The sequence below is a fragment of the Myotis yumanensis genome, unplaced genomic scaffold (genome assembly GCF_028538775.1).
Source record: "Myotis yumanensis isolate MYYU_CA2020_CCGP unplaced genomic scaffold, mMyoYum1.0.hap1 SCAF_10, whole genome shotgun sequence".
NCBI lineage: Eukaryota > Metazoa > Chordata > Mammalia > Chiroptera > Vespertilionidae > Myotis > Myotis yumanensis.
The window spans coordinates 11,537,074-11,609,162 of record NW_027223761.1 but is presented as its reverse complement, the minus strand read 5'-3'; positions in this window follow the sequence as shown (position 1 = coordinate 11,609,162).

Here is a 72,089-nt window from a genome sequence, read left to right as displayed (position 1 = left end):
AACTGTCTGACATCCATTTCTAGATTCCTACAGCCTAAGGCTGCCCTTGGGTGTCTGCATCTCAGAATTAGGTTTTAATGTATTGCTATCATATTTCATAAACTCCTTCTCTGCTTAACTTCACTCCTCTACAGGGCAGGCACATCTATATTCTTTGAGAATACTAACATGTCAAGAACTACTAGAGAGATCATTTTTATTTGTGTGTTGTTGTTTTTTGTTTTTGTTGTGTGTGTGTGTGTGTGTGTGTGTGTGGTATTTCCACATTCTTAATCTTCTGCAAGAAAAATTAGCTAATGGTTTAGTAGGACCTCCTCCCCCATGATTTATCAGACTAGAACAACATGGTCTGAGACTTGTTACTGCTTTCATTTTTCTCTTGTAGCATATTTTGTTCAGAGTATCAGTAAAGCCAGGAACTGAAGGTTTCATTTTCCTGGAGTCAGCAGCAGGTGGAATGATTCCAATAGAGTGGGAAAAGAGACGTCCACATCAACAACTTCATCAAGGTTTATTTTTCATTCCTTCCACAGCCGTGCTGTGAAATATGGTCTGGCTGCGTTGCTATATCACAAGGGAGAGCAACAGCAGAATATGATTCAAAGCAAATAGTTTCACAGTCTCACTGATGCAAAGAGCAGAAAAATTCATCTTTTGGGTTGTTTGCTATTCTGAATAGCAATCAGTAGTTTGCACTTGTTGGTAAAGCTATCTGTTGAATATATCATTGCTGTGTTCCCTGTTTGTATTTATTGGGGAAAAGAATGATCTTGGGTTCAGACTGAGTCTCTAGCAAGTTTTTTAAATTCAATCTGGACTTTATCTTCCTTAAATATATAAAACTAGAGGCCCGGTGCACAAAATTTGTGCACTAGGGTATGTCCCTCAGCCAGGCCTGTGCCCTCTCAGAGTCGGGGGATGTTCAACTGTCTACTTAGCCCCACCCCAGGATGGATCGGGCCTAAGCCGGCAGTCGGACATCCTTAGCTGCCGCAGAGGCATGGAGAAGCTTCCACCACCCCTCAGTGCTCACCAGCTGTGAGCCTGGCTTCTGGCTGAATGGCGCTCCCCCCGTGGGAGCGCACTGACCAGCAGGGGGAAGCTCCTACATTGAGCGTCTGCCCCCTGGTGGTCAGTGTGCATCATAGTGAATGGTTGTTCCACTGTTCCATCAATTAGCATATTAGCCTTTTATTATATAGGATGGGAGTTCGGTTCCTAGGGTTCCTTCTAGTTCTCACATAGCTTTTATTTTACTATGAAATAAAATTCTAATAGTTGAATCCATCAGATTTTTTCTAAGGTATCCTTATTTCAACACCATTATTCTCTCTGAATAAGTAATACCAAAATCCTCTTTTAAAATTACATTTAAAACTATGCTCCTAAATACATAACATTGTATTTATCATCTTAACAATTTTTATTGTTTAGAAGTGTTAGATTCACATCGTTGTGCAACCTATATTCAGAACTTTTTTCATTTTGCAAAAGTGAAACCCTATACCTATTAAACAACAGTTCCCCATGTCTGTATACCCCACTCTGAAGTTCTTAGCAACACCATCTACTTGTATTATGATCATTACTGTGGTAAGAACACAACATGAGATCTATCCACCTAACAAATTTCTAAGTGCACAATACAGTTTTGTTAACCACAGTGTTGAACACAGATCTTTAGAAATGACTCATCTTGAATAGAAACTCTCCATCCCACTGCCCCCATCCCCTTCCCCTAGCAACCACTGTTCCCTCTGGGTCTGACTATTTTAAAGACCATATCTTGGCTATTGTGACTAATGTTGTGATGAACATAACAGTGTGTATATCATTCTACTTTTCATTTCTATAAGTTTGACTACTCTAGTTATATCATCTAAGTGAAATCATACAGCACTTGTCTTTCTGTGACTGTTTTATTTCACTTGGTTCTTCATATATCATCACCTTGCACTAGAGTACATCTATACTATAGGTGCTCACGAGTTAAAAGAAAGCATGGCCACCCTGAATTTAGTGGCATACAACAACAACAACAACAGTGGCTTTCTATGATTTTTTTCATGGTTGGCGGTAAACTGGACTCAGCTAGTCACTGTTTGCTTTCACCTAATTGGAGTCAGACTGTAACTGGGGCTGGATACTCTGAAAGGCTTTCTCGTTTACACAAGGCATCTGATGTGGTTCTCAACTGGGGCTTTGGCTGGGTTTGGCAACCACATGTCTGTATTCAATCCTAATAAGGTCTTGACTATGCCAGCACAGATGTTAGGTTGAATGATCTTGTTTCCTATATTTTGTTAACCACATTGTATATTTAATAATGTAATTGTGCTAATCATTTACTCTGGTACAAACAATATTTTATTCTAGTTTCACTTGTTACCAGACACAGTTTTGGCATCATAGTTCTTATTACTTAGACTAGTGGCTCGGTGCACAAAAATTTGTGCACTCGGGGGGCATCCCTCAGCCCATCCTGCCCCCTCTAACAGTCTGGGAGCCCTCACAGGATGTCCTACTGATGTCCCTGTGGGGAGTGGGCCTTAGCCACAGTCTGGCCTCCCTCTGTGGAAGGCAACTGACCCATCAGGTATATAGATACTTTCTGAAGGCAGCACAGACTCCTTCCTTATTTCTTTCCTCTGTGGTTGGAGAATAGGGGACTAAAAGGTGGAGACAGAACTGTGGCCGGGCCTGGGGCTCTTGTAGGCAGCAGAAAGAAGGAAAGGGCTGGGGAAAGTCTAGACATGGTTTGCTTCAGTTTTCCTCCCTTCCTCCAGGCCCCTCACTCTGTTCTTTCCTTGTCATGGACGCTTGAGACTCGGACTGACAGGAGCCCAGCGATGGTGGAGTTCAGCCCTCTCACTTCTCAGCTGAACATATAAACACCTCACATTCCAAGTGGAGCTGTTTTCAAGTGGCTAAAGTGCTGGCAATTCATGCCTCCTGGCCTTTCCTCTCTGGGGCTTCCACCATGGGTCAGTTGCAAACTTCACCGAGACACCGAAGCAACTCTGCCCTGGTACTTCTGCACGGGCCCCCGCACTCTTCCTTGAGGTCTCTGGGTCCACAGTCTGAGCTCAGGGAGGTCACCCAGAGCCCGTTGCCCCGGACAGGTGGGGCAGGGGGGCTAGATTGAAGAGCTGGAGGAAGATGGCAGAGTAAGAGTGGTATGAACCAGCCCCTGCTTAGCCAGACTTCCTAAGCTCCCCACTGGGCCCAGGCCGGGCCCCTTCCCCACACCAGAAGGATCCCAGTTGAGGTCCCCTCCCTGCACCCAGTGCTCTCCTCCCTGTTCTACCACTGGGGGAAGGGAGCAGCTCAGCTGCTCTGGACCCTGCCAACCTGGCAGGCTGAGGCACAGGAGGTGCAGCCTAGGGTGCTGGTGGCTTCGAGCCTTCTCCCCCACCCTGAAACGTGGTGTGGGGTTGCAGCAGCTCACAGCCATCCCTGGGCACCATGCATGGAGAAACCGCTCTCCACTGGGCCACCATCCACCGTTCTGAAGGCAGCCCACATTGTGCCAGCCCCTTGTGCGGGTCAATCAGGGAGGGATGCTGGATGCAAAATTCCACTTCTCTCTCTCTCTCTCTCTCTCTCTCTCTCTCAGAGTGGGCCCCGTGTCTCCAGTGGGTGGGTGAGGGCTCTGGCGAGGCAATCTGCACCGCTTGCATTCCCCCAGCCCCTGCCCACCCCCTGATCGCATTGGGACATGTCTCCTGCTGCATTCCCAAACCCCTGGGTGCCCCTGCCCAGCACTGCTCTCGGGCCTGGGGTGGGGGTGAGGGACGTGGAGCACCGTCCTGAAGGCAGCCCTTATCACAGTGGTCAATCAGGGAGGGATGCAGGATGCAGATCGCCTAGTCTGAGCCCTCGCCTGCCCGCCAGAGACGTGTCCCAATGCGATCCGGGGGCGGGCGGGGGCTGGGGCAATGCAATTGGTGCCCATTGCCTCGCCGGAGTCCTTGCCCACCCACCGGAGACACGTGCCAATGCGCGTGGGCTGGGGCGAAGGCAAGCGGTACGGATCGCCACGCCCAAGCCTTCACCTGCCCACCAGAGACATGTCCCAATGCGATCCCGGGGCTGGCGGGGGCTGGGGCAATGCAATTGGTGCAGATGCCTCACTGGAGCCCTCACTTGCCCACTGAAACATCCCAATGCGATCTGGGGGCGGGCGGGGGCTGGGGCAAGGCAAGCTGTGCCCATTGCCTCGCCGGAGCCCTTGCCCGCACACCGGTGGGCAAGCGAGCGCTCTGGCGAGGCATCTGCACCAATTGCATTGCCCCATCCCCCGCCCGCCCCCGGATCGCATTGGGACGTGTCTCTAGTGGGCAGGTGAGGGCTTGAGCGTGGCGATCCGCACCGCTTGCTTTTGCCCCTGCCCATGCGCATTGGCACGTGTCTCCGGTGGGCGGGCAAGGGCTCTGGCGAGGCAATGGGCACCGCTTGCCTTGCCCCAGCGCCCGCCCGCCCCCGGATCGCATTGGCACGTGTCTCCAGTGGGCAGGCGAGGGTTCCGGGGAGGCATCTGCACAGATTGCATTGCCTCAGCCCCCGCCTGCCCCTCGGATGGCATTGGGACATGTCTGCAGTGGGCAGGCAGGGCTCCGCAAGGCGATCAGCTTGCCTTTGCCCCAGCCCCCGCCAGCCCCCGTGTTGTGTCTTGTCTCTGGTAGGCGGGCTAAGGGATTGGCACCACTTGCCTTGGCCCCAGCCCCCGCCCGCAAATGGCACGCGGGAGTGGGCCCTGTCTCTGGTAGGTGGGCGAAGCAATCGGCACCCGCTTGCCTTGGCCCCAGCCCCCACCAGACCCAGATCGCACACGGGGGAGGGCTCCGGTGCAGTGATCAGCACCACTTGCCTTGGCCCCAACCCCCCGCAGACCCCATGGCAAACAGGGGGCCTGGATGGTGGCTTTCGCTGTCCTACCCTGCCTTCAATATGCAAATTAGCCGCCATCTTTGTTGGCGGTTAACCGCCAACTTGGCTGGCAGTTAATTTGCATATCACCCTGATTAGCCAATGGGAAGGGTAGCGGTTGTATGCTAATTACCATGTTTCTCTTTTATTAGATTAGACTAGAGGCCCGGTGCACAAAAATTTGTGCACTCGGGGGGGAAGGGGGGGGCCCTCAGCCCGTCCTGTGCCCTCTCGCAGTCTGGGACCCCTCGGGAGATAACGACCTGCTGGCTTAGGCCTGCCCCCGGGTGGCAGAGGGAAGGCCCAATCCCTAGGTGCAGTCCCTGGTCACGCTCAGGGTAGGGCCGATTGGGAGTTGGGGCATCGCCCCCTGTCACACTCAAGGCAGGGTTGATGGGGAGGTTGCGGTGCCACCCACTGTCACGCACAGAGCAGGGCCAATCAAGGGGTTGGGGCGCTGCCCCCTGTCACGCACAGAGCAGGGCCCATCAGGGGGGTTGGGGCTCCGTACCCTGTCACGCACAGAGCAGGGCCCATCAGGGGGTTGGGGAGCTCCCCCCTGTCATGCACAGAGCAGGGCCCATTAGGAGGTTGGGGAGCTCCCCCCTGTCACGCACAGAGTAGGGCCGATAGGGGAGTTAGGGCACTGCCCCCTGTCACACTCAAGGCAGGGTTGATGGGGAGGTTGCGGTGCCACCCACTGTCACGCACAGAGCAGGGCCAATCAAGGGGTTGGGGCGCTGCCCCCTGTCACGCACAGAGCAGGGCCCATCAGGGGGGTTGGGGAGCTCCCCCCTCTCATGCACAGAGCAGGGCCCATTAAGAGGTTGGGGAGCTCCCCCCTGTCATGCACAGAGTAGGGCCGATAGGGGAGTTAGGGCACTGCCCCCTGTCACACACAGAGCAGGGCGGATCAGGGGGTTGGGGCGCCACACCCTGTCACACACAGAGCCGCAGGGCGATCAGGGGGTTTGGGCGCTGCCCCCTGTCACGCTAACCCAGTGCCAGGAGGCCTCCTGGCTCCGCTGATCCCGGTGCTGGGAGGCATATTACCCTTTTACTATATAGGATAGAGGCCTGGGGGCCGGCTGGTTTGCCCTGAAGGGTGTCCTGGATCAGGGTGGGGGTCCCCACTGGGGTGCCTGGCCAGTCTGGGTGAGGGGCTGAGGGCTGCCTTCAGGCTGGCGATTGACCAAATCTCCCAACCGCTCCTTTTTTTCTTTTTTTTTTTTCTTCTGGGCCAGCTTTAGCTCTGGCTCTAGCTCTGAGGCCTCCGCTGCTGGTTTGTTTGCTGTTCTATAATCGAAACAATGTATAACTTCAGCTCTGAGATCCCGGCTGGCTATATTTGTTACAAAGTTTCAAACTGTCGGCTGAGAGTTGGAGTCTGCAGTCCCTGCAGCAAGCAAGCCTCATGTTCGCTTCCAGCTGCCTGGCTGCCAGCCGCCATCTTGGCTGACAGTTAATTTGCATAAGGATACGCTGATTAGCCAATGGGAAGGGTAGCGGTCGTACGCCAATTACCATGTTTCTCTTTTATTAGTGTAGATATAGCACACTATTTGTCAATGTACTTGTCAGAATAGATCATCCATTTCTGTTATTTCAATATGGATTCATCCTTGGGCATTTGGATCAAACACATTCCCCCTTTTTTTGTGAAGCTTCTTGCATTGGCTCATGGCTTAACTTACTTTATTTTTTTATCTTAGTTTATATTATTTTGATTCACTTATGAAATTGTGACATCATTTGATATTATCTTTCACTTAATTATGGTCATTAGTTACATTTCCATCATCTCAAATCCAATTCATAACATTTTGAGGTAGGCACTTGTCATTGTGTGTCCAAGTATAATTGTTTTTCTTTATTTCCAGTTATCTTGAATTCATTTACCCTTGTTATTAATTTCTCATCTATTTATTATTTTCAATTTCATTTTCTAAGGCTCTAATTATGTGAATATTACTTCATAATAGTGTTTTCCTGATTAATATATTTAATTTTCATTTCTGTTAGATGAGTTAAGTGTGCAAACACACACAATTGTTTAACCTCATTTTATACCATTTAGCATTTACTTATCATTGCTTTGATTGAAACACTATATTTAGGGTTTTACTATTAACTTCAGCTTTTTAACAGTGGTTTGAGTGAATTGTCCATGCTAAATTCACCTAATGTAATTTTAGTTAGAAGTTCTGTTATTAAAAGACTTGTGTAAAAATATTTTTCTCTATTGCATGTTCTGTTTGAATTAGTACATTTGGTCAAATTTTATATTTTTTAATCATTGTTGAATATATTAATCTACTTTCAATTTAACTCTAAATTTTTTTTTCATATTATTAGTGAAACATCTAATTTTACCTCCCCAAACTTTTACAACTTTCTTCTTGATTTGCTTAATGTCACTCCTTATGTTTAGGTTGCTGTAATCTCTAACCTGAAATTATTTCTATGGTTTTAATTTTGGTGTTCCTGGCTCAGGTCTCATCTTCTTCCACTTTTTCCCTACAGGTAAACAGAGTGACAGTTCCCAAAATTGTATGTCTGTTCATATATTTGCCCTTCTTAATCATTTTTAATGAGTGATCACTACTTAACTAACAAATTCTGATTTCTACTCCATTGATTTTTTTAAATAAAATTATCCATGTATCAATCTATACATCCTTTCATCCATCCATGTATACATCTGTCTAAAACAAGATCAGCTAATTTACTCTGTTTTACCAAATATTAAAATTTTGGAATGACCTATTAAGGCTGCTATAGTCTAATGAAGGAAAATTTCATTAGTCAATAATATTACTCCTGGAATCTTATATTGAGCTAGCAATACCTGTTGAAACCAACTTTGCTGCCCCATGCCCTGTGATTGACCCTCTGCCTCCATAGTCCTTTGAGCCTCTGCCTCCAAAGTTACGCAATCCAGCAGAATGGCTAAGAGCTCTCTGGATTAGTCAAATTACAAGTGTAATCCTACACGTGACTAAGGTAAAACTACATGGTTAATAAATTTGTGAATTATTCAATTTTAATCCCATTTTTCCTTGTTTACAAATATACACTCTTGACTTGTAAATGCCTATTTTCAAGCCTTCTCTTCTTCCCCTCTCTTTTGAAGATTGTGCAGCCTACTCTGTTTCCTGTATTGTCTGGTTATCTGGGAAGCTCAATAAATAATGGAATGCTAACCATATACTGTGATTCATAGCCCATTATTTTTCTTTCTCCTCCCATGACAACTTTATAAGCAGGAACTTCAAGGGAAATAATTTCATTATCAATGACAGTTGAGCTTATAGTTTATAAAACTTTTTCTATTTTCTCTGTCTGTGGAATTTATGGGACACTAAATGTGTTTAGGAAGGTAATTTGAAGTAGCACTCTGGCCTTAATATGGAAAGTACTAAAACCTCTAATTGTGTTTCAGGTAGTCGATCAACCTGACCTTGCTTCCATAATAAAACCAGAGAGGCAGGAGGCATTTGTTATTGTTCATGTACAAATTTTTATACATTCTCAATATTATCTTTATTCAAAATGCCTACACATTGCTAAATTATGATTAGATAGAGCCTTAGTTCTGACTCTACCAAATTCATACTCTTATATCCTAAGTGCAACAACCAATCAGTTTCCATTATTCGACCTGAAAACACTGAGCTATGGATTACCTTTAGCAATAAGCAAAGATATCTGAATAGATCCCATTTTTTCACCCACTGGGGAGATTTCAGAATTGAACAGATTGAAGAAAAATCTCTTTTTTTAAATCGGCCAATTGCAGTTTCTTTTGAGTGCTTATTAAATGAAGTGGGAGAAGAGCAACATTTGTAAAATATATATATTTTTACACTCTCATGGTTGTCTTTCATATAGGGAAATCAGATCATGATCCACTCTGCAGCAAGTACATTTTATTCTAATTTTTAGTGTGCTTCTTTCAAAAGTTCTCTTTAGAAAATCAGAATAAGCTTCCTTTGATACCACACCCATAGTGCAGCCACACAGGGCTATTTATTTCAACCGCATATTTGAATAGAAAAGACAGCCTGTCTGTCCATTGTAAGCCTCTGAAGATTAAAACACAGGATGACTTTGATAACCTGTATTGAGAGGTGGGAAAAAAAGTGTGTACTGCAACCTACTTTGCATTCTCTATCCACCTGCAATGTTTATTTTCTCTGTGAATGAAGCTAGGACTCATTTCCTCATTTCACCTTGATGATTATGAACTTTTTACAAAACCAAATGTTCTACTGATTATAATTTGATGAAGAAAATGTCAGAAAAATTAAATCAAATCAAATGGAATTCCTCAGAAAAACAATAAATATACATAAAGCTCCATGTACTCCGCCCCACACCCCACAGCTGCTAGGTTGTTAAGTCAAGATTTCAGTAATAAAATGTAATGTTACTGAGGCCATGGTTTATGGGTATAGAGAAAATCACCTACTCTTTGTGTCTTTTCAAAGCCTTTAAAAAGACATTTGTCCTTGTCAAATCTATGAATATTCAAGCTTGGGTTGTATATGAGCTCTATCACCACTACTCACCATAGTTATAAATCAGCCCCTCCTTGGAATACCAATTCTTCTTGCCACATAGAAGGTTAGCAGGAAGGGAATGTGATCCCCCACTATTCATTTCCTCTCCTGGAAATTTGTTCCTTCAAGTGACATTCATGAAACTGCAGTTCTGTTAATGCTTGTGAAAAGTATTAACTGTCAGCATATCTGTACTTACTTGTTCCATCTGTTTCTTTTTTAAAAAATATGTTTTTATTGATTTTGAGGGAGAGTGGAATGGAGAGGGAGGGAGAAATAGAAACATCGATGAGAGAGAAACATCATGGATCGGCTGCCTCCTGCTCACATCCCTACTGGGGTTCGAGCCTACAACCCAGGCATGTGCCCTGTCCAGGAATCAAACCATGACCTCCTAATTCACAGGTCGATGCTCAACCACTGAGTCACACCATTTGGGCCCAATTATTTTTCATTCACATCATAGAAGAATAGATGTTGAATTTATAGAGAGTAAAACGTTTTAATAACTCACATAGAAATACCAACTGAATTTTTTTCTTACCTCAATAGCCACTGTGTTTGCTGAATACTGGTACCTTGAAATATAGCTTTTTACTTTTAATAAGACAGGTAATTAAGTCAATTTCAAATGGTTTTGCACCATAAGATAAAGTATCAGATTCAGAAGAAAAATCCTTAGTTGCATATTAAGCACATTTCTTTTTAATTAATTAGGCAAAACATGTTTCTTTCAATTGCCTTCATGTTTATTTTACTTTATCTTTCTTTAATATTTATAATAAATTGTAAGCAATCAACTTTCTGTTAGAACAGAACACATGTGGGAGGTATCTAGTCCTGCACTAATGAGATACTTATTCTGGATTGGACAAGGTACAAAGACACAGTATTTGTAAAAGCAAAGCACAGATGAAGGATGGAGAGAGTCATTTCCTAATTAGCAGGAAAATTCTGCCCGATTATATTTTTAGTTTGATCTGAATTATATCCTCCAATTTCATAGTTACCCTCTATAAGTTACATCCTCAATGGATTGAGCAAAGCACTTTCTTCTTTAGTTACCACCTTCTCAAGACTGGCACCTTTTATATTCCCTTTCAAAGAAGACCACCTAATGGCCAATGAGTGTTTCGAGTATTTGAATATTTAAATATCAATGAGACTCTTTATCATTAAAAATGATATGTGCTTTTTTGTTTCAAAAAGATTGAATATCTTAACTGAGCAAAAAGTTTGTGTTCAAGTCTCTTTATCATAGTTTTTTTTCTCTCTCCCCACCTCCCTCCTTACCTCCTCACTCCCTCCTTCTATTCCCTTCTTATCTTTCTTTACCAAATTATAAAATTATTAGAAACTTTCAATGGAAAGTTTGTCCAAAAATTAATCAAAATAATATTTAATGTTAGGGGGAAACAATTTATTATCACATGTATAAGGGAAAAGCAATTCATTTGTAATAACGATTATATTGAAAATAGGCTGCCATGTGAGAGACTAAAACAATTCCCTACCTTAACTATTTTTATCCCCAAATTCAAATGAGATATCAATGTATGATCAGATGCTTAACACTTTAATCTTAGTAAGCCAGAATACCATTTACTTAAATATGTTCTATTTATCAAGTAAAATATGTTTCTTTTACTTATTTTTATAACCTGTTAATTTTCATATAATTTTGTTTCCAATTTCATTAAAGGTGTTTTGACAATGAACATACCACTCTCCTTCCATGGGAGCTAAAATAATAATAATCTGCCACAAGGGATCATTCACTTGGGAGTGACTTATCTCTGTACTTTTCAGAATTAAACTTTATGTGAACAATTCACTTTGCCTTTCATTAGGTATTTCTGATTCCATATGCCATTAACTTTCCAGACTTATTTTTGTACTCGATAGAGAATGTGACCTACACATGATCCACTAACAAAAGAAATCTGACTGTCACAGGAAGAGTAGAGATCCAGTTTCACTTTTGAATTTTATAGACAAGGTTTTAGAGAGTTCATGATTTGCCCCAAGGTCACAACAAGAGAGGAGAGGCAAGCAAGGATCAAATTTAGAGGAAAAATAGGAACGTGAGGAAGGGATGCTCCAAAACATCAGCTACATTTCAAAATCATTTTCATGCTAGCTATAGTCTGAATATAATATAATCTCAATTACAAATAGAAAGTTTTGAATAAATAGTTAAAAATGAAGGGTGGCCAGGTGGCTCAGTTGGTTGGAGCATCATGCCATATATCAAAAGGTTGTGGGCTTTGATACCCAGGGTGTACCAATGTTTCTCTCTCCCATCAATGTTTCTCTCTCTCTGTTTGTCTCTATCTCTTTTAAATCAATGAATTTACCTGGGTAAGAATTAAAAAAAAAAGAATTATGGTAATTGTAGTGATTATTTCACAATGTACATCAAATCATTAAGTCATATACCTTAAAAATATATAATTTTTATTTTTCAAGTATACCTCAGTAAAGCTTGGGAAAAGAAAGAGAATAAAAGAGATATAATATATATTTTATCATATACAAAGGTGGGGAAAATAAAATATATGTATTAAGTGATAAGATAAGATACGGCAGTTTGGAAAAATATAGAGGCATCCATTTAAAACAAGTTTAACAAGATATACAGAGGGAGATAACACAGTCAGGAGGTGTACATACATAAAAGTGGAACTGTTAATGGCTAATAGCACCAGATATCAGACCTCAGTCCTTGAGATTTGGCTGAGAAAGAATTCAGAGTCAAGACTCAACTACAAGTGAAAGTTTATTTCGAAAGTCACAGAGGTAGAATAGTTGAGCTATGGAAGAAGTGAGTCATCTGGGCTGCATGGGCTTAGGAAACAAGTTACAGAGGCAAAAGAAGGCCTCCTGCAGCTTAGAAGAAAGGCAATGAAAACATGCCTGGGGGAAGGAGAGGTGGAAAGGTGAAGGTATGCTCCAGAGAGAAAACACCTTGGGGGCTGGGGGAAGAACCAGGGGATGGGGAAAGGCAAGGGCATGCTTGAGAGAGAGAGACCCCTGTGAGCACCATTAGTAAGACTGAAATTGAAGGAGCTTCACATAAGGATCTATGATTTCATCTCAAGAGGTGATGAAATGGGTTTTGGTGTATCAGTAATCGCAAGAGAGTGATAACTCTACTCACCATGCTGCACATGGTATGCAATGCATAGGGATTGAAAACTGCTGATTTCTACTCATTTTAACTGATATAAGGATTCATTATTGGACAACACTGGTGGCCCAAACAAAACAAATAATATACTATTTGGGGAATGTTTGTTACTCAGTGTTAGATGATAAAAATAACAGCTAAATGCTTTAATATAAAGGATTAAATATAAAGGGAAGAATTTACCATCAATGAGACCTGCTCACAAGAAACCAGTTATAAAGTTTGATGTTGATATTTAAAATAATCTCTAAAGGTTATAAAATAACCATTAAGAGTAATATTTCCAAGACTAGATTAAAACATTAAATATTTTTAGAGCTATGGTTTCAAATGCAACTATTCCTCACAGTAGTAGTATATTCATCCTGAGGCATAAAATGCCTGCTATCAGATATTTGGTAGAAAGTAGCAGAATGCTAGGTTATTTTTTTTTTAATTTCAACAGTGTCTATGCATATAATATTCAAAGCATTTGAATTCAAAATCGAATAATGAACTATCCATACTCTACAAAGTTAATTGTGTAGAAAAGACAGACTTTAGAGAAAACCATTGCATTGTATTATGAAAGTATTAACAGACCAATGTAGAAACCATGATGGAAAAGCCATGAAGGTAGAGCTGAAACTCTAGGTAAAACTCACAAAGGAGTCAACATTTATGTTGCAACATAAAAAAATCAGTAGAAACAAGTCTGGAACACAAAGCTTGGAAATGGGTATTCCCGGCAGAGGACAGAAGAGATCCAAACATTCTACATATGTTTTATTCTTTTATCTCGGAATGAGATGATGAATGGCCAAATTGCAAAGTTCTGCTGGTATCATCATTCATGACAAATGTAATGTGAATGTGGATCACTGAGTGCCAAATAGTAGACAACTTGTATTAAAACAAGGAAAAGACAGCCCAGGAACAAAAACACCGGGAAACAGTGAATTCTTTATTATGAATCTTAAGGATAATCATAATACATGGAAGTTTGTATTGTGAATTCAGCACATGTTAATGTATTTTCAGTTGTCAGTTATGCATGTTTGAGATGCATATGATGGGGCTTTGAATTCATAGGTAGAACAAGTAATCACAACTAGGAGACTGTAGCTGTAAGAATAAAAAGAAACACATCTTTTTCTCCAATGCTGCTTACTGTACACCCTCTATAGCAGAAATAGCATGTGAGAAGTTAAATCTATAAAGATGTAATGTAAATAAGTATGAAGCAAGCTTCAATTTGCATATACTAAGAGGTTTAGAATGTTGATCTTTTATTCCAAAAAGAAAAAGTGAGTTTAAACAACCATGTTTTTGCCTTTAAAAAAATTAATAACAACTTGAAATTGTAGCAATTAGTCTCCTACTGAATGGCATCAATATCCAAGTAAGACCCTTCAAGTACATTGGTAGAAAAATGGGAAATAGTAAAGCAATTAATTTGACTTTATTCTCATTAAGGTCTCATAATTACATTTTAGGGAGTAAGTTCATTTATGTAAGGGGCATACTATTTGACTTGGGATAATAAATGAGACTGTTCCATCTTGAAAAAATGGACTTTTCATGTCAGGGATGCTTCTGAACATACCACAATGCACAGGAGAGGGCCACTGTGCCAAAAAAAAATTGTCCAGTTCTAAGTTTCAGTATTTTTGAGGTTGAGAAACCCTGCTATCCATGATGAAAAGTGAATGACCTAGCAATTATTTTTCTTGGGTTCCACCCCTATTCCCTTGGAATAAATGGTTTCATGCTGGAAATAACTTGAGAAGGAAAGAGAATAGTTGGCACATGAGAATAATGCTTAATGGCAATGCTTGCAAAGCTCCAAAGCAATTGAATTATTGAGTTTGCCATGAAAATTTCAAAATCCAAAGCTATTGGAAAAGAGAGTTTAAGTCAGAGATTTTTTCCCCTCTTCACACCTTCATTAGTCTATCAAAGTAGTGAGTTTCTATCCAGAGGGAAGAGCTACTCATTTTGCTAAGTAAAAGGTTTTGGCATTTCATGACATTATCAAACAAAAGAGAGAGAACAAAGCACAGTGCTAATACAGCAATAAAATATAGAGGAAAAGCATAAATAAGTATAATAAAAAGAGGATTACATTCATCTATGTGGATCAACATTCATCTGCCTTGCGCTGATGTTTGCATTATGCCAGCTGGAATTCCCAGACAAATTGCTGCATCTTTCACAGATTAAACTAATGCTCCCGACTGAATGAATTCAGTTTACTGCCAGGGCATGTGATGTAGAAATACTTAGACTATGGAAATCAGACAGATGGCTTGGCAAATTAATCCATGAGCAGCACACCATCAGTGTAGTCAATGACAGTGATGGAAGAGTGTGGTTGTTGATAGAGATAATCACAGGAAATTTGAAGGTGAAAAAGATCATAAAAAAAGGAAGGGGGAAGCCACTGTTAACTTTTATGATAAAGCTACCTGATATGCCCCTTCTAAATGTGCTTTATCTTTCTTAAGTGACTGAAAGAGAAAAAGAATGCTTTCAATTTATTAACAAACAGGTGAAACTGTGATATTCAAAACTGTGACAACAGAGTCATGTCATTGCTCTCAGCACCTAACCAGAGTTTAAAACACAGGGTTATTGTGGGGATCAAATAGAAATTATTATTCCCATTGTAGGTATTAGAGTAGCTTTATATGGGACTTTGTATTATTTTCATTTGTCACTTGTAATCCATGGCCATCTTTCCCCCCATCCAAAAACCCAAGAGTTTTATTATTTGTTTGATTAAAAAAGTAAAATGACATACAAACATAAATTCTAATACATGAAGATATTCACTAATAACTTTTTCTAAATATCCTATCCATGCTCATGAATGTGATTATGCAATACATGCTGTATTACTTGAAGTTTTCACCTAATGATAGGAGAAACGAAAAGCACAAAGGCATTTTAAATGAAGTGGACTAAATAAGTTCCAGTGAGATATTTTCTTTTTTTTAATATGTTTTATTGATTCTTTACAGAGAGGAAGGGAGAGGGATAGAGAGCTAGAAACATCGATGAGAGAGAAACATCTATCAGCTGCCTCCTGCACATTCCCCACTGGGGATGCACCCGCAACCAAGGTACATGCCCTTGACCGGAATCGAACCTGAGACACTTGTGTCTACAGGCCAACACTCTATCCACTGAGCCAAACCAGTTAGGGTGATATTTTCTATTTTATCAGTTAAATATACAGTGAGTCCTTTCATTGAGCATAAGAAGAAAACTATCAGTTTTGGAGATTATGAAGAACTTTATATATAAAACAAAATGCCTCTTTTTTTCAAAGGAAAAGTCTTGAATAAGGCAAAAACTTAACATACATTTTTTCCATACTATGTGCACATCGCATAGTGTCTGAAACATAGGAGCCACCTGCCTGGTAAGAACATTGTATCAAAATTTGATGCAAACCAGCCCACCCCAGAACTAGTGATTTAAATAATAGACATTTATCATTGCTCACTCAGCTGTGGATTCCTTTTGTCTAAGCCAGCTTGGCTGGGCCTGAATGTTTCAAATTAGCTTCACGAAATGTCTGGTGATTGGTAGGTGTCAGCTAAGTGAAGAGATGACATGACCACTATGTCCCATTACCTCTAGGCTAGTTCTGGCTTGTTCATGGGGTGTTCTCTAAAACATTAAGACAGACCTCCAATGTGCAAGTACTTTTTATGTCTCTGCTTGCATCATGTTTGCTGAGGGCCTATGGCCAACTCACATTCAATATTCTGGAGAAGTTTCTCCAAAGCAAGTCATGTAAAAATAGACACTTTATCCTGAAAAAATAATTCAAGTGTCTAAGTGACTTTAACTGTGAAGAGTCCACCTTAATATATATTTAAGTTGCCTTAACTGAGCACAGACAGTTCAGAGTTTTTGTTTGTTTTTAAATCAGAAAAAAATAAAATATGCTGATACTAATCTCTATGACACTCATTTTATAGAAATTTTAAAAATCAATGTTCTCATACTCAAAATATTCACAGATCTTACTATTTTGCCCATAGCTCTTGAGGCAGCTGTCTTGACAAAAAGAAACACTGTTATGGCACCAGCTGAATGGTGTTTCGTGATACTGCAATAGTTTCTGCAGGATATGGTACATGTCCTGAATCAGTGGCCTACATATTGTATCTTTTACAGCATAGCCGTGATACATAGGGACATGAAATAAAACAAGAAATGGTATGCTTTACTTATTAACTATCTATACTAATAAAAGCATGATATGCTAATTAGACTGGACATCTTCTGGACGACTGTTCAGACGTCCTTCTCGACAAAGCCATGGTGGCAGTGCCAAGGCAGAGGCAGTTAGGGGTGATCGGGCTGGCAGGGGAGAGCAGTTGGGGGAGGTCACATAGGCAGGCAGTTGAGCGGTTAGGAGCCAGTAGTCCTGGATTGTGAGAGGGATGTTCGACTGCCAGTTTAGGCCTGACCCCTGTGGGATCAGGACTAAACCGGCAGTTGGACATTCCCCAAGGGGTTCCGGATTGGAGAGGGTGCGGGCCGGGCTGAGGGACCCCTCCCCCATGCACAAATTCCGTGCACTGGGCCTCTAGTTGTAATATAAGGAAGAAATATTTCAAACAAATAAAACTAATGGTCCACTTTCAGAAACTTTTACAAACACTGGCAGCTGTTCAGATCTGGCCATTACCTCCCTTTGGCTTGTAGTAAATTCTCAGATGTCCCCGTGATTGCCTGCTTCTTTCTCTCCACCATTGCTTACGCTCAATATCATGTTGACATTATTTCTGACCTTTTGACCACAGTCACCCAGACATTCTCTCACCCAAGTCCACACACATTTGCAGAATCTCTAGTTCCTACATGCAATCCTTATTTCCATTTTACTTGCTGTGGCTCTTATTTTCTTAGAAATCCAAACAGCTGTAATAATTAACTAGCTGGATAAATACATAAAAGCATGTCAGGTGTGGACCAATGAAGTATGTTATGAACCAATGATTATAATGGACTCAAGTAGGACCTCACTGAAGTTCAGAGAAGAAAAAATAAAACCATCCAGCTATGAGTATGTCACTGTCAAATGAGTTCCTTAATTGAATTAACACTATTCACACAAAGACTATAGGAAATAAAAATCTCAAAGAAGGCACAGTAGACAGTCTTTTTTCAGGTTAGGAGCATGACAAGGATAACCCCCGTCACCATTTCTATTCACCTTTGCACCCGAGTAACACAACAAGAAAAAACAATAGAAAAATTATATGGTAATAAATTAGAATTTAGTCATGGGAAGACGAGAAGATAGTTGTGAAATTGTTCATCAAGGTCCGAAGAAACCAGTATACATACTGACGTGAAATGGCCTAAGCTATGCTATATTTCTGAGTAGAGAATAGTTTTGAGAAGGTTTTTTGCGAGAATGGAAAAGTGAGTAAACTAGCAAATTGTAGTTAGGTCTAAGACAGTGCACTTGAGAGAACACTTGGAGTTTGTGGTCTTGAATAAAGGGAGACCAATCACTGGGTTTCCCATTGGGTGAATTATATTGGTAGTGAACTCTACAAAATGACAAAAGTAGTGTTTGAGATAAAAACAATGAAATATATATTAAAATCTTCAATAAATGAAGGAGAGTAACTGGGAGGTCAGTTGACTAGATAATTTTATATCATGGATTCAAATAAACCTTTATTTATTTATTTGAGAAATGGGGGGGTAGGAATGGCAATAGTTTGAAAATAAAAATTAGGATCAAGTAAGATATATAGCTTACCCCATAGTCCAGAGTATGTGGGATGTAGAAGAAAAAAGGTTACCAAAAAGAAAACATTTTGCAACATCTTATATAAACTGCAATTCTAATTAAATCTGTACTAAATATTGAGTGGTTTATATTTTATATGAAAAAGTTTTCATGTCATATTTTTTATAAAGTGAAAATTATATATGATTTCTTAGCAAAACATTAAAAAAAAATATACTGTTTCTTCTTAATATGTTAATAACCAGTAATATCCAAAAGTATTATTCTCAAATTTTAATCTTTCTTCTGATATATTTAATTCATATTTTTGCATATGTTATATACAAAAATTGATTTATATTTTAATTAAGAAATTGTGATCATATATAATTCTTCCATATTAGAAACTTTTCTCATTTTCTAGAAAAGTTGTTATTATACCAGTCTTTGTTTTACCCTGCACCTTGCCTCCACAAGAATAAGATGAAATAAATACAATGTATTTAAAGAAAGGTGCTCTGGAAGAGAATTATAAGCCTGGAGTAATTTCCCAGTGGTGTCTTAAGAACAAATAAAAATGGAAACTGACACTTTGCACAATCCAGGAAAGCAGATCTAGAAAAACTTGATCTTCTTCTTATTTTCAGCTCATTTCTTTTAACATGATAGAAATTTGAACAGTATTTGTATTTTTTAAAAATTGGGTGAATACCATGGGATAATATAATCCAAAAAAAGCCACCTATTTTCTTGAGGAATTTTTCTGAAACTCCGTTGGGAGCATCCTGTAGAGAAAATGAGGCTGCGACCAGGGGACGTAAACAACATTCTGTGTTCCCCACTGGAGCCCAAACTTTACAGTAAATGGCAGCTTTGCAAATAATTACCTTTTTTTTTTTTTAGCAAGAAACATGAAAACTTTGCTCAGCTTTGTTACTACAGAAATGCCCCTAAATGACTTTATTTTGAATATACTTTCTTTGTTATAGTTCTCTAAATGCTCTTGGAATGCTATACCAATAAACTATCAAAAAACAACTAATGAGGGGAAGGCTGATAAAACAGACCCTTGGGTTAAAAAAAAATTAGAGATTGTTTACATCATTTCTGAAAAAAGAGACACTTAGAAACCCATTCTTTTTAAATGTCAACTTGATAGCAATGTTTACCTCATAAAACAAATGTTTAGTGTCTTCTATTAAGTAACTCACTTATAAAGGCATACATTTTTCTTGCATGATTGTCCCAGAGCTATCAGTATCACTTACAAAATGATAACATGAATGAAAATTCGAGACTTAATGAAAGCTACATTTCCTAATGTTAACTAAATTAGATTTAACCTTGACTTTCCAAAGCCTGTGTAACTTTATGACAAGGATATCCTTGCAGACAAAAAGAAGCCATTCCCTGCCTTTCATACTTCAAACTACTTAGCATCTTAAAGATGGCCTTGAGGGTCTTAAATAAGGGAAGAAGAAATACACAGGTACACCTATAATTACTTTCCTATCTCACATATTGTGTTCTAAAAGTTAATAGGATAAAGCCCTTAAGATTTTTGAAAATATGCTGAATACATGTTCCAAGATTCAAAAGATTTTGGATTTGATTGTTTTTCTAATTTTTTTTATGAAAATGGTTATATAACACATGAAACAAGTCATATAGTACAAAAATGATAATAATATGAGCAGAAGATGAAAAGAAAGAAGCCAGAAAATCAAAACCAGTCAGAATATCATCTTCAAATTCTTCAAGTAGGGAGGCATAAAAAAGAAAACAATGTATTGGTATTACAGGAAAAAAATATCTTTCAACTCTAAAATTAGAAATGCCTATCTTTTAGATGTTTTAAAAATAATTGTGTTGTATATTGTTAGGAATTTATTTCTAGTTGGTTAGGTACTTGCTGGGGCGGGGGGGATGAATAAAGGTAATATCAATTCTAAATCTTGCCACTTCAAATTCTTAACCATATTAACACTCCCAAAGGCCCCAGATTTTGTAATATGTGCTTTATATTCAAAGATGCAACCTTTCAGGTGACAATGAATAAGTAGGGGTGGCTGGTGAAGGGTATGGATAATGTAATCTGATAAATTCTATGGAATAGACATGGGGTGGGGTGGTAGCTGGACTGCTATTTGGTGATGTAATCAGTGGCATACATACCTCAAAGAAAGCCCCTATGGGATGTCACAATGCTACAGACAAGTTCTGCTACAGTTCTCTGTACCCTCTTTAATCACTTTTACCTGTTTCCTGGCTATTTTGACATTCTTGCCTATGTTTCTATGTAGCGTCTGAGGAAGACTGATTGTTACTTCAAAGAATTCATTTAATCAAGTTCCAAAAAACCAAGATTTATAAGGATGGTGAGCAAAACTAAACTTTTCAGTTATAGAAAATTAGTATGGTTGTCCCTTTCTTGATAGAAAGATAAATAGATAGATTATAGATAGACTAGAGGCCCAGAGCACAAATTCTTGCACAGGTGGAGTCAGCTGGCCTGCCCCGATGGGGGCCAATCAGGATTGGGCTGGCTGCAGGAACGGGCCATGGGAGGTTGGCTGGCTGCAGTGGGCATCATAGCGACTGGTCATTCTGGTTGTTTCAGTCGTTCCAGCATTCTGGTCACTGGCATTTTATATATATACTAGAAGCCTAGTGCAGGAAATTTGTGTACTGGGCAGAGGGTGTCCCTCAGCCAAGCCTGTACCCTTTCCAATCTGGGACCCCTAGGGGGATGCCTGACTGCCAGTTTAGGCCCGATCCCTAACTACTCCCCTGCTGGCCCGATTGCCCCCAACTTCCCCCCCCACTGTTGGCCTTGTCACCCCTAACTGCCCCCAGCTGCTGGCCTGATTGCCCACAACTGCCCTCCCCTGCCGGCCATCTTGTAATCCCTTGGGGCGGCCATCTTTCGCAGTTGGACATAATTCTCACAATCCGGGACTGCTGGCTCCCAACTGCTCACCTGCCTGCCTGCCTGATTGCCCCAAACCACTTCTGCCTGCCAGCCTGATCACCCAACCACTCCCCTGCCATCCTGAGCAACATCTAACTGCTCCCCTGCTGGCCCGATTGCCCCCAACTGCCCTCCCCTGTTGTCCTGGTCACCCCTAACTGCCCCCACCTGCTGGCCTGATCACCCACAACTGCCCTCCCCTGCCGGCCATCTTGTGGTGGCCATCTTGTAACCCCTTGGGGCAGCCATCTTATGGGAGGGTGTGGTGGCCAATTTGCATATTACCTCTTTATTCTATAGGATATTATAGATAGATATAGTATAGATATAGATATTGATATAGTGATACAGGCATAGATGTAGATATAGAGGCAGATATAGATATATTAGTATATGTAGATGTAGATGTAGATGTAGATATAGATATAGATATAGATGTAGATGTAGATATAGATATAGATATAATTTTAACTCTATTTGTAAGGGATTAGATAGAAATCTGATTTTGATGTAATGCAACAATCTAGTTCTTACTTGAATTCCTGCAAGATAGATACATTTTGGCTGTGTTAGGAGGCAGGCACTCTCTCTGACCCAGTGTAAGGATATATGTCAAGAAATCTATGGCCACCTTCTGGCACCCATGGCTCTATCAGAATTTCCATTTTATGTTTAAGTTGATAAAGTATATCTCAAATCAGCTTTGGTTATCCATTTGAAACTATTTCTAAAAGCTTTCTAGAAAATTACCAGGTTCAGCTTTATATCTCCAACTTAATTTAATCAGAATTATGCTTGAAGTTTGGTTAAAGGAAAAGTTACTTGTATTTTAGAATTGTAAGAGACCAGTAACACAGGATTTCTTTATAACAACACCCAAAACAATTGCCTTCCTAGAATGAAGAGAGTGCATCTTTTTATCTAAGAGAGACAAATGCTTTCCTCTGATGAAGCATCCAAATCATGCAATAAACACAGTGCCACTTGCCTAAGGATTTAATTGTATTTGAAAATAAGTTACTCTTAGGTCTTTTATATTCTTAATATTATTTTTAAAATATAATGGTGAAACATTTAGATTTAATTGAAAATTCAATTTTTTCTAAAATATTATTATAGGTCTATTCCAATATGTTCTTGCTCTTCCCTCCCAGGCATCTGCTTCTTTCTAAAGTAACATTTAATAATCAAAGCATTATTCCTATTATACAGACGGTAAAACTGAGACATCCTTTTTAAAATAAATTTTACTCATTGACAACAATATGTTCTTCATTGATTTAAAAAGTCTCCTCATTGTATTACAAAATGATGATTATAAGTTTATATTAATTATAGTTTTAAAATAAAACCGTATGGTAAGTAAGTTAATTTTACATACAAAAAGAAAATTCCACCCAACTAAAGGGGAAATCTCATCCATACAATGATTTGTTGTAGTCTTAGAGAGTATATTTGTTCTTCTAGTACTTTCTTTTATATTCTGGCAATGTGTAGCCAATCTGGGACTATCAGAAGTTTTAGTTTCACCTGCATCCACTATGTATTTAGGAATATATATTTACTAGAGGCCCGGTACATGAAATTCATGCATGGGTAGGGTCCCTAGTGCTGGCCGGTGATTAGGGTCTATCTGTGGGGTGACCGGTGGGGCAATCAGGGGGGCCCCCACTGGCACCTGCCTTGGCCAGCCTGGGGCTGCCTGCTTGCTGGTCCCAACCCCTGCCGCCGCTGCTGGGCGCCTCTCTCTGTGGGGCGACTGGCAGGGTGATCATGAGGCTCCCTCTGGCACCCACCTTGGCTGGCCTAGGGCCTGTGGGCTAGGGACAGCTCCTGCATTGAGTGTCTGCCCCCTGGTGGTCAGCACAAGTCATAGTGATCGGTCGTTCTGCCGGTCTTTCTGCCGTTCGGTTGATTTGCATATTAGGCTTTTATTATATTGGATGGCCAAGAAGAAGATGCAGCCCAGTTGGCATGGCTCAATGGTTGAGAGTGGACCTATGAACCAGAGGGTCACAGTTCGATTCCCGGTCAGTGCAAATGCCTGGGTTGTGGGCTCAATCTCCAGTGTGGGGTTTGCAGGAGGCAGCCGATCAATGATACTTTCTTATCACTGATGTTTCTAGCTCCCTCTCCTTTCCTTTCTGAAATCAATACAATGTATATTTTTTAAAGATGCAGAAACAAATGGGGTCCTATTAAAGACAAAAGCAGAAGAACTGTGCAAAATTCATGACAAGAAAATGTGGGATATGAATTGACAAAGTGATAAATGTGACAGTGACAATGATGAAGAGTTTTGACGTAAATGACAACCCACATATCACCTCTGCTGCTTCAGGTTTCAATTTAGGGGAAAGATATTGTAGTGTGAAGAGTCAGCAGATGTTCCAATCCCATATGGCTCTGATCCAACAAAAGTGATGGGACAATAAAATTAACAAAACATCAATAAATTGTTATTTACTACCTGCTGATTAAAGACAAAAATACTACATGCTCTAATCTTCCGATTCTATTAAATAACACACAAGTGCTTTGTTATTTAAAAGTTATAGTTCAATTCTTGCTGAATGCATGTAATCATTTTCTTGTATTTGACCTTTAGAGAATATCCATGCAATGGAAATAGTTACACAGGGAGAAGAAGAAATATTTCCTTGTAATTAATTTCTATTAAATTAAGAAGATGCCTGTGACAAAGAGACCCTAACTCTATCACATCACCTTGACTAAACTTAAGAATACCTCCTTCCTGACTGCAGACCCCTACCTTCTCTTTTCTTAAAGTATTGGACTGTAGAAATCTTGCAACTGTAAATTCTTTCTCTTCCCCTTTGAGATATTTGCAGATCTTTTAAAACAAAATCCTCTTGCCCAGGAGCAATTTCTTTGAGATTTAATTACCAGGGAAGATTAGGAACCCTATCTCTCAGGCTCTGCTAAGAAAGTAGGAGCCTAATGTCAATGATGCCAATTAATGAACACAGAGGGCTAATCACCCAGAAAAACATTTGCAAATTCAGAAACAACTCAATGTACTGGACACATCCTATTGCTCAACCTCCCCTTAACCTTTTAGCTAGCTTGCCCCAATGAGAGGTAGAGAGAGAGAGAGAGAGAGAGAGAGAGAGAGAGAGAATGAATGAATAAGAATTTCTTTAAAAAAGGAAAAGAAAAACCTCTCACCTTTTGTTTCATTGAAATTGAGCTCAAACTGAATTCTGGCCTCTCTTCCCTACTCCAATATCCTGAATAGTCTTCCTTGCCTATCTGATTTTGTTCAGTGCAATGTTTGCTTAGCATTCACATTTTGCATCTTCATAAGAAAATAAAGCCATCATTCATTCACCATTCCTTAATTCAGAACACTCATTTATTCATTAATCCTATAAATACACTTTTAATATCTGATACATACCAGTCTTTGGAATGTGTTGGGGCAGAAAGAGGGAACAGCCTTGTTCCTTGTTTTAATGTACAGACATCTGTAGATTCTATGTATAAAGTAGGAGTGAGAAGTAAAGATTTCTTTGGGAGAGAAAGATTTTACACAGACTCATGATTTACCCAGGAGTTTGTGTTGTTGTTGTTTTTTCTTTTCCCTTTACATATTTACTTTTGTTTCTTTGTTTTGTTGGCTTGTTTGTTTTTCTTGTCTTCTCTAAGCTGGAATCCTGACAAGGACCCAAACACTCTTAAGAAAACTGCAAACAGAAAAATTAGAAGGCTGGGTTGATTACAATAATTTTGGCACCAGAAGAACAGAAGGGCTCTTTGTTCATTTCTTTTGTAGTCATTTGATCACTCACTTCATTTATATTCCTTTCAGATGTCAGTGTATAAACATGCAAAACTGAATAGGTGCTTTGTCTTTCTGCTTATCACATCTCAGAGAGGGAAATCTCATTTAAGTTTTATGTGTAAGTTGCTGAGGGACCAGCAGGGTGCTACTCCCAACTGAAGTCCAACCCATGACCCTAGAGCCATTCATACTGATTTGGGAAGAGACAAAGTGATGGGTATTTAGAATTTGATACAATTATAAAATTAGATCCTATATATGAAAGCCTTAACCTTACCTAGGCTATGACAATGGACCATCGGTTATCAAAATGGCAGGTAAACTTTCTTAGAGAAGCAATGGAAATTACTTCCGAGGATGTGGCAGACATCAGAGCGGTGTACGTAATGAGGAAGCTTTAGGGAGAGATGGTATTATCCAACTAAATAGTTAATTTGGTCAAGCACTTGCATCCTGATATTAATTCTAGGGTAATAAACAATGTATCCACTCCAAAACCATGATGAGACAACTGCTGCAATCAACCTTAACCTGTTTGAAAATGTTAAGGACTCAAGGAATTAAAGAGTAGAGTTTTGACAGGCCCCTGAAGTAAATCTACCCTCTATACCTTTGCCTTCATTTCAAAAGAATCAAGGAACATCTCCTAAAAAGACCAGATAAATGGAAAGAAATTGGATGCAACGTGTTACGTGACTCCCTGAGTGGAGGGTGAAAGGGATGATTTCAGTGGAATCTGCAGAGCAACCCATCCAGAAGGATTCAACCGAAAAGGCCATTTACCCAGATCAGAAGTCTAATGAGGTTAAGGATTAGATAAATCGCCTCCGGTGCAGATTCTGATTATGGGAAATTCTGGTTCAATCATGAGAGGGCTAAAATGCACATGGAAATATTAATAAAAAGCTGCTGAGTCCCAGCAAGTTTGCCTCATGGATTTGTTTTTACATGCAAAGAAGAGAGAGAAGCACACTAAGGGTATGAAAAGATGCTTCTTATAGAATTATTTTTAATAGCTCAAAGCTCTAAATTACCTAAATGTTCAATAATAGGAGACTGATTATGTAAATAATGGTTTAGTTATAATAAAAGAGTATACTAAACAGGTATTCAAAACCATGTTTCAAAAAGTAATGACACAGAAACATTCATCATATCATTTCAGAGGACAAAAGCTATAGGCAAAACCCAATTTATGCTATTAGCATGAGGACATAACATTGTGTATGTGTACATATACAGCAATATTACAATTGTGCTAAAAATAAAAACATTACCCTCCTCTGGGTGTGGAGAGTATGGATATTTTTTTCTTTCTTGCATATCTTCTCTACTTTTCAAATTTCCTTTACTAATAAAATATTATTTTATAGTAAGAAATAAATAACTACCATGTGTGGAGACTAAGAATTTGCTCTACTTGCAACCTAACCAGTTAGCCTGCCCCAGCTTCATAGATGCTATGGGAAGAGATGATTCTGGGTCAGAGTTGAAGGACTTTATTACTCAGGACAGAGGAGCCAGCATGAACTTCACATTCACATAGTTTCCCTTGCCCCCAAAGTCCCACAGATATGAGAGCCCTGGGACCCCCAGGGTTTAAGAAATCTAGATCTTTTGCAGCTTCTAGCAAACCTGCCCAACTTTTTATTATTTTTTAAAATATATTTTTATTGATTTCAGAGAGGATGGGAGAGGGAGAGAGAGATAGAAACATCAATGATTAGAGAGAATCATTGATCGACTGCCTCCTGAACTTCCCACACTGGGGATCAAGCCCGCAACCCAGGCATGTGCCCTGACTGGGAATTGAACCATGACCTCCTGGTTCATAGGTTGATGCTCAACCACTGAGCAATGCTGGCCAGGTTCCAATACATCTTCAACAGAATTATTGGGTAATATTATTTTGGGTTTGTTAAAATCCAAAATAAGGTGTAGTCAGTCAGTCACTTGTAATTATTGAATTGGGTCTATTCACTTTATTTTTAATTGTTATAAACTTAATTATAATTATTAAGGAAATATGCCAGTTTATAAAATATATACTCACATAAATGAAAGTATTTGGCTATAGAAATTTACCAAGTAACAATAAATCACAATCTTAACCATCAGACCCTTTAATTTTTATTCATAGCTGTACATTAGAAATAAAAAAAGTAGAGTTTAGAGCCAAAAAGTAGTTATTTTTTATAGAACTTTCTAAGTATCATTGCCACTCCATGTTCTATTAATAAGTCAACAATACTCTATCAATAAGTCATTGCCCAAGGAAATACTGGGATGCCCTATGGAGGCAACTTTCCTTTCATGCATGTCTGATCCTAACCCCAAAATAGCTGCCTCTTTAGCAAGGTGAATCGTCTGTCATTTCCTATAGCATCAATTATTTTTTCATTTTGCTTAATCTTACTGCCATTGGTAATTTGTCAGATCCTATGTATTCAGACACAAGTGGTTGCATGTTAAAGGGATTGAAGCACATCAGGATGTTAATTTTTCTTGACAATTACATCATGTCACTTCTAGCATTGGCATAGTTTACATTTCCATTATTTTTCTTTATGAGGCTGGTACATAACGTGCTAAATTGCCTCAGCTCTTGCGTATATTTTCTTGATGGTAGCCCCAAGAACTTCATCCCCTGATTAGTGAGTACTCTCTGATTTTTAGAAACAAATATTCTCCTAATTAAAGGAAACATTTCTGTTATTGTTACTTAGCAGTGTCAAAGAGTAGCTCTTGATTTAGGATTAGAGCTTTAAAATGTATTGGCTTATAAATACTATAATTCTATGGGATAAATACTATAGTTAGATGTTTGGAGTCGCAAAATTTCCCTATTCTATAGCATTTAGCTTTTAGTTTATCCAAATTCCCATAGTTTTTAGTGTCTATTCTATAAGAGTCCCTCTGAGTCTCATTTTAAAATATGCATCTGAAAGAAACCTAATTAATATACTAAATTCATCTAGCCACATGCCATGTTTACATCATATATCATTTTCCTGAAGATAGCAAAGTGATAATAAAACTACATTAAAATAACAGTTTGGCAATTTCTTTAGAGATATAAAAATAAGGCTGTTGCTTTTTACTTTGAAACAGAAAAGGGATAAGAATTTCAGTAATTTAATTGTTTAAAAAATTACTCTCAGTCTCTGTTCTAATTTTCAAGGGTTGCCATGACAAATTACCATGTACTGTTATTGCTTAAAACAAGGCGAATTTTTCTCTCACCGTTCTGGAGGCTAAAAGTACAGAATGAAGGTGCCAGCAAGGTCATGTTCCTCCCAAGGCTCCAGGGAAGCATTTTTCCTTGCTTCTGCCTGGCTCTGGTGGCTCCCAGGAATCCCTGCCTTGTTTGGCTTGTAACTGCATTATGCTAATCTCTGCCTCCATCTTCACATGGCCTTCTCTCTCTGTGTCTATCTCTGAATCTTCCTGAATTTTCTCTTATAGAGACACCAGCCATTGGACTTAGACCCCATCCTAATTCAATAGGACCTCTTCTTAACTATATACTTGCACAAAGACTATGTCCAATTAAAATCACATCCTGAGGTTCTGGGGGGTGGTCGCTACTCAAACCATTATAATCTCCATTTATAAAGTAGAAGAAAAAACGTCAAGCAAGTGAACCTTATAGATAAAATATTTTAAAAGCTAATAATAACTAAATCTTCTACTTTGCATTAAATCCTTGTAATAATATCACACATGCCCCCACCAAATGTGCCCAAACTACCCATTGCATCACATAAAGAATACCATCCCTTCCCTGATATTGGTATCACCAACTTGATCACTGCAAACCAACTTCCTACAGGACCAGTGGTAAAAAGGAATCTAAAATTAGAGCTTATTACCAACTCATTTCTAAGAGAATATGAGCACAAATCACATCAGGTTTTTATTCCTGTTTACCTCATTCATTTGTAAGTAGCTTGATCTATAATTTATTTTCCAAATCAGAAAGTGGAATTAAACTCTATTAAGAATTACACTGAAACAACAGGAATAAAAGAAGGCAGGCATATATTCCCTCTACCAATAATTGCTCCTCATTAACTATGCCTTTATTCCCATGCCTCTAGTTAGCCACTAAATGAAATATATGTGGGAATACACCTTCCTCACTTTTCATACCTTCTACCGTGCCTTTTAGACTTCTACCAGCCATTAAGGATGAAGTGCATTATGTTTTCAAACCCTCTCTGAGTGTTCGCTTCACCATTTGGTCTATCTGAAAACGGGCTGCAAACCTCTCCAGTGTAGCTGTTTACGTTTCTTACTAAGGAGCCTGAGGTTGAGGTAAGTGTCTCTCTTTTTTTCATTTCCACTTGTGAACTACTTTTTACTCAAATATGCCATTTCCTTCATAAAAGCATAACTTCACACTAGACCAGTGAGACTTCCCATGCCTTTGTGGTTATCTAATAACCTCCAACTCATTCCCCCTCCTTTCTTGAAAATATTAATATCTAGCACTATTTTCGCTGTTGTTTTAGTGGCCAAAATTTTCAACTGTATCATTCAACCAACATTTTATCATTAAATCAATATTGGGTCATTTGGTTCCTTGGTTCACCACTTTAACAATATTTATCTCCACCCTGCCATATGATATAGCACTGTTCCTCATAATGATCTCCGTCTTAATCACCCACATACAAATCATCAACTCCTATCTTTCCAGGTTACCATTCAGTCATCTCCTTATTCTTCCTGTATCATCAGTACATTCATTTTCTCTGAACTGTTTTATCACCATGTAAATATTCTGCAATGGTTCTCATCTAGAGAAGAAAAATAACCCTTTAGTTCTCACACTCCCTTCCCTCTCCTCTTTCCTTATCTAGTTCACTTTATGGCAAAACTCATTGAAAATGTTGTCTACAATTCCTGCCCAATTGCCCTCTATAGTCAATTCGTGATATGTTTATCCTAATAACTCCACTATGTCGGGGAGGGGCAGGAAATATCTTGCCATTGTAGTCAAGAATTTTCATCTTGTCAATATTTTTGGACTTCTCAGTGGAGCTGAGAAAAATTATTTTCCCTCTGAAATGCCTGCTTCACTCGACATCCTGGACACTGTGTGCTCCTGTCTGTCCTCCTACTTCAAAGTCAGCTCCACCTCAGTAGTTGAATTATTATTATACTTTGCTTTGCTGAATTATCAGTATTGAGTTGCAAAAAGACTCATACTCTGTCCTTTTCCCTTCACTTTTCGTATTTCCCATCACTCTCCCTGAGTCATCCTTTTCATTCCCATGGCTTTATGTTTCTTACAAATGCTATTGATGAACACATTTTTTTTCTCCACCTGGATGACATTGCTCCAGACTCAGGTGTCCAATTGCTACCCATCATCGACCCTTGGAAGTTGAATACACATCCAAAGGTCTTGATTTTACCCTCAAACTTTTTTTTTTCTTTCACAGGTATTCTATTAATCAATAAACGCACCAGTATTCACCTAGTTAGTCAGTCTAAATATTTAGAAATCACAGTTGCTTTTTTTTTCTATCCCTCTTCATACCACATTCAATTTATTAATGCTATTGACTCTTCTTTAAAAATATACTATAAATCAGACCACCAGCTTACATTTGTTACCACCCTATGTCTAATCCCAATCACAGTTCTTGCAAAATACGTAGTTTCCTTATAGGTCTTTCTTCTTCCACTCGTCTTACTTGAAATCTATCTTTAGCACAGCATTCACAGTGATCTTATCTTTTTCAAAGACAAGTAAAATCTAATCCTTCCCCTTGCTCTATCTGCTATATCATACTTAGAAAATGTCAATTCTTTATCTTGACATATATCGGCTGACTCAGCGTAACTACTGTTTACTTCTCTAAACCCATCTCCCACCACTTTTTTCGCATGGCTTACATCTCTTCAAACTGACTCTTTCTTGACCTTTCCTCAAACATATCTAGTTTTTCTGCTGCAGAGTTTTTTCACATTTCCCCCTCTTCCTTGAATGTTCTTTCCCTAGATGTACACATAATTCACACATAATTATTTTAGCTCTTTACTCAGCAATATCTCAACAAGGTCATTTCAGCCATGGCTTTGTTCCTCCATCATGTTTTTTAACAAGGTAAGCTCAAGACTGATATACAAATATAAAATATACAAAAATAACATGTCAAATTAGGTGAAACCAGCCAAATGTCACAAGCAGTTTCAAGGAGAATTCAAATAGCCATACATGTATAGACACTAAGGAATTCTAAACTGAATTTTTAAATAGATGCCAAACCACTCAATACACAAAGCAATAATCAATAGCACCTACCAGGTACCATTAATGTGCATTTTTAAAAAGGCAGAGATGACGTGGAAGAATGCCCTGAACAGGACCCACAGTAATGTTTTTTCCCATTTCAACATCTTTCATAATGTTTACATACATTTGCTATTCTCCTATATGCTTTTACTTTTTCCCATTGAACTTATTACTTTATAAAAATATTCTATATATTCACATTTTAATTGTCTGTCTCACCCATTAGAAAACAAGCTCCATGAGAGCATAAAATATAAAAAGTTCCTGGCACATAATGGCTGCTCATGATTTGTTGAAAGTTGAGGAAAATGCATTTTATAATAGATCTTACGAATTATCAGTTAATACATTTTTTTTATATTTTATTGATTTTTTTACAGAGAAGAAGGGAGAGGGATAGAGAGCCAGAAACATCGATGAGAGAGATCGATCAGCTGCCTCCTGCACGCCCCCCACTGGGGATGTGCCCGCAACCAAGGTACATGCCCTTGACCGGAATCGAACCTGGGACCCTTCAGTCCGCATGCCGACGCTCTATCCACTGAGCCAAACCGGTTTGGCGAGTTAATACATTTTTTAAAAGGGTAAATCATGACTTTCATCAAAATATAAATTGAATATATGTCAAGTATTTTATTTAATTCTTCAGTTAGCCAGTTAAAACTAGTCCAAAGGAGAATTCAGCGTAAACATACATAGGAAATCAGGAATGCTGGAATGAATTGATTATGGAGACAAAACTGGCTTGAAGGGATAAATCATACCTCAATTAGAACACATTCATTTGTATTTCTCTGGCAAGTAATCATTGGTGTTACTATCACTTTTCCACAAGTTATAGAGTTTTAAAATAGTCCAAATATAAATCAAGGGTTCAGGTAACCTGAAATACTAGACAGGACACCTGGTGATGTTCTAGTTAATTTCAAAATCTTTCATAATTTTTCTAACATAACATGGACTATGTATGTTTTGCTAATTATCTAAGTTGTTTTCATTTTCAGGGTAATTAAATCAAGCATTCTCGTTTGGATCTCAGAGAGACTAGTCAGCTTCTCTCTCTCTTTTTTTTATCATATCAATCCCTTAAGTCAGTTTTCTCTCTGTCTTATAGAAAGTATTATGGCAGGTGACTTCCATTTTTAGCACGGATCCATATTCATTGCAAATTACAGCTAAGGAGATAATGTGATATACTGAGACAGAATTGTGGAAGTGGCTTATTTGGGCACCAAAATCTTATTTCTAATAAAAAGTGTAGACCATCCATTCCAAAGATTTATATGTAACACAATAAAGAGGAGGTTTGGTTAAACCGTCATGAATTTGAAAAATAAATAAATTTATTATACACTTGACTGTCCATAGGTATAATTACCTATAGAGAACTTCTTGTCAAGTCTGCTAATTCTCTCTAGTGCATATTGCAAGTGTCTGGTGATAACTCTTGTCTATTCTGGATACTGATTTGGCTCTCATACTGTTTTGCCTCACATGGCCTGACTGAGCTGTCAACATATTATTTTAGACCTTTCTTGCTGTGTCTTAGACTTTATTTCTGCGTTGCCTCAAAGTAGATCTTTTGTTCACCAAATCTTTATAACCTATAATGGCTGTTTGATGACATAAATATATCTCTAAATGTGGATACTATTAGAGACTTCTCTTCTGTTAACTCCATTCTTTAGCTAGGCTGCCTCTGTTCTCTAAGCACTGCTATAATGCTAAAGGTCTAAAACACTAGGTGAGAAGAATGTCTTCCTGATTGGAGTCCAGATGAAAATTGATATAATAATATAAAAGCTGTGCCAAACCATTTTTTATAACACCATTATACATGTCCCCACCAACAGCAGTAGCTCAACACATTACAATGAAATCATTTTGCACTCAATATAGTATCGGTTATACTATTGTAGTTACAGAGTACTGGTCATTAACAAAAATTACAAATAGAGCACCAAGTATCTTATAAATCACATTTGAACCATTACAACCTCAAAACTGTCCTGCAAATTTGAGTTTTCCAGGACCATGGGAATTTGTACAATTTTCAATAATCTCTCCATATTCTTTTAATTTGCTATCCACATCTCTTACATATTGCAAAGAACATTAATAATAGATTTATCTTAACCTCGGTTCTGTTAAACACTGATTTTAATCAGCAATTTGATGTGAAGTTAAGCCATGGAGAAATACAATGTGTTATGATTGGATTATCATATGATAATAACTGATGTAGGCCAAGGGAAAGCATTTTAGTATTGGAATATGATCTCTATAAGCCAGTGAGAAAACTCATGCATAGTGAGAGTTAGCAATAAACAGTACTTGGGCATTGACTTGTTTGTGTGTGAATACATGTATACATGTGTGAGGGAGTGCATGTACACACATGTACTCATACTATTCTTTGACTGTCTTCTTTTATACCCTTTAGTCATCATATAATAAAATCCTCAGCAGTGCCAATACATTTACATAAGTACATGTTGATTTAATTTTCTATATTCTAATCAATAATACTTTTTACAAATATGCATCTTTGTATAAATATATGATTGTATAGGTATCATTATATGTATACTAGAGGCCCAGTGCACAAAATCTGTGCACGGGGGAGGAGGGTGTCCCTCAGATCAGCCTGCACCCTCTTGCAGTCCAGGAGCCCTTGGGGGATGTCAGTCAGTCATCCTTGGCGATGCTGATGAGGCAGGAGAGGCTCCTGCCACCGCCACTGTGCTTGCCAACCATGAGGCTGGCTTCTGGCTGAGTGGTGCTACCCCTGTGGGAGTGCACTGACTACCAGGGGACAGCTCCTGTGTTGAGCATCTGCCCTTTGGTGGTCAGTGCATGTCATAGTGACCGGTCATTCCACTGTTTGGTCAATTTGCATATTAGCCTTTTGTTATATAGGATATGTATGGAGTTAGATATGGATATATTGGTTTCATCAGAGTTTCTAAAAGTGGTTTTCCAATAAAAATTGATCTAACACTCTTAGAAGTTATCTGGAGGATGTTTAATAATAAAGTCAGGTACTATGTACATCACAGAGCATCTGATTTTAATGGCATAGTTCTCAGCATTTTAGTGTTTCCTGAGTCTTCCACTAGGTTTATATTTTCTTTCACACTTTAAGTTTGAGTGGTAACAGTAAGTATTAGAAAGAATGGCATCTAGTAGATACAAGATGCTCTGTAAGTAAAAACACCATGATGATGAAATAGCAATTCCTCCAGGAAACCTTGACTGACATTATCTCTGAGATGTCATTTTACATATAAGTGCTTGTCTGTGGGCCTATGACCCTCAGGGGAGCAAGCTCTTTGGAGTATAGAATCTGGGCTTTTACATCTACCTCCTTAGTTCTTAGCATGTTGCCTACTATATTTTCTGCCTACTATATTCTTTGAATATAGTGCTTAATCTATATTCTCTGAATGAACAGAAAAAAGATCACATAAGAGAATAGGTGAAAAATGATTTGCCTAAAAAATCAGCCTTACAATCAAGACAAGATGTGAACAACCATTAGAATTGTTAAACAGACCTCCATCTAAATATTCTGCCTGACAATCATTTGAACAAAGGTAAAGAAAAACCCATGATTAAAATTAATAGAAATGGGATAGGTACTACGTAGGAGCAAGGGTTGAAGGTATTTCCTAATTCAGAATGAAATATGACACATTTCAGATCAACTTTATTAAATGTATTCCATGTAAGGTGTGTATACTTTGTGGGATTGATGAAGAGCCCTGGTACATATTAAAGACAAAGAAAGATAAGTGCATTTCAAGAAAGCTGAGCAAACAAGAAGTGTACAATAATCAGTTGGCTATAGAAAATGTGGACTTTGGAAAGACAGTATAGCTCAGTAGTAATTGAGTTGGCTCTTTTCTTTGTCATAACATCTACTGATGTGTTTATTAAGGAGATTGTTAAACACATGTGTTTTTATCTTAGAGAAATTAATGAAAAGATTATAGTACCATCACTTGAGGAAATACACGTTGGGAGTAGGAAACCAAGTATGTACATTGTTGATTTGATGTAGCAAATTTTAATTTTCTAAGAAGTAGAATGTAAACATGATGCTGCAAAGCTTCTGAACTATAGTATTCTGCTCTGAGCTGTGATAACAGATTTTTATAAGAACAGCTGTTATGGACCTAGAATTATTCATATGTATTTTTTTGTTCTTTTATGTCTTTATATATCTTTTGTGTTATATGCCTATCTCAACATCTTCGTTTTATGTGTGCACATAAGTGTGCTGTGTATGTGCATGTGCCTAAACACATATAAAAGGCCACATGACATATTCAAACATACATATCTATGTTTATACATTTAATAAAGTATTTATTTCATGTGTAATATGTGCTGGGAATGAGATGAAGACACAAAGGGAAATAAGATACAGTCTGGCTGCATGGAGCTAGGTGGCAGTGTGGGAGGATGAATGTGTTAAAAAGAATTAGAGCATGAAGTAAACAAGCTTTGATAAAAATGTATATGCCAATCGATCTATTGAAGTCTATGAAAAGGAATGCTGCAGGGCATTTATTAAAGGGAGTCAAGAAAAGCTTCCCCGACATCCATGTACAAGACTGAAGTGTCTAAGGAAGAGAAAGGACATACAGGGCATAAGAAGAAAGGAGGCGATGTCAGAAAAGACACCTTTGCCAAGGCATGAGAATGAACCAAGTTTGGGGACTAACCTGCAGAACATTATGACTCCTTACTCACAGAGACCTACACTTTCAATATAGGCATGCATATTGTTGTTGTTGTTTCCCCTCCAATTTCGGGTGTACACCTTCATTTCCTTCCCCTCGTTGTAGGAAGAAAAATAATGCCATAGTTTTCAAGGACACCCAGAAGAAACCTGGCTACTACTTCCACAAAGCAATAAAGCAACAGAGCAATGCAATTCAATCCAACAGCCGCAGGGTACTCTACTCCCCTTCCTGACTCCATAAAACATGCCGCCTATTTGCAACGGAGACAGTTTACTTTCAAATTGGGATTCTAAACTGCTCTCATAAAGTGGAGGTGCTTCCTGCTTGGATTCTATTTATTTATTTATTTATTTATTTATTTATTTATGATAGCCACAGTTGTGTTTCCTTACTTTTCTTTCTTTAAAAAAACATTCACAACATGGAGCATCCAATGGAATGGAATCATGGCTTACTGATTTCAGCTTTATTCAGAAAAGCACTTTGTTAATTTTGTTCTAAATACCTTATAAAGCATGTATATCTCCAATGATACTCAAGGTCATGTGAATCACTGCAGGCTATTTTTGACGGACTTCTTTTCACTAGGTCTGGCGGTAAAGAATATAGCACTGAAGCTCACACCTCACCAGTGTGATATGGAGTGTTAATTGGAAAGGGCCTAGCCAACCCTGTGATTTCTACTAAGAACTGGTGACAAGATGTCCCATCCTTCCTTCTGACATCTGTGGACAGAAAAAAAGTGAGGGGCATAGGCGAGCGGGCTGTGGAGGAAATAGATTCATGGAAAAGGAGATAAGAGAAATGTACAGAGAAAGTTGAGATGGCTTGGTGAAAATAAATGAACACAAATTACATCACTTCTGCAAGTTTAAGCCAAGGATCTAAGAATGGTTGGAACGGCGCAGTTTCTATTCAGGATGTCTTTAGGTAAAGCGGAAGAAAGGAAACTTCTAGAAAAGCCAAGCAACACGAAAGGAAGGGAACCCTTAAGTTCTCAGCAGGAAGTCTGAGGGAATAAAGGAGGCACCACATTTCAGATTGCAAAATACTGATCTGTATTCTGCAAATAATAGTTCACACTTATTAAGTGAATATAAATGTTTGCAAATATTAACAATTTAAATCTCTCAAAATCTTCTGAAGTGGATTACAATTATCACCCTCATTCTCCAGGGAAAAAAAAAACAAAAAAAAACAAACAAAAAACACAGGGGCAAGCAAATTTAATTCCCTCATTGGCTTGAGGGGCCGCCTGAGATTGATTCTGGTGAAGGATCACTATTACTTCCTAGTTTTCTAAAACAAGAAGAGAAAAGCTTTTTATAAAACAAATATGTATTTTAATGACCTCTTCCTTTAGTAAAACTGGGATTGAATTAAAATGGACTGTTAGGGAAGTGCCAGCAATTTGAATGCTAACTAAACTTTTGATAGCTAGATGTAGGTGAGGACACAGAGGTTAATCAATTACAGATGCTGAGAGTTTGAGTTCAGTACACTGAAAATTACTATTAATGCTTCAGTGCTAGAGTTTAGACCAGTGATGGCGAACCTTTTGAGCTCAGTGTGTCAGCATTTTGAAAAACCCTAACTTAACTCTGGTGCCGTGTCACATATAGAATTTTTTTGATATTTGCAACCATAGTAAAACAAAGACTTATATTTTTGATATTTATTTTATATATTTAAATGCCATTTAACAAAGAAAAATCAACCAAAAAAATGAGTTCGCGTGTCACCTCTGACACGCCTGTCATAGGTTCGCCATCACTGGTTTAGACCCTTAATGTCAATGAAAAGCATCTTCACCACCATCAAGTGGCAATGGGGTCCTATCACGGAGTCCTGAGAAAAGCATTTCAGAGGATCCACACATGGGAGGACAAGGTGCAGTGGTAATATTTACTGGGATGGAGAAAAAGACTAGCCCAAGTTCCTGGTGCCCACCATTTGTCCACTGGGGAAGAAGTCTAGCATTGTCTTCATCAAGCACAGAAGAAGGTCAAGGCCCAGAAATTCGGTGCCATTGGTTCAGTCCATGCCAAAGCTTAGTCGAGTTCTGTCTCTGTCCAGTCAGCTGGCTTAATCTCTGCAGCATCACCATCCAGGCTGGTGCTTGGAGCCTGTGCTTAGAGTCTGCCCAGCTGGGAGTCTGTTCCAAGGCCAGGATCATGTGGCTGCTGGCTCCACAAGGGGGCTACAGCAAGAGAAGGTACAAATGAACAGTCCAACGCCTGTTACCAAGCCAGAGGCCTCTGATAGGATCTGATTATATTATCTCCAATTTGGGAAAGCCCAAGCCTACTTTCAAACTAACCAATCAATTTTCTAATCCTGTTTGGGTCTTCCCCCTAAACAATCTGGTCTTTTTTCCAGATTAGACACCTCCTCTTTATGGTGTCATCTTGGCTCCCACTGCACATGAGTCAAGGTAGAAGGGACTCCACCTGCACCACCTTGGCTTCTGCTGGGGATGTGCCCCACAGAGGAATTTCCACCTCGCTCTTCATCCCGCCGCCGTGGTAATCCTGGCTAATAGCCAATAACAGATTTCTTCTGCCTGCTTTAGGGATTAAGTCCCCACGGAAGGAGGATGCAGTGGTTCCCCGGGCGCCTATGAATGTTGCAACTTCCAGTGAAGTAGACTCAATGGCTAATTCAGCTCCCCAGTTTATTATGTTTAATGTCTGATTGCTCTGCTCCCTTGATTTATTAAAACTTGTTAATATACACATAAGCTCCTAGAATCCATGTATTTGATGTTTGAATGCTCAGGACAAAAGCCCCACCTGAGGATTCTCTAGTCTAGTCAGGAGCCCTTTGGTGAGTGACATTCACTACTAGTATCATCCAGAGCAGTACTTTCAACCTCTGGAATGGTCTCTTTCAAATTAATTCTTCATTACTTTCAACCGATACCAGTACCTCTACAACTGTTAATATTGGAGACACTTCTGCTTTGGGTGAAAAATTCTTCTGGATCAATATGAATATACGTCATAAAATATTGGATATTTGTGTTTTGTAAAATTCTCTTTAATTAGTAGTTAATATTGTTGCAAAAATCACCATTTGTAGAGCAGGAAACATTGAATTATTTACAGTGCTAAAAGGTATTTTTTAAATGGCAGAACATTTGTTGTTTAACAACTACTCAGAATTTATGTGGGAAGGTGGACAGAAACAATGCACTCTTGTATTTTCAAAATCCTCGATGTTTACTTAATCCATCCTTAGTAACTGTAAAAAAAAGTGTGCAAGTTTTTGGTATTATATGATTGATTATCATAACATTAAAAGACAAATAAGGAATATGACAGAACAAAATGATATAAAATTTTATCATCTATTGCATAAAATTACTGAGGATTTAAGTTTTTAATTAAAGTAGCCATGTTCTCCTCTCTCTTCTTGGCTATAGCTTTTGAAGTGCAATCATTTTATATTTTATCCTATACATGAGGGAACAGTACTTTAAGAAAATGGAACAGAAAGATTCCTAAATAGGATTGTTTTATTTCCTGGGTTCATGCACCTGCTATGTACTTCCCTAGTGAACACTTATCTCACTCATAGAAGGACTGTGTAAGGATGGAACGTTTACTCCATGTAAAAGCCATGGCATACACAAGGAGATACTTGTTTAGAATACCTGCTCCGCAACATAAAAAAAGAAATTGACAAATTTTTTCTTGTAAGACTTCTATCAGTACTGATACTAAATAGATTGAGAAAATTATTCCTGCTCCTGGTCTTAAATTTTTACAGATGTTCCTAAAATGTTCATGTAGCCCACCTTGCTAACAGGTTGAGCAGAATGATTTATGAACGGGCTCATTTCCATATGCCTGATAGATGTTTTATTCACTTAATGATCACTGGCAAGTAGCAGCTACTATGAAATGTGAAGTGTAACTAATAGGACTTTGTAGTTCTTCTACTGTAAAACACAATTTTTAAGCTTTATTTTTTTTAAAGACAAAAGCCTTAAAAAGAACCCAGCTTTTATATTTTCCATAAACTAAGCATTTTAACCTCAGATCATATGCCAAAATACTTGACTGCTGTGTTTTCAGACAATATGAATACAAGCCAGGATGGATAATATATTATGGACGGATTATATACTAAGCTACATATAATTAATAAAGAAAATCTGCAACAAAAATAGGAACATCTTTTTCCAAATTATTTACATAAATTAATGTTCTTTCCAAGAAACTGACATTAATATTGAATACAAGTTACATTCACTGTATACCACATATTACATGTCATTTTCAGGTGCTGTCTCATTGATTTTAAATGTCCTATTAATACATTTTTGCTATTTTTATTCAGAGGATATAAATCTGTGCATCTGTAGATCCAAGTTGCCTACTAGATATTATTCTCTAATTCAGCAATTCAAAGACTTTTGTCACATGTACTCCTACATTGGTGATTTAAGGTGAGGACGGTGACGAAGGGAGGTGCTTGACATTGTTCTCCAGTTGATAGAGGTCATCGTGACAGCACAATGGGTTATGTGGCTCTTGATGTCTCAATATTCTCATCTGGGTACAGAGGAGGTTGGACTAGCTGATCTCAAGGGACTCTGATATCTCATAAATTATACAGTTCCATAAACTCTGAACAGAAAATGAAACACTCCACAAATTTAAAACAGAAAAGTGTACAATGACTGACATTCCCTTCAAAATCTTATTACATCTATTTTAAAACCACACTCTAGGAATTGCGTAGAGATTTGGTACAAAACATCTGAGTATCAGGGCCCCGAACACAAGGCCAACGCTACTTCCTGGTTTCAGTGTACATCTTAACTACGACAGAGCATGTTTATATATCAGTATGATGGCCATTTAAAATTTCACTAATATAAAAATAATCAACTTCTCTACGTAGTGCCCATTTCCAAGGTACGGGGGGAGTTTTTGGAGATGCTGATTTTACACATTGTAAAAATTGATATAACCCTAAAAAACTGGGAAGGTTAAAATTCCCACTCATGTTACCATTCATAATTATTTTAAACTTCCAGATATCAGAGAATGCCTTTGCAGGTAGAAATAACTTTGATCTGAATAATCTGTTGTTAAAATTCTATCTATAACCTATCTTTTAATGTTTTTATCTGAAAAAAAAAACCCTTCTTTGACACAAAAGCCCAATATGATAATAGAAAAAATTATTAATGAGAAACAGAAGAATTATAAATGATTATCACTTATGTGTTTCTTCATCTCTTGCCAATTCACTAAACTGTAAGAATTATATATACATCAGGAGCCTGAACCATATTTATTAGAGAGAAGCTCACCTGTAGCAAGTGGGGAAAAAATTAAATATGTTTTTATTGAGGAAGGGAGAAGGAGAGAGAGAGAAACATCAGTGATGAGAGAGAATCATTAATCAGCTGCCTCCTGCACGCCTCCTACTGGGCATCAAGCCTGCAACCTGGGCATGTGCCCTGACTGGGAATCAAAGCCTGACCTCCTGGTTCATAGGTCAGCACTCAACCACTGAGCCACACTGGCTGGGCAGTAAGTGGAAAATTTTGAGTTAGTATTTGAGTGTTTTCTAGTATTACATTTGTAAGAACAGAAGGAAAAACTAATCCTTTTTACAGAACTTGAAAACACAGGGTCCTGACATTTTCTTCTCATCTTACAAAAAAAAAAAAAAAAAGAAAGAAAGAAAAAAAGTGACACTTCTATTTTTTTAGAAAGAGTATCATTCTGTGAAAGAGACACTCCTAGCATTTTTTGAAAAGTCATAAACAGCCTGTTATTAGAGACAGAAGATTTAGTAAGAGGTATCAGAAATTACAAACAATAAAAGCAAACTAGCAAGATTGTTATAGCAGTTAATATTACACTTAGCATCAAGTAAGAGAGAGTTTTGCAAAAAGTAGCTTAAATAAGAGTTGATTTCACACATGACAAGAAGCCTGGAGATGGTCTGTGGAGGGAGAAGCTGATTAATGACTTCATCAGAGATGCAGTCTATGTAAACCACTCCGTAATGGATGAGCACTTTGTCTTGTGTGGCAAGATGATGGCTCTACTTCTAGGCATCACATCAGATACGAAGCAGGAAGACATAGGGAGGGTAAATCAGAGGCTGTGAGAGGCAATTCTGTGTCATGTGATCAGGAAACCAAGAGCTCTCCCAGATGCCACACCCAGAATATGCCCAGTTGTGTATCATTGCCTTGGGACCCATGGCTACTAACTACAGCTATTACTGGCCAAGGGGAATGAATGGGTGAAGCACAGGAGAGTTTTAAAGCAACAAAGTGATTCTGTTCAGTATTTTAAGGGTGAATAACATAACTTATGCCTTTGCCTATATTCTTAGAAATTCACAGCACAAAAAGAACCTTCATGTAGGCAAAGTAAAATTATTCAGGAAATTGTAATATCCCCTGGGAGAAATGCAGAATGTGAAAAGAAAGTCTAACTATATTACAAATGCATAGAATAACCTCACTGACCTAAGGAACTTTAACAATGAGTAGAGTCTGTAAAACAAAAAGCAAAAGAAATGGTGCATAAGTACTATTTTGTAACTGACAGAACTGCATCAACAGTGGTACAGATTAATCATTATGATGCTTCTGTTCATGTATACCAGATCAAAATATTAAGTAAATACATGGCAAATAGAGTGGGAGCCAGGTTACTCATAGTTTAAGTAGAAATTTACAGATAAGCCATTGGAAAAGGCTAAAATTAGCCACAAGTGATAAATTAGAGTGAGAAACATTGATTCAACTCATTTTTAGGTCAGTATAGATGAGGATGGTTAAGTATGGAAAGATGCATAGATATCTATATGTACCAAAACTAGTGAAAAGCCATACATTTACTGTTCTGTTAGCTAAGAGAGCCAAAAAATTGACACCCCAGCAGCAAAGAGTCCACCTTATATCCAGATCTTGCTTTATAATATCAGTCTTCAATAAAAGGAACCAAGGGTCTTTGAAGTAATGGCTGACCTTAGGTATGGGGCAAGAAATAAACAATGTATTTATTTTGTAGTGTCAGCAATAAGGAAGTGCTAAAAATCACACACAGAAAAAACTAGAATAAAACTATATCAGAGCCAACTGAAAGAGCTCCAAAGAATCAAAGTTGGATTGAATTTGAGCCAAAAACTAAAGTAGTATGGATTATAACTCCAAGTGTGAAATCACATTATATATATACTGATAATTAATCTATTTAATAAATTAATACATTGGGGGGGGGAAGAGACTAATGCTTTATGCAAAAGAATTCTAAAATTATATGTTCAAGGGGGCAGCATATACACCCACCCCTTTGGTGTGAACTATTCATAGTGAGTTCCTTGTAAAGTATACAATATGAAGAGGGGGGAAAGGGAGTAACCGTATCGTGGAGAAACCTGATGAACACAACCTTAGCTAGGTGATCAAAGACAATATCCATAGTCATAAATCACGCTGACAATATATACCCTTGATATAGTGTGATGAATGTGGCACATTACATCTGTGGTTTTCCTTCCAATAACTCACATTCCAAGTCTTACCATGAGAAAACCACCAGACAAGTTCCAATTGTGTCTAATTTTACAAAATATCTGGCCAGTACTCCTCAAAACTGTCAAGGTCATCAAAAACAAGGGAGGTATGAGAAACTGCCATAGTGCAGAGAAGCCGAAAGAGACATGATGACCATATGAAACATGATATCAAGATCAGTAGAGTACTCTGGCTGTGTAATAATAATATTCTTCTTCAAACTGAATGTAAGTGGGACAGATGTGTCTATTGACCCCCCTGAGAATCCTCATGTGCCTTCTCTTCATTTCCCTCTTCCCCAATGGGCTGAATGTGACATTGCCTTACTGCCCTCCATACATTCCATAAAATTCTGAATTCAGTGCAGGCTGAGGGGAAAATATCTCCCTATGATATTCATAACCTCTTGCACATTTAGGGGCCTTGGGATTGGAAATGTCAATTTGTACAATCAATATTATATTCTCAGAGACAGTCTGTGATTGAGAACTAAATAGGGCTTACCTAAACACTAAACTGTCTACTGCTGTGCAAAGGTAGACATGATTAATTCATGGAAGCATTATATTTGAGCTTAAGTTACTGTTAACCTGCAAATGTGTATTGATACAGATCCAACTTTCTCAGCAAATGGGACAGAAATCTTAAGTGTTGTTATTATTTACTTAACTTTGTTTACAATTGTATTCTGTATAAAACAAGGTGTGTTTTTTTCAGGCTTAGAATCGTAAATCTGATTTAAACATTCTTGTTTATTAGCAGCTTTATCAAAGTGAAGCTGATGGAGTGTCATGGAATCATGAAGGGGGAGGTTCCAGAGATTGTCTATGCCAACACTGTTTTATCTAAGAGGAGCGATCTGAGCTCAGGAACACTGGTTATTTACCTAGGGGCAAATATGTCTAGTGATTGCAAGGGATGGCATTAGAATCTGTGTTCCTTAAAGTCTAGTCCAAAGATCATTCAGTATACCAAACTATATACACACAAATAATTAAAATCATTATACAATTAAAATATAGGAAAAAAGTATTAAAGTAATTAATAATTAAATATCTTTTGATGCATTGGTTTTAAGAATATACTCTATATATTTTTTCAAAAACACTAAAAACTCAGCATTTCTTCCAAAAGGCATATAAAAGGATATCAATTTAAACATTCTATGTAATAGAGAATAAAGAGAAACAATCTCAAGATTTATCAATAAGAAAAGAAAAAATAAACATACTATATATTCATAACGTATAATAACATGTGCAAATTGAGAAGAATGAGGTCTATGCACATACAGTGACATGGAACGATTTCCAAGACATACTGTTAAGTGAAAATATCACAGGGTTGTGCCACCATATTATTAGTTAATCCTTAAACTTTTACTGACTTTCTTATCTTCTATCCAACATATCCCCTGCCAAAAGCAAGCCAAGGACGAAATTCTAGGCTAGCTAAACCTGCCAGCAGGAAACATAAGAAACTCAGTCATGGTCAGAAACCAATTTGCACTGGAAAGATCCAAGATGGCACCTGGAATCCTTTCCCAAAACACTTTTAGAGGAACTTTTCTTCCTTAGCACACTAAAACTTATGCCCAAGAGTGGAGATTTAACATTACAATGAGACATGAGATGTAGGATGAGGCATGTTCCAAGCATGTATGAAAACTGCACATGCTCCCCTGCAATTCCAATCACTCTGGAATCCCCACCCCTGAAATGCCCAGCCCTGAACACACCTACATCCTTTGTAACCCTTAAGACCTTCCTGATTTCCCAACATTGACAGAAGGAATCTTCAGAGCATGATCTCACCTTTTCCTCTTCCTTGATCAAATTAAAACTTTTGATCTGCTTTCCTGAACACAATCTTATTCTATTGGCATGAGCAACATTGAGGTCCCTCATCCACAGGGGATGGTGACAAAAAAAAAGTAAACATCAAGTTAAAAAAAGCAAAAACATAAGCACATTTTATAGCCTTAAATTTAGAAAACAAAAGAAAAAATAGAGGTAAAATAGAGGTAATAAATTATAGAAGGAGGGAGAAAATAAAATCTGTAGATAGGTAGCAATAATCTATCTATATATATAAAAGCCAAGCAACCAGAACTCCAGAACGACCGGAACGACCAGAAGGACTAAACATGGGATTCTTTGTCCAAAAATGAGCACATCCATAAATTAAATTAAGAAATTTTAGATATACTCAATGGAGATTTTCACACCTATTTGAGTGATGATTCCATCGATTCAACAGATGATGCCGAAAAGGAAAATTTTCCCATCAAATTTCTTAATAGTATTACTCCTTTGGGAATGCCATGTCATAACTTAAAATTGAAAGTAGGTGCAATCATCATGCTACTGAGAAATCTTAATAGTAAATGGGGTCTTTGTAATGGTACTAGATTTATTATCAAAAGATTGTGACCTAACATAATTGAAGCTGAAGTATTAACAGGATCTGCAGAAGGAGAGGTTGTTCTGATTCCAAGAATTGATTTGTCCCCATCTGACACTGGCCTCCCATTTAAATTAATTTGAAGACAGTTTCCCGTGATGCCAGCATTTGTGATGACTATTAATAAATCACAAGGACAAACTCTAGACAGAGTAGGAATATTCCTTCCTGAACCCATTTTCAGACATGGTCAGTTATATGTTGCTTTCTCTTGACTTCGAAGAGCATGTGACATTAGAGTTAAAGTTGTAAATTCTTCATCATGAGGGAAATTAGTCAAGCACTCTGAAAGTGTTTTTACTCTTAATGTGATATACAGGGAGATATTAGAATAAGTTTAATCAATTTATCAGTCATTGTTTTTATCAATGTTGTTTTTATACCATGTTTTTGTTGTTTTTTTATATCATGTTTTTGTTGTTTTTATATCATGTTTTTGTTTTTTTTTATATCATGTCTTTGTTGTTGTTGTATCATGTTGTTATTGTTTATTTATTAATCAATTTATATATTATTTTCATAAACATTTTAGTAATTTTCTTTCATCTCTGGCATTTCTATTATAGAGAAAGGGCGAATAGCAATATTAAAATATTTCTTCTAATTAATTTCCTTTCACTGTGCATGAATTTGTGCACCGGGCTACTAGTATAACTAATAAACACGAAAAGCAAAGTCCATCAGAATGCGGAGATAAAATAAGACTTGTATTCTTTAAACGACATGCTTCTTTTATTACTTCTACATTGATAACATCTATGTTGAAAAAGCAAAAGGTAAAGAGTAAGTCTGTCAATGCCAAGTTGGATTATTTATTATATATCCTCTTTGGATATATGTCAACTACACTATACCATCTTAGGTATATAGAGCTATGAGCACATTTTTATTTCAATAATCAATTTATTACCTTTCTTTACATAGGCTTTTAAACAGCCCCAACAATAACATTCATCCCTAAGTCCACTCTGCATTGTTTATATTATTTTGGTTTCTGTCAGTTGCAGCGTTTGATCATCTGGCCTCACCAAGAATTAAATTGTGTTCCTTTATTTTGTGTGTCCACTGCAGCAGTTATCTTCATGGAAATAAATTTCTTAGCAAAGTGTGGCCAAAAAGAGAAGGCACAGTTTACCAGTGATTGTGATGTATATGGGATACAAACAGATAATGACCTTTAGATGTGCACAATTTGGCTCTGAATTTACTTCTGTTTGGTGTCTGAAACATTAAGTAAAAGCATTTGGAGGAAGATATAAAAAAATGTGATACTATATTTTTTAAATTCTTATGACCTAAAATAGCTTTAAGTTACTCTGGTGGTAAAAATCTGGGCTGTATGGGGTTTTGAGTCCAAAAGCTGGATAGATCAATTCAATTTATATATAATGGTTTTCTGGATTTGCAGGGATAAACACATAATTCTTTAGTAGATTTACTGAAATCTATATTCCACATAATTGGCTTTTTTTGTTATTAAATGGTTCATTTTACCATTTGTAGAAAGGACAGAAACTTCAAAAGATAATTCAATTAGATTTTATATAATATTCCTCTAGAATAATCATTTTGCACATAAAGGAAAAGGAATTTTTATGCATCAACTTTTTTTAATTCATATGTAGTTACAATGCTTCTTAGAGGGAGTACAAAAATGGAAGGGCAGTTCTCAAAGTTTGCTTCAAGCAATTTCATTACATCGTCATCTGCTGATTGATTAAATAGTGTTGAAAGGCATATTGTTCCAAAACAGACCTCAAGTAATTTATTAGCAATTCATACAACATTGCATCTGTTTCTCAAAGATGTTGTCTGGTAATTAATTTTGGCTTTTATTACAGGCATAATATTAATATTCTAGAATCTATGTGGTTTTATTTATAAATTCATCCAATAATAATGCATTCACCAGAAGCTTTTGATATACTGAAAAGTTCATTAAACACTGTAACAGGGAACAAATTGATTAATCACATTTTTGCTTGTATCTCAATGCTTAAAGTTTGATTAAATAATGTGTTGATGCCATAAAAAAATTCCAATGAACTTAACTGCTTCCAATGCTACAAGCAATCATTATTTAATATAATTGTGTTTGTACACTACTTAACCTTATTTTTACCATATTTGACCTTAAATTCTGAATCTTCCATCCATTTACTTTTCTGATGAGATAGTGTTATCCTAGATCAGTGATGGCGAACCTTTTGAGCTCGGCGTGTCAGCATTTTGAAAAACCTTAACTTAACTCTGGTGCCGTGTCACATATAGAAATTTTTTGATATTTGCAACCATAGTAAAACAAAGACTTATATTTTTGATATTTATTTTATATATTTAAATGCTATTTAACAAAGAAAAATCAACCAAAAAAATGAGTTCGCGTGTCACCTCTGACACGCGTGTCATAGGTTCGCCATCACTGTCCTAGATGATGAGAAAACAGGATGGGATTGACTCCTGGTGAAATGGTGCCTAGGCCAAGCAACATATTTTTTTTTCCTGGAATGACACAATTTGGGGATGACCATATGCACCCAAAGGAAACTCCTCAATGGCAAGAGCAACTTCCAAAGTATAATCACTCACAACTTTCCCACTCCCAGGGTATATATGTACATATTATTAAAATGATTTTTAAATGGGCCATAATATTTTAATGATCCCCTGACTAATTAATAAATTTATCATGAACTTTGATATGTGTTCATTTTATACACACATGAGAGTCATGGTTATTAACCTTTTGAAAATTTACACTTTATCAATAGACCAGGATCAGGCTATTTGAGTTCAAATCTCTGTTCTACCACTTAATCACTGATTGATCTTAAGCAAATTCAACTCTTCAAATCACTTTCTTACATGTAAAATTAAAACAACATAATTTTTATCAACCGGTGGTTATTAGCACCAATTCAATACCAATGGCATCAAATGGAGTCTCAATTTGGGGTGCGGTAAAGAAGGAAACTTTATGCAGTGCAAAACAGCTCACTGTGATACAGCACAGCTGTAGAACAGCTCTGAGACCAGGCCCCTCCCCAGCCAGTCAGCTCTGATGTGCTCTTTGATAGTTTGCTCTGTTCTTCTCCTTGTCCATCTGCTTCTCTTTGGTCTAGTGAGACATCTTTCCTGCTTCAGCTCAGCCAAGGAGACAATCTTCATTCTCTGGTGCAAATGGACAAAATGTGCTCTCTTGGAACCCCCAGGAGAGCTGGCTTTTATGGACAGAAGTCCCTGCCGCTGGTCTCTGATGATCCATCCTCATGCAAATGAAGACTCCAAATACTCCCAGTTTCATCTGTCCAAAGGCACTGTTCTGATTGGTCAGAATAGTGCTATTCTGATTGGTCTGAGCTACATAGCTCTGATTGGATAGGGAAAGACTTATTCCTATTTGTTGAAATAGGATTTCAGAAAATCTTTATAAGGGCTGGCTCCTATGGCAGAAACATAGTATATGCAGGTTGTTGAGTGTGTAGGTAGGCAGTTCAGCACCGAGGCAGGTAATTCAGCACAGAGGCTCCTCTATAAAATGCAGTTTGCATTTTTATTTGAGCACTGTTAGCCACCAGGAACCCTTCCTAGTGGTGTTTCCTTTTTTTTCCTCTCCTCAGGATTTTTATAAGATTAATGATTACAATGTACATAAAGTTCTTAGAACATTGCCTGCAAATGAGCAATCGATAAATGTTTCTTCTCATTTGATTCATTCTTCTTCATCATCCTATATAATAAAAGCCTAATATGCTAAGTGTCCAGTCGGCCAGTCGGCCATTCAATCAATCAAAGCTTAATATGCTAATGATATGCTAAGGCCGCTCAACTGCTCACTATGACGTGCACTGACCACCAGGGGGTAGACGCTCCAACTGGTAGGTTAGCTTGCTGCTGGGGTCTGGCTGATAGGGACTACATGAGATGGGCCAGACACACCCTGGAGCCCTCCTGCAGTCTCTCCTTGGCTGGCCAAATTCCCATGTCCCTCCCCAGCCTCAATCATTCACCAGTGGGGTTCCTTGGCCTGGCCTGTGTCCTCTTGCAATCCAGACCCCTCAAGGGATGTCAGAGAGCCAGTTTTGGCCCAACAGCAGAAGGACTGTTCACTATGACATGCACTGACCACCAGGGGACAGACGCTCAACACAGCAGCTGGGCTCACAACTGGCGAGTGCAGTGGAAGTGGCGGGAGCCTCTCCTGCCTCCATAGCAGCGCTAAGAACATCCGACTGCCAGTGTAGGCCTGCTCCTTGCAGGGAGAGGGCCTAAGCTGTCATTCGGACATTCCCCAAGGGCTACTGGACTGTGAGAGGGTGCAGGCCAGGTTGAGGGACACCCTCTGAGTGCATGAATTTCATGCACTGGGCCTCTAGTTTTATATAATTTATCCAAAAACAATTTGAACACTATTTAACTATCCTATATATTTTCAGTATACCCTTCCTTATACTTTAATAACAATTCATTCACATTTTTATTTAATAATTATTTATTTTGTCCTATGAAGAGAATTTATTAAGTAGCTCTTACTCAATAGTTAAGTAGGATAAGATTATTTGATATTCTTTTCTCTTGTCGTTTCCCTTCTCTGATGCAAGAGTTACTAAATTTGCTTTCTCTCTGGAGTGTAACTTTTTGATGGATCAACAATATATTTGCCTTCATGGCAACAGCCACACATCCACACTTACATCTCAAATCATAGGAAATTAGGAGATAGCATTCAGGCCCTTAATTATTTCTATACTACTTCCAGATCTTTCTCAGAGATGTCATGTCACACCAGATGTGATAGTATCCAATCAGAGTTGTTTTATATATATATATACATTTATCTTTTATATTTGAGGGGTTGGGAGAAGGAAACACACAGAGTTAATGAAATTAGGAGGTTCAGCCATACAATCATGTGTCAGACACTATGTCTTTTCAAATTCGGATTCTTGACTCTTACAGCTTTATTTTAGTGATAGTAATAGTAGTAATAATAGTAACAACTGATACATATATGACACTTCCCAGTTTTTACATATTTTATTTCCCATAGTCTCACTAATTTATACAGTTTCTGTGATTTACATTATCTTCATTTTACAAATACAGGAGAGAACCAGAGAGTTTAACTGAATGGCCCAGCTCTCGGAGTAGCAAGGGACAGAGCTAGGACTCAAAATAAGCCAGGCCATTTGATTCTAATCCCTTTGCTTTTCTCATAGCCCATGTTTCTCCCTCTTTTGGTAAAATTAGAGGTTAATGGCTATAATTATGTGCTTGAACAGCAAGTAATGCTGGTGAGAATCTACATTGGTTCTGGACCAGGGCCTGTAAGTTATAAACTTATAAGTTATGAGTGCTCTAACTCTTTGTTTTTGTATCACAGCATCAATGCTATCTCTAAGAAAAGCATGGTTTTACTTAGGATTTGAGAGCTCCATAGCCAGAGGGATAAACATCTAGATAAAACGTGAGAGACATAAGCGTGGCTTGATTTTAAAGGGGTAAATGCATTATAATAAGTAAATTACAGGAATAACCAGGGGTCATAAAAATAAATGCCAAAATATTCCAAATCAGAAGATTATTGGCCCTGAAAATGAATTTATCTCCCTGATTAGTAATCAGAAGCCTTCCAAAAATGAAACAAAATAAAAATATAACAGGTAAGATTACATTTACTCTATTTTCTACCTGTAGCAATACAGACAAACTGCCCTAAATACAGTTTCTGTTGGTAGAAGTTAAACGTTTTTTCTCAAACCTTCACATTATAGACAGCAAGGCCTTTTGCTCAAAGCCACTACAATGCTGATATTTTCTGGTGGATTGGTTTAAGGGAGGTTTTATGTTTTTGTTTTTTAAATATATTTTATTGATTTCTTTTTTTTTTTTATAGAGGAAGGGGGAGGGATAGAGGGTTAGAAACATCGATGAGAGAGAAACACTAATCAGCTGCTTCCTGCACACTCCCTCCTGAGGATGTGCCCACAACCAAGATACATGTTCTTGACAGGAATCGAACCTGGGACAACTTCAGTCCGCAGGCCGGCTGACACTCTATTCACTGAGCCAAACCAGTTAGGGCAAGGGAGTTTTTTTGTTTTTGTTTTTCCTTCCCAAAGCAGCATTAGAGTATTTGTTAAATATTTATATTTTTTATTGGCTTCAGAGAGGAAGGGACATGAAGAGAGAGAAATATCTATGAGAAAGACACATGGATTGGCTGCGTCCTGCATGCCCCCTACTGGCGATGGAGCTGGCAACTCAGGCATGTGCCCTGACCTGCAATCGAACCCAAGACCTCTTTTTTGGCCCACAGGATGACACTCAATCCACTGAGCCACTCCAGCAGGACAGCATTAGTGTATTTTTTAAAGCAACAGAATGTGATATTCATAATAATAGTCTAAGTTTTCTTCTGCACACAACATGAATTTTGCTTCCCCCATGAAGAGTACATTTATAGAAATTATTTTCTGCTTTATTAAGTGACTTTCACTAATAAATTAGCTCAGAAAGCAATCTTAGAAGATAAGTAAAGGGAATAACATTTTTATGGTTCACTCAGGTCTCTGAGGACAAAAACAAAGTCACAGCCTTCAAACCAACAAACAAACTCCGAAATGGCCTTTCTCTTCAAAATGCAAAGTCAACTTCCAGAAAACCCTATTTGAAGTCAATTAAAACGGGTAGCACATTATTTTACAAAGAGATTCAATGTCGACAACTACATTTGTTTTCAGTCTGTTGCAAAGCATTTTATCCTCATGTTTGTGAATCTCAGAGTCAATAAAGCAGGAAGTAAGAAAAATCGATTGTCCATGACATTAAACAGTCTTCAGAATTACACCTCCCTGTGCATGCCCCACTGTTTTGCAGTTCATTTCCATTTGGTTTTGTAAATTTAAAACTTATTAATTAGAAACATGCAGCCTGCAAGTATAATTAGAAGCAGAGTGCCACCTGGTAAGATGGGCTAGGAAGAAGCAACAGTTTGTTACATCTCTTGCATAACACTCACACTGGTAAATGAGACGTCTTTATGTCAATATGTGAATACAAAGCCACACTGGGTTTCTGCTGGGGGGTGGGAGGAAAGCATCTGTTCATACTTTGGTATTTGGTCTTATATAACACTAGAGGCCCAGTGCATGAATTCATGCACAGGTGGGGTGCCTCAGCCTGGCTGGTGATTGGGGCTGATTGGGGCAGGCTGGCCGGCCAGGGGGAGGGACTGCAGGAGGTTGGTTGTGGGAGCACACTGACCTCCAGGGGGAAGTTTCTGCATTGAGCTTCTGCCCCCTGGTGGTCAGTGCATGTCATAGTGACTGGTTGACTGGTCATTTGGTTGACCAGTCGTAATGGTCACTTAGGCTTTTAAATATATATATATACAGCTCACTTTTTTTTTTTTTAGAAAAATGAAACCAATCTATTTTGAAATGACTAAGCTAAGTGATAATGATCGTGCATACTTTCATATCCCTGAGTTAAGCAATATGAGACCAAGCATATTTTTCTGTACCAATGTTAAATGATACTGAGAACAAGCAAAAATAATTTAGCTAGTTGCTCAAGAAAAGACTTGCATCTGGAATATTCGACTATATGTCAAATGAAAATTCTTACTGATCAAGTCTAACAGCCTGCTAATACCATTAAGACTAGCTTTAAGACCTCTGCCTTATTGTAATCAATACATCAAACTGATGTTACAAACTTTGTCCAAAATCAGTTCCCCAATTGCTAAAATCAACCAGTGCAGACCTAAAACTTCATAAATATTTCCTCCTAATTTCCTTCCTTGAAACACCATGGTGATGTTCTCTGATACTAGAGCAGATCTAATACATGTAGCTTCCTTTGTTCAGAAGACTTTTCGGATGATTCTTTGAAAAGTGGATAATTGACTAGTCATTTATCAAAAATTCAAATATCTTTCTTTGATAAAATACAGGGTGAAAGAAAATCTTTTTCTGGCATCATGTCTCAGTAATTTGCAAGGGGGGTAGCCACAACTTAGAAGATTCCCGATGCAGTAAAACTATGAAATTTCACCATTCTTTCATTTCCTTACAAAGTATCAAATATACAATGGGTAACATGGCAGGGGTTATCAATAAAGGAGGGAATAAAGCTGACTCTATCCCATCTTTATGGATAGACAGCTTATGTTCAATTCTGTAATCAGCTATTTGCTAGCTCTGAGATTTTGAGTAGGTGACTATCTGACTAAACTTTGCTTTCCTTATCATCAAAGAAAGATTAATAATAATTTTATACAACATTTGCAAGTGTTGAATGTGTTTAGTTATATAAAAAATTTACAATGTTGGGCACACTGCAGACACTCAACGAAAAATAGTGCTTTTATTTAAGGAGCAAGGGACAGGAATAAATCTCAATATAAAAAATAATTGCAAATTATATTGATTTTCATAAAAGAAATAAACACATTGGAAGAAAAGAACATAAATATTAGGGATATATTCAAAGGACATCTTATCTGAGAATATGATACTGTTGTTGCTACTCAAGGAGTAAGAACAAGTCATGAAAAGATAGAGGAGCACAGATTTCAGGTAGAAAAAAAGAATTATGTACAAAGGTTCTAAAATAGGGAACAGAGAAGAGCCTGTAGGGTTTTAAGCCAGCCCAGTATGGTTAGAACTTAGTGGACAACATGGGATAGCTAACTACCAGTCCTGTCAGTAAGGACAGGTCTGGAGGTCACATAGGTCATTTACCCTGCATTCTGCTAGACCAGTGGTTCTCAACCTTGGCTGCACATGAGAATCACCTGGGAATCTTTTTAAAATCCTGATTTCTGGGCCTCGTCCTCCGGAAATTCTGTTTCTTTGTTATGGGGTGGGGCCACAACATTAGTAACAAAGAAACAGAATTTCCGAAGGACGAGGCCCAGAAATCAGGATTTTAAAAAGATTCCCAGGTGATTCTAATGTGCCGCCAAGGTTGAGAACCACTGTGCTAGAGAGAGAGAATCCCATGGCATGGTCCTCCCTAAGTGTCAGGAAGATGAGAACACTCACCTCACTGGTGTCAAGAGGAAAATAAGTCAACCTATACCGTTCTCTGGCAGAAGCTTCTTGTGGATTATTTGATATGCACATGAGCAAAAATGTCACCATAGCTATGGAGAAGGGAAGCCAATAGATGAGCTTTCAGAGAGAATGAGCTACACTGTCACTGATGACACAAGAAAACAAAGGCAAATGAGAAGACAGCTACCACCTCCACTGCAAACAGGACCCATGTGCATAATGGCAAGTGACAAGTGTGACTCTATGTAGAAAGCATGAACAGCCTTTTGTTATTTGTGGATATTGCGCATTTTCAAAAATTGGAAATAAATGTCATAGAATCTTATTTTTCCCCAAAGTCAATAAAGAATGCACTCTTGGAGAGGTTGTTGACATTTACAATATCCACTGTTGCTTAGCTACTGCTTTTTAAAAAATTTTCAAATATTGTCTAGCATTGTTGCATCAAGAGGAAACAATAAAGCTTTTATTTCAGATATATTATTTCAGAAGCTCCACTCCTTTCTGGTGGGGAGAGGGGGTGTCATTCTTTGACAAGAAAAAAGTACACAAACAGAAAAATTCTATAATACCACTTTCTCTTTCCTATCTTTGGGTGTATTGTTTATGAGTTTTTAAAACTCATACCATGTCCAAGTGGTGCCTCTGAATTCTGTTAATAGAATGGACACTGACAAAACAAAAGAATGCAATAGGAAATCAAATAAGATAATAAAAATTGTCCTTCCAGGTTATGGCCTTACTTTATATTATGAAATTGATGCTAAGATAAGGCTATTCTATTTTTCCAATTCCAGAGAAGGGGATTTAAGGATTTGTTATATTTTATTGAAAACCTAGAGACCTGGTGCATGAAATTAGTGCACGGGAGAAGCGGGTCCCTCAGCCTGGCCTGTAACCTCTCACAATCCGGGACCCCTCGGGGAATGTCCAAACCGGCAGTCGGACATCCCTCTCATAATCTGGGACTGCTGCCCCCTAACCACTCGCCTTCCTGTCTGATCACCCCTAACCACTCACCTGCCTGCCTGATTGGCCCTAACCACTCACCTGCCTGCCTGATCGTCCCTAACTGCCTCTGCCTTGCCCCTGCCACCTTGGCTTTGTCTGGAAGGACGTCCAGAATGATGTCCGGAAGGTCGTTTGGCTGTCTGGTCTAATTAGCATATTATGCTTTTATTATTATAGATAAAATCAGATAAGTATTTCATTTATCTATCATTTTCACTCACCATTTTACAGAAGTTAATTTTTTAACAATCTAACCCTCATTGACAAAGAAGACTTTCAGATAGATAAATTAGGTAGGTAGGTAGATACATACATACATACATACCGCACCAAATCCTATATTATTGTACTATCTGATCTCTTCAAAACATGTATTTTTAAAGTTAGTACAATATGAAGATTAATAAAGAATCTTGGTTTTTGTTTATGTAAGAAGGCTTCATTTAATAGTATGGACAGATTTTTCTGCATTAGTAATTTTAATCACATTTGGAAAGGACATGGGTGTAATACTTAATATGTATGTGGTGTTTATGCATCTCTTTCAGAATTCTTTCAGATACACTCCTATTTGCTCTGATGCCTAGTTTGAGGGCCCATTCTCTCTCTCCTGCATAAATACCCTCCTCATGGTTGTTCCTAGAGGCCATCTCTTTAATAAGTGTTCCATATGGCCAGAATCTATTTTTGAAGGAAAAAAGTAACTTCAGGAAATTATCATCTGACCTGAAAATATTTTCTGGTCTGCATTTGTTTATGGGCTATGTTTAAAATCCTTTGCACGGCTTATTAGATGCCACATAACAGGACACACATGTATTTCTCTATTCATCTAACAAATATTTTTTAGTTTCTGCTATAGCTCAGGGCATGCTACAGGTAGTGGAGAAAAATTTGAATGCATGAAAAAGAAAAGCAATTGGATACCGTGATGGTCTTTTGATGGATCAACTTGGTTAGACCACAGTCTCTGGTTATTCAAACCCTAATATAGATGCCTATTTGAATGTACTTTGTATATATGTTTAAGTTACATTATTACACAGCTTAAGTAAAGGAGGTTATCTGGGATCATGTGGGTGGGCCTGATTCAATCAGTGTGAAGTCCTTAAAAACAGATCCAGAGACAGAGAAGCATCGATCAGACCATCAAACCTTAGAGGGAAGGTAGGGGAGGTTGGGGGTAAGGGGGGGAAAAATCAACAAAGGACTTGTATGCATGCATATAAGCCTAACCAATGGACACAGACAACAGGGGGGTGAGGGCATGAGTGGGAGGGTTGCGAGGGTAATGGGGGGATAAGAACACATATGTAATACCTTAATCAATAAAGAAATTTTTTTAAAAAAGAGCAGAGCTGATATTTCCCTGATTCAGAACTCTGCCTGTCTTTCTCTGTCTGACCTATGTCACCTGGCATAATGTGCTCACCATCCATCGGTGCTGTCAAAATGGCAGCATGTCCTCCTTTCTCATGGTTAAATAATACTGACATGTAGATCAATATCATCTCTTTTACCTATTCATCCCTTGAGGGGCACTTAGGTTGTTTCTGCATCTTGGCTATTGTAAATTATGGTATACATTATCCCTACAATGGCAATCATGTGACTGTATATAAACCTATCTAATTAATATGGTGTATACCTTAAATTTACGTAATATTCCATGTCAAACATCTTTTTTAAAAAAGCACTGCCTGTGGGTAGCAGTGTTAGCCCTTCTGAGGAGTACCAAGTTCCAGCCTCCCCTTCCAGAAGGCCTGCCTTTCCAGCAGGAATCTAGACTTGTCCTCTAGTCTCCAATCTCATTAGTCAACTGTGTGAAATAAATCTCTTCACTTAAAAGTGTATCTCCTGCTGGTTCTGCTTCTCTGATTGAAACCTCACTGATAAAGGCACACAGAAATCTTGAATAAAAATGGGCAACACACCATTTATTGTGCTAAGTGATAAAATGAGAGTGAAACACAGTAATGTGAAATGATTGACTTTGTTTAGTGCTCTTACTCCATTTGTATTTTGATGTTGATGATTTCTACTAGTAAAATTACCACATCCTTAGCTTAACATTTGCTAAACAAGTATAATTTTGATAAGCTACACAACATGTCCTCCTCTTTATAACATAATATTTATAATGAAAACAGTGTCCAGAGCTTCCATTCCATGTTGTAGTCAGGTGCAGTTCAGTATCCAAACGAATTGAAGTCCATTAGTCCATGTGTGGAGCCCCACATTGGCGTAAGTTACATAGGTGCATCCCCTGGAGCCCAGTGTGCCCCAAAGTGAGAGAGGGAAATAATATTGGCAGATGTTTCTTTACTGCTTAAGACACGCCATACACTATGGTAATCACTTCACAAATACTATTCCTTTCAGCTGTATAATAGTATTATGAGGTAGGTGTTGCTACTTTTTATTTTTTCCACAAGAACCTGAAGAAGCATAGTGAAATTCAGTAATTTACTCAAGGTACAAGGTTACAGATGGAATAGCCAGAATTTGATCCTCATTCTTAACCAATACAAGAATTAGCCATTTCTTTTGTCTAACTGGGTAATTCTATTTCAACTCTGCCATCTACTATGAGCACTATATTTCCACGTGACTATGGTAACATAACCTATAACCATTGTGTGAAATAACTTATCTCCAGGAGCATATCAAGATATAATTCAAAAAGCAGCTCTTCTGTGAAGCCTTTACAAATCCATCAACTAGAAACAGACACTTTTCTCGAAACCCCCATAGCACCCTGTAATTATCCTTATTCTGGCTTGAAATACAGTACAAAAAAAACAAAGTGTTTATATGTATTTCTCTTGATTAAAGATTTCTCCTGATATATATATATATATATATATATATATTCACTAAGGAAAGATATAAGATATTTTGTTTTATTTGGCAAAATACCCACTCCAGTGCCTAGAATAATGCCTGAAGTTGAATAAGTAGTCAATTTATATAAAGTGCATAAAATAATTAATTACTTTAAAATTTAGAACTTTTCCCATGACCCAGTGAGGAGATAGAAGGGCTAGCTAGAGAGGGATGTGACCATGGGGGCTGGGAAGTGGACCGTTGCAGAGAGGGGCAGAACACAACTTGCTGACTGAGCCCTGTTCTGAGAAAAACCAGAGAGACAGACAAAATGATCTACAACTAGAACCAGCTGGGTGGGGAAGACTAAACCTAGCTAGGCAGAGTTGCTAAGGTGGTCCTTCCCCTTCCCCTTCCCCTTCCCCCTCCCCTTCCCCTTCCCCTTCCCCTTCCCCTTCCCCTCCTTCTCCTTCTCCTTCTCCTTCTCCTTCTTCCTTCCTCTTCTTCTTCCTCTTCCTCTTCTCCTTCTCCTCCTTCTTCTTCTTCTTCTTCTCCTCCTCCTCCTCCTCCTCCTCCTACTCCTCAGCTGCTGCTGCTGCTTCTTCTTCTTCTTCTTCTTCTTCTTCTTCTTCTTCTTCTTCTTCTTCTTTCTCTCTCTCTCCCTCCCTCTCTCCCTCCCTCTCCCTCTGTCTCTTTGGGGCACTCTGGATTCCAGGGGATGTGCTCCCTGCACCTATGTAACTTACCCTAATGAAGGGCTCCACACATGGGCTAATGGACTTTAATTCGCTTGGATACTATTACCTGTGGCAGCAAATTTTATATTCCACAGATGGCCATACAATTATATATTCTGATCCAGATGCTCTTTTTACAGGGTGACGTTGACATTCCTTATGGAGAGGTGGAGTCCACAGTTAGTCCCCTTGAATCTCAGAGGACCTTTATAACCCTGTCAACTAACATAATGTAATTAGAGAAAATGCAGTACATTGTAATTTCGGATGTTAGACCATTGAAAGCAATGCTGTTCCTGTCTCTATTGCAATGGTTGCCCTTGGAACCTAGCCTTCAGCTTGTGAGGAAACCGTAGTCACATGGACAAGCCACCTATAGGTGTTCTGGCTGACAGCCCAAATGGGCAAACATGAAAGTAAATGGGCCTTTAGGTGAGAGCAAACTTCAGCCTTCAAGCCTTCCAGCTGAGGCCACAGACATCCAGGTAAGTTACACTGTCTGAATTTCCTACCACAGACGTTGTGGAACATAATATACTTGTTGCTTTAAGCCACTTAGTTTGGGTAATTCATTAAACAAGCTAGGACAGAAACATAATAAGAAATATGTTTTGCATCATGACCTAACTTACCACATGTGTACACACATACACAAAAAGAAAGCAAAACTCAGTCACAGCCTTTACTTTCACTACGGGCAATTAAAAGTTTATTAGTGTACTACTATACTGTATATCATGTTAGTATATACTTACTCCATTGAATACACTGATTTTATGAAACAATTTTGGGCCACAACCTGCAGTTTGACATATAGAATTTTAATGAAAAAAAGATCATTTCCTTTTAAGGAAATTTATACATCAAGTACTTTCATAAAGGTGAAAAATGAAGACTATTACAAATACTTTTCTTATGAAAAGGACCACTATAGAACATTTCCTCAGACATATAAAAAAATAAACAGCTCTCAGTTTATGAATTCTTGGAGTTTAAAGGCAATATTGGGCAGTCTGGCTTTGACCTTTGGGTCAGATATTCTGGCTTTGAATATAGTTATTAGAAGCATGACAAAAATTGCCTGTCTAATTTATTTGTAAGTGCAAACTATTGCACAAGATAATGAACAGCTTATAAGGAGCTTTATAAGACTAAGACCTTTTACACTTTTACGATTGACTCTTGTTATTGGTCAGGGATGTCACAGCCAAACATCGCTGAATAGAATCAGGTCTCCAAGAATAATTTTTAGCACAGGACTATTGATGGCTATTTCTATCACATAGAAAAGGGAAATCAATTTAATCCTTAATATAAGGTCTTATTACACTACTGAACAAAGTGCCTTAAAAAACAGAGAGGGATCTAAAAAAGAGAGAGAAAATTTACTTCTGTTTGCAAACTGAGACATTTGAAAAGTTGGAAAAATCCTAGCTAAGCCAAATAGGCAAGCAAGGACTTCTTATCTTGCTTTAAGAGAAGCCTATTTAAACTATCTTTCTTCTCTTACATTGTCAATGTTCTGCAACAGTGAAGGCCAAAGCCAATCAACATTAAATGTGCTATCTGCTGGGCCTTACATAATTAGGGGAAATATCTGCATTGCAAATGAATAATAATCTCATTCCTGACCAGTGCCATTTTCATTTCAACAATTTCCTATAGCTCTTGTAAAGTTCTAAATATTTTTAATAAACTAACGTCCTCCTATCTAGATGATAATCACATACTTTTCAAGATATTTTTAGCTGCGCTAATGAGAAAGCACCAGATCAGTAAAGCAGCAAGAATCATTAAAAATTGGATTTATTTGGCAATATCTATGGTATATTCTTAGGTTTGTTATTTCACCGGTTTGAAAAACATTTTATTTAAATGCTAATCAGTTTGCTCAGAGGACATGTGTCCTTTCCTTCCCCATACACAAGCATGTACACTCATGCTCTTCCCAGCCTGGGAATAGGGTAGCCGAGATTCCAGGATTGGGAATAAATAGGAAAACAATTTGAAATAAGTAAGAACTTGATAATAGAAGTGCCAAGTTGAAATAACTACTTCAAAACAGTATTGACTCCTTTTAGTATTGAAATAATTACTTCAAAACAGTATTGACTCCTATAAGCTAATGGGTTCAGTCAGGGGGTGTTGGGAGGGGCTAAAACGTTGGGTATATTTTAGAAAGGGAATGGATAAAGGAACTGGTTATATGAGAGATTATTTAAATGCATAAAACAGGATCCAACCAAGACTAGCTTAAGAAAAAGGGAAAACTGGAGTTTCATAAAGTTATGGAATTGATGAAGGCAATGACAAAAAACGACAGGGTGAACTAAGAAAATCTCAGTCGCTGGGCATCCAGGCAGGTATAGGAACAGAGCATAATTGTACTCTATCTCAGGATTGTTTTTGTGGTCCTTGGTTTTTGTTTGTTTGTTTTGGTTAATTTATTTTTTTGTTTTTTGTTCCTTTCTTCTCTAAATACCCAGTTCAGAGTAAACTGTTTAATCAGTTCTGGCTCACCTGTTACTTAGCTTCACAATGTTGCTTTGGATTTATTTCAATTCTCAAAACAAAATAAAACAAAAAATTGTATCTCTTGGTTCAGATAAGGAGCCACAGTAGAGGAGGGGGTTACACATAGATTGAGCTATCCATTATTCCACGCCCAACTCAGTCCACTAGCTGATGCTGCAGGGTGCCTCTGGGGGAGAGGAATCACATATGACCAATATGGCCAACCAGTCTATTTCATCAGCAAAAAACCCCCAAAATATCTAGTATGGGAAAAATAATATGTATGACGTCATTAAAGATAATTGCAGTAGTAGGACATTTTACATTTACTTATGTCATAAGACTTCAAGCAAGACAAGAAGGTAACTATCACACTTATCTTTTATAGGCAAAGAAACTGAGGTTAAATAAAGTTAAACTTATCAATGGTTTTATAGCTAATAGGTAATAGGGTCACGATTTAGTTTCACCTCTACATGGTAGCAAGATTATAACTTTTCTTATGTTTTGAGCAAGTTTAGAATTTTTCTTATATATTAAGCTATAAACAAGAAAGAAATGACTCTGATTTGGTAAGAAATTATACTAAATAAATTCTAAAATAGTTTTTCACTTGGGTTCTATTGAGTCTCTCAACTCCTGTTGCATTAAAGGTTTTAAATGTATTTTCACAAACGTCATCTATGAAAGGTTTAATAGCTAATTTCCATCGGATTTGTGAGACTCAGTGAGTCCATCTCTGTGATTTCTGTGCTTCTAATATCCAACTTTTATATGTCCACCACACTTGTTTTATATAGCAGTGCGGTTGGTTCCTTCAGAAAGTTTACAGACCTCTCCAAGCCCATCCACTGACTCTAGGGTCCTGGAATTTAACTCAAAACCTCGTTTGTGGAATGTTTGGAGATCTGTTTTGTCTTTTCATTTTCACTTCCAGGAAAGAACTTTCACTTCTTCCAGGGCACCTGAATTAGTAAATCCCTAAGAAACTGCCCATGTGAACAATTTTCCTTAAGACCATGAAGAACAACTTTTTTGTTCTTTTCTATATCCTATTTGATTTCCTGAAAAATCTGTAGATATTGCTCTACTGTCTTACTATTCTACTAGAGGCCCCGTGCATGAAATGTGTGTAAGGGTAGGGTCCTTAGGTTGGCCAGCAATCAGGGGCTGATCTGTGGGGCTACCAGCGGGGCGATTGGGGCCCCCACTCGCACTAGCCTTGGCTGGTGGCCTGGTGCTGCCCACTCACTGGCCCCGCCCCCTGCCACCAGTTGAGCGTCTGCCCCCTGGTGGTCAGTGCACATTATAACGAGCAGTTGAGCAGCCTTAGCATATCATTATCAAATTACACTTTAATTGGTTGAACGGCTGACCAGATCACTGGACTCTTAGCATATTAGGCTTTTATTATATAGGATGGTATCATAAACAAGTTCTGAGGTCAGCCTAATTTTTTCTCTTTAACTGTTTTGAAATTTAGGGATATGCCTCTGTGTGGTCTGAGCTGGATTAATATTTCCTCAAACTGTACCTTTTTAATTTATATACAGACAGTCCTCAGGTTACATCGAACTTGATGTATGTTGTTTCGTGGTTACATTGCCATCTCCCATTTATTTATAAAAATAAAAAAAATTCCGTCATTTTGACCTATGAACATATGTGCTTTATGTTGTTTATTATATATTTACCACAAGTAAATGTCAGGAATTGTTATCTTTATTTTAAATTTTTTTACTGCTTCACTTCATTACTGCTGTGTATGTGCTCCATGTGAGTGACGTAGGTGCTTATGTAGGTGGGTTCCGACTTACGGTGAAAATCGTGTTAAGTCGCCCGGTAGGAACAGATCTCCAACGTAACCTGAGGACCTACTGTACTCAAGTCCTCTTTTATTTTCTGTGTTGTTGTGTTTTTTCTTGTGATGTATCTTAAATATTTGTTCTCTATTTTTGTCTTTGTTTTCTAGAAGTATCATATATATATGACACCACCTTTACTTGTCTTATATTTCTGTCTTGGGCTCCTTCCAATCTCAACCTTTCTGCATTGAATTGAGTTTAATTTCAATCACATGGAATAATACTCAGTGTAATTCTCATTTCAACTCAAGTTTACTCTTATTCCTATGGGATTAAAATTTAATTTACTTAGTGGGCCCTTCTCTTTTTTCTGAAATTGGGGCTCTGTTAAGCATATAGTAGTAGCGCTTTTGAATAAAATAGAAAGAAATTAGATATTTATGGAAGTCAAACAAAATTGGACAGGAATTGCATATAAATCCATCTCCTCTCATGTTTTTAAGTACTACATGAGCATTTAATATTTATTTTGTTCAAATTCTAACTTTCTAGATTTCTATAATTTAATTAACCTTCCTCACTCTATGCTTCTACATTTCCTTGTATGAAATTCCTTGATAGCATTTACCATTTGACTTATTATATAAGGATACAGAAGTCATATTGATGGAGTTTCTGCATGCCAATTCTGTGCTGTGATCTCTCATTGAGTTCCAGCAGCAATCTTTTGGAGTTGATGTCAATCATCTCTGAGTTATACTAAATTTCAGACAAGTTTGGTAATCTGTTCTAATTCACAACCAAATACAGAAGGGTTATCCAGGGCTATCAGAATCCAAAATTCAGTTTGGGGTCTCTAATTATCCATTTTAAGTTTTCTCACTAGACTGTAAACTACTTAAACTCAACAATATTGTTCTGCTTCTTGCCCAAATCTGTATTTCCTCATCAAATCTTAAACTATGACACTGTATTTTCAAATAAATCAGATTGCATATTAACTCGGTTAATAAGTATGTTCATGATAGATAGGTTTAAATAATATTCCAGTTTTGCAATAAAAAATAATGTTGATTCCCAAAGTGGTATTAGAGAGATACAAAAACCATTATATTTTTAGGGTTAACATTTGTGACCAAAACATAAAATTAAAAAACTACAAACAGCTAAGTTAAAAACGACTTCCAATTTCTTTTTCTTTTTTTTTTTTTTTTTAAATATATTTTATTGATTTTTTTACAGAGAGGAAGGGAGAGAGATAGAGAGTTAGAAACATCGATGGGAGAGAAACATCGACCAGCTGCCTCCTGCACATCTCCCACAGGGGATGTGCCCGCAACCCAGGTACATGCCCTTCACCGGAATCGAACCCGGGACCTTTCAGTCCGCAGGCCGACGCTCTATCCACTGAGCCAAACCGGTTTTGGCAGACTTCCAATTTCTTAAGGTAGAAATCTGACCACAACAAAGAACATTGCTTCTTGGTCTATTGTCTTTTTCTCAAGTAAAATAACAATCTGTTTTAGGGAGAATCATCCAAAACAACTCCAGAGATTTTTTTTTTTTTTTTTTTAACACAAGCTATATACAAAGGAAAAGTCAAGACTTCAATGAACGTTCTGAACAAAAGCTTTTTACTGAGACAAACTCCACTTAATTATACCGATATAATTAGAAGTTTACTTTCCAAAAGGTTAGAAGATCCAGAGTATAATGCTTATATCCTTTTGTTATAATTGTTTCAAAATATTTTTAGTTCACTGCATTCATCTCCCAAAATATTTTTATGACATAACCAAGCCAAAGTGAAATAAATTTTAAATGGAGGCAAAGTTCCTTTCACCTTAATGGTGTGGCCAATTTCCTTCAAGAGATAAATGTATTTTATACACCTTTCCATTAGAAAGAGAAAAAGCATCCTGTTTCTAAATCTACTAATATATTCTACAGCAAATTAAGAAACATGTCTTCTAATTTCCAAATTCTCATTTAGATGCATTCATAAATTTTACTTATTTTATACAGACATACATGACTGATAAAAGAGATGTAATTGAACCCCAAATGAGCCATTTAAATGTATGCAATTTCTTCATTCCATCTGACATTAAATCTGTAAATAAAAGTGAAACGAACTCCAGTTGATATTAATTTAATAACCTAGTGACAGTCTGGGGAAAAATGGGCAGGCATTGGCTTTTGACGGAGATAAATTTTAAAGTTAAGTTTTGTCTCTCTACTTAGCTTTGCAGTTACCCTCAAGGCATTAATCTATTGAAAAGGATAATATATCATCTTTCAGAGGAAACATGTCATCAATATTTTGATAAAGTATTTGTAATCCTCAGAAACAGATGGCTGTTCCATGAAGACTGTCAGCTGAGAAGGCTTTGCTGACAGAATCTTCTGAAACAGCTGCAAGGGGCTTTTGCACCACAAAAATCTGATGCATTCTTCCATTAATCAATCACAGCTGGCTGATTTTTCTGACAGCTGGAACTCACAAGACCTAATTTGCACCCTTTGCTCTATTCCTGACTAATAAACCCTAAACAAGGCAAAATAGGCTCTTAGAGGGTGAGGGGTATAATAGTAGGCAAAAGACATGAAGGATATAGATGTAACCTTATAAATATGGAAAAATAGGAGATATTACTAAGGACCAGAGACAAAAGAAATCCTCCAGGAAATTGTGTTATCAAGAAAAAGGCGTGTCTCTATGGATAATGATAGTGCAATAAGGAGAATGTTCATTTTTCCCTGTGGCTTCCGCTTGGCAAATGACATTATATTACCTAATTGATTCTTGGCTCTAGTTTTCTTTATTGACATTGGATTCTAATTCAGGGGGAGGGTGCATTTTATTGCATCACTAATACTCAAATTGTGGTGTTTTTTTATTATTATGTTTTTGAGTTTCTATGTACCAATCACTGTGCTGTTTTTTTTTTTTGCACAGTACAATTTTATATGATATCGACATGTTACTTATTATTTGTAACTTATTAATACTGAGAAGATAATGAAAATATATTTTTTTCTAACCAAGTTTTCTAAAAATCAAATGATCCAAAGCCTAGAAAGAAGGTGTGTGACTCAGTGTGAGGCAATGGATGGGTTTAAGTCATACCCTTGTCTATTACTATGTCTAAATTCCTTCCAGTATTTATGATTATACTAGAGGCCCAGTGCACAAAATTCATGCACGAGGCGGGTGTCCCTCAGCCTGGCCTGTGCCCTCTCACAATCTGGGACCCCTCGGGGGATATCTGACTGCCGGTTTAAACTGGCAGTCGAACTTCCCTCTCACAATCTGGGACCTCTCGCCCCTAACTGCTTGCCTGCCTGCCTGCTCAGTGCGTCATAGGGACTGGTTGTTCTGGTCATTCCACCATAATGGTTGCTTAAGCTTTTATATATATATATATATATATATATATATATATATATATATATATGAAATTTCTTTTCGTTTATTTTATTATTATTATTTTTAATATATTTCTTTATTGATTTCAGAAAGGAAGGGAGAAGGAGAGAGAGAAACATCAATGATGAGAGAAAATCATTGATCAGCTGCCTCCTGTGCACCCCTTACTGGGTATTGAGCCCTCAACCCAGGCATGTGCCCTTGGCCGGAATCAAACTTGGGACCCTTCAAACTGCAGGCTGACACTCTATCCACTGAGCCAAGCCGGCTAGGGCTTCATTTATTTTTTGACTCTTTATTTTTTTTCTCCGCTCCAATGCAATGTAAAATCAATGAAAGCAAGCATCTGACTTTGCATTGATCATCACTAATTGCCATCCCCAGTGTAAAAAACAGTACCTGTGTTTGTCCTTCATAAATAAATATTAAAGAAATCTGTGCCATTCACTGTACCTATGAGTTGCATTTGCAACTTATATTCAGTGCTTTGGATTAATTTACCTTTTTATTTTTAAAAATGATTCTTTTATTAAACATACATTCTGTATCTATCATTCTAGAATGCTACAAAGGTTCATGGACAGGTGGAAAATAAAAATAAGGAAACAAGCATTATAGCAGTTATATCTTTGCATTTTTATCTTTGCAAATAAGAAGTACACATTTTATGCAAAAAGTATGTTCTAGTATTTTTGACCTGAAAGCAATAGAGATTTGCTAATCTACCTCCATTTTGCAGTGAAGAAATTCAAGGACTAAACACTAAAATAGCAGTGATAAACTTAACAACTTATTATGGTAGATCTAATTTCTAGGCCACCACTATTTTAAAATTTCATTCATGCATTCATCCTATTTTCAGCAACTATACAAGGAAAATTCTGTCGTAGAGATGAAGAATGGGAGACACAAGGCAAAATAACAGAAATATTGTTTCTATATTATAAGTAACAAAAATGTTACTGAAAAATAGGTCATTTAAGTCTTTTTTCAACATTCAAAAATTCTAAGTTCTGGTATTGCACTTATATTTTCAGAATTTGAATAAAAATTGTCCTAATGCAGTGCCTTGCAAAGTTACTGAAAATGATTAAACTGATGAATGAATGAGTATATCATAAAGATGCCCACACTTTTATTCTCTGTAGAGATTCTGAAAAATATATAAAGATAAGTACACTTATTTCTTCATTAAGCATTCTGAACATCCAATATAGCTCATGTTCGTCATGGAATATGACCTGAAGTTATTTTAAATAAATTACAAAAAATGTTTAGAAAATATAAATGAGCCAGGCATCATTCAAATATGGGGGAAACAATCCAAACATTAATGGAATTTTTCCCAATTTTGAGGTTTTTCCCTGTTAAACTAATAAATACAAAAGTGTAACTATACTAAAGTGTTACAAGTGACTCCATTTACTGAAGATATCATAGTTACTATCTCTCTATAAATGTCTCATAGATACAGATTTACAATTTGAGTTTCTTTCCTTAATGTCACATTGATGTGCCTGGCTGTCTGTACCATAACTCCTCTTGAATTTACCATAAATATTTCAAGAAGGAGTGAGAAAAACTCATTTCATTATCACCTCTAAAACATGTCATCTTTCATATGTAAATCTCTATAAACAATGCAATCACCAACCCAATTATCCAACTCTTCATCAGCCATCATAGGCAATTAACCCCAAGATTCTGGATTTTCTTTTTGTTTCCTTTCTCAAATCTACTGACTTCTGTCTATTCCTTCTATTACTCACTCACTTGTGGTCACTATCATCTTTTGCCCTTAATTTTCCCTTGCCTCAAAGAAAAATATACCTTAAGGACATTACAGAGAAGAGTATCCGCATAACGGAAGTCCTGTAATTGGAAGAATCAACTTCATGTCAGGAAAGTACAAAATATTAGAAGTCACCAGCACTTATGAGAGCAGTCCTTGGGTTGTGCAAATAACCGAAGCAAAGTGGTTGAGACAAGATTATAAATACTCTAAAGGTATTAAGCAATTCATTGTGTAAGAGACTAATTCAAAAATAGAGAAAAAAAGCAAATAAATTGGTGAGTTAAGTTTGTCATTACTCTTCTCCTTATCCTATCCATCATAATCTATTCTTATTCAAGGTTTGGCCTACTTTTAGTGAACATTAGCTTATTCCATTGCCAGTGTCTTAATTTGTTTGTATTATTTGTAAGTGAACTTAATACATTTTAATGAATGGAATCTGTATCCAACTAGACTGAAGTTCCATAAGACTTGGAACTACTTTTGTTTGGCTTTTTTTTCCCTATTCTGTTTCTTCCTTCTGAGGATTGGAAGGGGATGGGCCATCTTAATCTGAGAACCCATAAATAAAGGCTGGTGATTGAGTAGTGCCATGACTGTTTAATTTTTTTAAAAAAAATCACCTATTGCAATTTAAATTATCTTATCACTTAACATGGAACTCTTCCAGAGGCAGTAAAGCTAAATAAGAATATACTCTTTAGTATGATAATTTTTCCAGTTCTTTAACACATCTCAACTGCTCCTGACATATTTGTTGTATAAAATGTCATTTGCTATATAAATAAAACTTTCCCAAATATACCTGGGCATTTCCATAGAAACATGAAAAAAACTACTTCTGATCAATATTTTAATATTCTTCCTTTATGATTTTTGCTGCTACAATGCACATGAAAAATCTTTAGACATCTCTAAAGACCTCATTTCTAAAATTCTGCTATTAGTTTATTAAAAACACTTTATACTGAATTTGATGGTTTATTTTCAATTATTACAGTGTCTTCTTTTTAAAATATATATTTTTATTGACTTCAGAGAGGAAGGGAGAAGGAGAGATAAATAGAAACATCAATGATGAGAGAGAATCATTGATTGGCTGCTTCCTATACACCCCACTCTGGGGGTTAAGGCTGTAACCTGGGCATGTGCCCTGACAGGGAATTGACCATGACCTCCTGGTTCATAGGATGATGCTCAACCACTGAGCTTACATTGTCTTCTTATAAAGAAAAACTTAATATTAATCTGACATTTTGTCTGTTTTGAAGTTCCAAATAGGGTAACAGCTTCAGAAGACATCTAAACCAGCGGTTCTCAACCTGTGGGTTGAGACCCCTTTTGGGGTCAAATGACCCTTTCACAGGGGTCGCCTAAGACCATCGGAAAACACATATATAATTACATATTGTTTTTGTGATTAATCACTATGCTTTAACTATGCTCAATTTGTAACAATGAAATTGGGGGTCACCACAACATGAGGAACTGTATTAAAGGGTTGCGGCATTAGGAAGGTTGAGAACCACTGAAAACTATTCTTTCCAATTCCTTTTACAAAACGGGGCACAATTTCACTCTTTTTACCCTTTGAAAACATTGCAGTTTGCTCACTGTTGGTTCTCTATGATAGTGTACTTTTGAAGGCTCTAAGTTGGGAGACAATAGTCGAGTTCTTTTAAGGTTCTCATAAAGATATTGTCTCTTCATTTTCAAATGAGTGTGTTGAAGTAAATAAAATTACAAAATGCTTTTAATCCTCACACCATTTGGAATGTATATGCTAACTGATGCAACTAACAAGTACAGAGTAAAGAAACCCAATATAGATATTTTGTGGGTTTATTTTTATGCAACAATTCTCATGTTACATAGTGAATTATGTATGATAAAGGCAACAAACTCTAACTACCATTCAAGTGTTGTTATTTTTTACATTTGGGAAAAGAACACACAAGAAAATCAGTATCTACAAGTTCTATTCAAATATGTCCTGGAGGCTTTGCTCAGATAAGGCCAAAGTGTGATTAAAAGGAACTGATTTAGTTGGGGGGAAATGGAAATGAACAAGAGGATTAGAATCATACAGATAAGATTTTTTTCATTTTTATGACACCACATTAAATGCAAAACAATGGCAAGCCTCTGAGGTAGTTTCCATGCCTTACTCCTATGAGACATTGATCAGAAAATAAAAACACTCAACAAATAGAAATGAAATATTAATCTTTCTCCATCCTTATAACTGTCTTTATGTTCAGAAAGGTTTTCTTCTCCTATGCATGTTTAAATGATTCGAGGCAGAGGGTTAACACTAGCAACTTCTACATCTACAGTAGCTATTTTGGTAATTAACCCACAAATATCAGTAAAAGTTAGGATGTCCTGTGTATGACATTAACAAGGGATACATATTGCTTCCATTAAGAAGTTGATCTCCTGTTATAGAAAGGGCATTTGAATTTTTGTCATTTATGCTTTTAATTCTCAGTTGATAACTTTGGAGTCAAATCTTTCCCACAGGTCCCTTGACAAAACTCCCATTTGCTTAGTGTTAAATACTTAATGCCACGTCTGCAAAGATTGACTCGGTCCCTGATGTTTTTATTCAATTTTGGCCTTCATGTATCCCT